This window comes from Nicotiana tomentosiformis, chromosome 12 (genome assembly GCF_000390325.3).
Source record: "Nicotiana tomentosiformis chromosome 12, ASM39032v3, whole genome shotgun sequence".
Taxonomy (NCBI): Eukaryota; Viridiplantae; Streptophyta; class Magnoliopsida; order Solanales; family Solanaceae; genus Nicotiana; species Nicotiana tomentosiformis.
The window spans coordinates 39346669-39418757 of NC_090823.1; the positions used below are offsets into that span (position 1 = coordinate 39346669).

The following is a 72089-nucleotide window of genomic DNA, read 5'->3' on the forward strand; positions in this document are numbered from 1 at the left end:
ATTGTCATTGTTATTATTATACATGCATTTTCATTATATTGTTTCTGTTTGTATTCTTCTAAGTTTGTTACTACATTCAGCCCAGGGTTAGTTTTGTTATTTATTTAGTACATAGGGTCGGTTGTACCCATACTACACTCTGCACTTCGTGTGCAGATCCAATTATATTTGGACGTGGTGATTACTAGATTTGTGCTAGTACCTGCTCAGAGACTTTAAGGTAGCTGGTATGATGCCCGCAGACCTTGACTCTCCTTCTTTTTATTTTCTTCAGTTCTGTTCTATTACTCAGACAGTTGTACTAGAGTTTTGGTTTTTGTTGATACTTAGTAGTTCTCATGTACTCGTTGACACCAGGTTTGGGGATGGTTGTAATAGTGTTCAAGTTTCTTTTATCAGATATTTATGTTGTTTCCGCTATTGTGTTTAAAAAATCATATTTTATTCAAGTATTTAGCTGTTATGTGACTGTTGGCTTGCCAAGCAAGTGTGTTAAGCGCCATCATGATAGGTTGAGATTTTGGGTCGTGACAGTTGTAGTCCACCCACTTTCTCAGATGAATCCATAATATCGTTAAAATCACCGTCTACACACAATGGCTCAGCTAGGCCATTAGATATACTATCTAACTCATCCCATAAAGGAATCCTCAATTGTAATTTGGCCTTGGCATAAACTACATAGGTCAAATAGGTTCTAGATCCTCTGTCAGATAAGCTATAAGTGTCCACCTGCTCTTAACTATCCTGGATTTTGCATTCAAACACCTCATCACATAAGATCCATATTTTGTTATTTTAGCTAGCATATGCGAATGAGAATTCCAGTTGTTTTTTGATTTCTTGAATACTACGAGTATTAGCAAAAGGTTCTAACAATGTAATGAAAGAAACTTCTTTAAGCAATTTTCAAATATTCGAGTCTCTCAAAGGCACCTTGAGTATTGATGCCTCTAACATTCCATATGAGAGCACAAATCATGGAAAACAGTGGTATCAAGATTGTTCATAGGTCTAGTTCTAGACCTCGTAATAAAACCATCTCTAACAACTGTTGTTTCACCTTTGTACTTTGTACCACCTCTTCCAATGTTGTTCAAACACCCCTCCCCCTCTTTAACTCTCATATGATGGTAGCCTCTAGGAGATAAGTTAGATGACTCCACTATGTCACCAAAAAATTCTCCAATTTCAATTGGTGTGAAGAAAATGTATGGTTAAACTCCTCATCACTCTCTATACCATCAGAACTGATATCCCCATCAACAATTTCATATTCATCTTCCCCTACATCAGAGTCATCATGTCCTTTATCAATCAAGTCCTGACGTTGTATCTCCAATCCTATATTGTTGAGATCCTCTGGTCTATCTAACACTACTTCCAATCTTTCTTTTTGGTGTTGTAGCTCTATGACTGTCATGGTTTGTTGTGAGTTGTGAGTTATTCGATGTTCCGTTGATTTTCCCGTCTGAATATTTTACTTGCTTTGAAGGATTTGAGGAGTTTCAGGAACTTGTGACTCCTGTTATTGAGTTTCCAAGTTCTCAATAGACTATTGATTTTTCCATCTATTTTTTTTATTTCTCCTGCTTCTTTTCATATTTGTTTGTGCTTCCAGATTTGTTACATTATTTTCACCCTTGTCTATTTCCATATGTGCCTTCTCTCTTTAAAAGTTGTCCTTGGTCACTATGCTATTCTCTCTTTTTTATGCTCTTGAGAGTTTTCTGTATTTCTTTTCCTTTTCCATTAACATGGTGAACTTCGTTTCTCTTTATTTCTGGAACTTTAAAGACAATTTCTCCATTAAGTTTGCTCTTCTTAGGCTGTTGTTGAATTATACTTGAATTTTCTTGTTTTCTCTTCAGAAACTTGCAAACCTATCCAAGTTGAGGTTCACACCCTCGATCTTTATTAGGCAAATGACGCGCTTGACTGGTTGTCAAGTGGTTTCATTTTATATTATTTATACAAATTTTGAATATTATTTATATGCATGTTAGCGAAAACTTTCAAAGAAACAATGTCTGATGTCGCCCAAGGTGCATCCCCCACTGAGTTTAAATAATTATAATGATAAATAATTACTAATAATAATGGATTGTAATGACAAATATTGTAAAATAAAATGAACAAAATCATCCTATCATTAAAAAAAGCTATGAATTATTTTCTCAAATAAAAATATTACTAATTGTTTCCATCAAATATTTTCAACTCTAAAATGTTACTCATCTCTTTAAAAGATAATTGATTTGAATTAGAAATTGTAAAATAAACTTGAACTATAATTAACACAACAAAAGCTTATGAAAGAACTTACAATTATTATATTAGGCAGTGACATGTTTAAACATAACCCCACAAAAATTAACCATCATTTCGTGAATAGAAACACCATAAATCATTTCAAATGTACATGGACTTTCTCTTTTCTTAATTCCTCTTGTCTTCATTATTAGGCACAATTTCTCCATGATAAAGCCAACGAGTGTATCCTTTGACGATCCCAAAAATTATTAAATGTTCTCTAACTTCATCTCTAGTATGGTGCAAACAATTGTTGCATCTCTTACAGGGGAAAGGAATGACACCTTGTACTTCTGAGTGCTTAATAGAAAATTAAAGAAAGTTGTCAACTCCTTTTAAATACACATTGCTCAGTATATTGGTATTGGTACAACGCATTCTAAGTCTTGTCCATTGCAAAATTTCCTACAATTTAAGGAAAGAGATTAGATTAAATAGTAAAATGAAAAATATGTGAAAGCAACATTGTTCAATAATGCCAATAAGTTGTATACTACAATGAAGTTTTTTTTGGTTATACAGCTGTAACGATCCGACCGGTCGTTTTGAGCTCTAGCATGTCATTCGACAGTTTGAGGCTTTGACTAGCTTCACTTCAGGTATATTGACTTGTACATGTGGTCGGAATTAAATTTTGGGAAGTTCGAGATGGATTTGGAAAGAAAATTCTAATTTCGGAAGCTTTAAGTTGGAAGAATTGGCTAAGATTTAACTTTGAGTAAATGACTTCGGAATAAGGATTTGAAGGTTGTAATAGGTTTGTATGATGATTTCGGACTTGGGCGTATGTTCGGGTTGAGTATCGGATCACCCGGGTTGAGTATGGTTTGAAGTGGATTTTGATATTATCGATGTCCGTTCGGGGTTCCGAGCCTTGGAATAGCTTTATTATGTCATTTGTGAATTGTGTGCAAAATTTGAAGTCATTCCGGATCGATTTAATATGTTTCGGTACAGGATATAGAATTTGAAAATTTGAAAATTTATAAGTTTGATTCTAGGTGCGATTCATGATTTTTATGTTGTTTGATGTGGTTTAAGGCTTCGACTAAGTTAGTACTAAATTTTGGGACATATTGGTATATTTGTTTAAGGTCCCGAAGGCCTCGGGTGGATTCCGGATGGTTAACAGATTTATTTTTGGACTTAAGAAATGCTGAAGCTGGGCAGCAGCTGGTGTGATCGCTTATGCGATGCCTTGGTCGCTGAAGCGACGTCGCTGAAGTGAGGACGAGCTCGCAGAAGTGAAATGGCAAGGGACTGGCAGTGGCCTCAGGTGCAAAGATTTTCCCGCATCTGCGTGACCGCAGATGCGGCCCAGTGGTCGCAGAAGCGGTAGGGAGTGAGGTAGGCTGGAGGTGCAGGTGCGAGGTTTGTGTTGCACTTGCAAGAAGTTGTAGGTGCGACTCCGCAGAAGCAACGTCTTGTCCGCAAATGCGAAGGTAGAGGCTGAAGAGTGACCACAGAAGCGGTAGTCTGGCCGCACCTGTAGAACCGCAGAAGCGGCCAAGTGGCGGCAAGTGCGAGAGGTCGCTAGGCAGTGTATTCTTTTAAGAATGGGATTTGGCCCATTTTTCTTTCATTTTCACTTGGTTGGGCGATTTTGGAGAGTTTCAAGGGGAGATTTTCATCAAGCAACACAAGGTAAGTGATTCCCACCTATTACAAGTTAAATACATGGTTTGTATATGGATTTAAACATCGAAATTAGTAGAAATTTAGGATTTTTGGTAGAAAACCTAGAATTTGGTATTTTTGGTATTTGACCATGAAATTGGACATGAAATTTAGAATAAGTTATATATTTTAGTTTGTGGTATTATGGGTAAAGTTTATCTTGGAAAGTGTTGGAATCCGGGCACGTGGGCCCAATGGTTGATTTTATCGCCCTTTTGAGCGAAGTTGGGAATTTTATTGCCCTTTTGAGCGAGGTAAGTCTCTTGTCTAACTCTGTGAGGGAAAAACTGCCCCTAGGTGATGTGCTTGTTATGTGCTACTTGTTACGGGGTCTACGTACGCATGAGCTGACGAGAGTTCATACGTAGCTAGATTCATGTTATGTCCGGTTAGACTTAGGTTCCCGCCATGCTATAACTGTACTGTTTGAGTTGTCTCTGGCCTATTAAATTATTTTATTTTACATAACGACTTGATACTAGGCTTGCATAGATTGATAGACTTGCTATTGTAGAGATTTGACGGCTTCATGATAAGCCGCAGACTAATTGTACTCTTTTTACGAAATTCTCCACGTTGTGCGTTCTCATCGAAAAATTCCCTTAAAAGACTATAACTCACCAGACTATTTGTGAGTGGGGTCGAGGATCCATCAAAGCTTTTTATTCTAAAGGGATCGGGCTGTTCGCCTCGACAGGATAGATATATTTATGGTTTGTGCCGTTAGACCCTCGGCAGTGCGCATATTATGATGGATCGGGCGATACGCCTCAATAGGATTATGTACCACACTCTTATGGGAGCGAGCCGTTCGCCTCGGCAATAAAATAGATGTATCTATGGTTCGTAAATGTTATGATGGATTGGGCCGTACGCCTCGACATTTCTAAAAAATACTCTTATGAAGTCGTGCGTAATAATTGGCAAGAAGCCATCATATCTGTGAGCTTTTCCTGATTGAACTGTGACGACCTATATGGTAAGGTACATTATATATATACTATGATTTAGGAGGTAGCTACTAGCTGAGAGTTTGAGTTATTGCTGAGACGAGGATTGTACCACATATTATACTTGTTATTTCGCTTATTTACTCTGACTCACACTTGTTTACTTCTACTGTATCTGTCTTATTGAACCACTAGTAAGTGTTGATGTCGATCCCTCGTCACTACTTATCTGGGGTTAGGCTAGATACTTTCTGGATACGCGTTGATTTACGTACTCATGCTACACTTACTGCACTTTTTATGCAGGTACATATATGTCTGATGGTCTTTTGGGCGCAGAGGCGCGGCTATTGCGGGGACTTTACCGTGAGCTGTAATTCATGTCACGAACCGCAGCCTTCAGAGTCTCCATCAGAGTTATTTATATTCTCATGTCTAATTTGTATTCCAGACAGATGTTGTATTTTATTATATTTCCTAGTTAATGCTCATGCACTTGTGACACCGGATTTTGGGGGTTCCTACGGGTTGTTAATTATTAAAATTCATGTAATTCGATTTCATACTACTTAACTAATAAAAATTATGATTTTAAAGTACTAGAATGAGTTATTAAATCGATCTATCATTGCTTGCTTGCCTGACGGCGGTGTTAGGCGCCATCACAACCTATAGTGGATTTTGGGTCGTGACAGCTTGGTATCAGAGCATTGGGTTCACTTAGGTCTCTTGAGTCATGAGCAAGTCTAGTAGAGTCTTGCGGATCGGTACGGAGACGTCTGTACTTATCTTCGAGAAGCTACATGGCTGTTAGGAGCACTTCCCTTCTTGATTTCGTCATCGTGCGGTTTGATTCCATTGAGGCATGTGCCTTCATTTCCTTCCTATTCAATCTTATGCGACGAGAAGTGCTTGTTGTCTGTGGGACGCCGAGTAGTGGTCTTGACACTGCAGGCGTGGTGCAAGATGTTTTTCTCTGTGTGTTCTGATAGGGTATTATCGTCGCCTTGCGGAAGGATGTTCATTTGTTCCAACTAGTATCTATACTTCCTATGATTTTGAGGTTGTGCACTAATTGCTATGTTATTTATGAGTTGTTATCGCACCGTGTTGGTGTAATGCTAGAGTGCTTATGTATGGATCGCGACAGTGAATGGCTCGGAAGGAGAATTTCTCAATACATGATTTAGAGGTTCAGCGTTTAATTCCAGTAAAGGAAAGGCAATCAGAAGATGGATGTTCAGGTTTTGGTTGATGGAGTAACGAGACTTGGTATCTTCGAGCATGGTGGGAATTTTCATTGTGAATTACTAGCAGGTCATGTATGAGAAATGGAGTTCGAGTAGTTGCTTAAGGAAGATGGTTTGGCCGAAGTGGGAGTGACAGAGTAGCATATGGATTCTGTGGTAGGATAGCCACGTGCCTTGGGAAAGTGTAGAATGGTTTGGGGATCATGATGGAAGGTGATTTGGCCTATGGATTTTATTTGGAATGGTTGTCACTATACGAAGAAAGATTGAATACGACAGAAAGGAGTTTGCCTGAAATGAAGAGGGGTGAGAAGATTTGATTATTGTTTCAGATGCAATATTACTTGAGTTCAGAAGGAATTGTTGAACTTTTAGTTGATGTCAATAGGGAAGGAGAAGACTTATACAACTGGTGGGTGAGCGTGAGCTCAGGAGGATTTACTGATTACGTGGTAGTTGTACCCAGTGCAGCGTCGTTGGAAGATGTCGACAAGGAATTCCACAGGTGGGTTATCTCCTGTGAGCAGGTTAGCAGTTGCGTGATGTTGATGAAGCTTATGCGAAGAGTGCTACTTGCTACCCGGTAAAAGCTCTAATATGTGATTGTGACTAATAATTCGAAATGCTTCATGAAAAGTTTAATAAGATATTTTGACAAATTTGGCGGGTTAGAGGTGCGAGATCATGGTAACTGAGAAGGAGGAATCCTCGTGGGTTCTGGGTTTATGTAATGGTAGCTTAAAGCTAAGTGGTGGAGCCCCACTATCTACGATTGAATCGCGTGGTTGTCTGCTTGTACGGTTTCTGATTATCAATGTGCTAGTGGATTATTTACGACTAAAAAATGAAAACATCAGGGATAATTCGAGCAAGGAACTTGATGAATGTGTGTTATACTTCGCCTTATCGATTGAGGTGCAGGATTTGGGAAGACTCCGAGTTTATGCTTCTTATGGATGTAGTATACAAGGAAAAGAATTCAGCCGGTTGCTTCTTTGAGAGGGTGTTCATGCGCTAGCAGGGCGTTGGAGTTTGGCTATGTTCGAGATCAGGTCAGAGTGGGTGACTCTCAACAATGGTCCTAGTGGGTTCAAGAATTTAAGTGCAGTGCCTAAGAATTTTGGGTCCGTTGTGTGGTTAAGGACCGAGTTATCGCAGTGGATTGTGAACGGAGCTTGGAATGTGCTATGTCATCATCGAGCATGCAGTGCAGTATTGGAGTAAAGAAAGAAATAGCTTCGGATTCATGGAAGGTCTTGCAAAATGGGTGTACCAGTTAGAGATGCTATTTTGTGCTTGAAAAGGGTATGAGATGATTCATGGGTATTGTGTAAAGTTATACGTGTGATTTGTGGTTGTACGTGTGGGGTTGACCGCCACCATGACCTGATTGATTTGGGAGGTATTTAATTCAAATGGATTTGTTGTGTAAATGGATTCCGGAAGAGTTATGATGGTTTAGATCACGGTTTGAGGTTGTATTTTATGCGGTTTGGGAATTTAGTTGCGTGTTGCATTGATTCATCTGAAATGAGCTAGGTGAAAGGTTTCTAGCCAATGAGGTGGTTATTCTACTAGTAGTTCAAGGGTTATGGTGAATGAGTGTATTATCGCGTAGCAGCATGATAGCGGCAATGAGCGGCACTGGAATTTGAAAGTGGAGGATTAAGGTTGCGGTTTGGTGTTGATAAGAATGTCACGAGTTCAGATGAGCAGGGAAGAATTACTCATTTAGAGTAAGCTGACATTATCCTACTGTCATCGGGGAATGGTGTTCTGTGGAAGGAGCATTGTGTATTGATTTGCGGATTCTTGATCTGCTTTACATAATTAGTACAGTTGGTGGTATGGATGTGCGGACTTTGCTACCTGGGCGGAAGCTCGTGGGAGCGTAGCCCACGGGGCAATTGTATGAGTGTGACATGCTAGTCACTTGATTGTTAAAGATCGAAACCAAGTACAGAGAGTTTTGGCACTATCGTTAATGTGAGAGTTTATGCATGGAAGACGCTCTATTCCTTTGGTTGTGAACTGTAGGGGTTGTATCAGTTTGAGATGGCGTGATTATTCGCACATGTGGTGTGGTCCCGTGTAGCTCGTGGTGTCATATGAGCGCGATGACTCTTGAGATGTAGGTCATTTATCGCACCTTAGTCGTGCTTGGGTTTTGTGGCGTATTGGGCTATCCGTCTCCCCATACTTGTATTTTTGCACTTGGCGTACTTGTGGCCGATATTTTGTATTCCGTAGGTAGAAGCATTATGGCTTGATGGGTATGTCCTTATTTATTGTTATGAGTGGATTAGGTGGCACGCCGCCACATGTACGTTATTTGGATCGGGTTGCTGTCACGCCCCGAAGCTGGGGGCGAGACCGACACTCGGTGCCTCGCCTATCCTTGCGTACCAACTTGCGACTAAGAGATTTTGAACATATAATGTCATACTTTGGCCATGGGCCACATTGCAAGACAATTGCGAATGCTGACTAAATATCAATACAAAGCTGGATATGTACATAAAAACTAGATATGCAAACCAACAAAATGTACATAAATGGCCTATAAGCCCAACATACTGCATTAACAGACAGGATATGTGTACAAGCCTCTACTAATGGATATACTGTGATCGGAACAGGGCCTCGACCTACTCATAACATATATACATATATACAAAGATGTACGTAAAGCTCTAGACCCGGCAACTCCGAATGGCATGGAGCTTACCGATCAAGCTGGACTCGGGCAACACCTAATGAGGAGGTCTACCAGTATGTCTATCTGAACCTGCTCGCATGAAATGCAGTGCCCCCAGAAAAGGGACGTCAGTACGAAATAATGTACCGAGTATGTAAAGCAATATACTGAAAGCTGAAATTGAACTGATAATATAATAACTGAAAATAACTGGGAGTGAAAGATAATCTGAACATATGCTTACCTGCTGATACTGACTCAGCTCTCTCAATATAGTAAGTAAAATAGTTGTCCGGCCCTATAAGGCTTGGTATATATATAGCTACTCTGCTGTAGTAGGCTCGTGTCATGCCCCAAAACCGAGGAGCGTGACCGGCGCTCATCCGAGTGAACCCGACTAAGCAAGCCTGTTAGATTTCATTAACCGCTTCCTTTTCATTCCCATTCACAGCATCATTCAATATTTCCAAAATAGTACGAGTTTATAGATTTAATGGAAACATGTTGCCAAATACCAATAGTTCTAATCCAATTCCCAACATCAAATACCACCCACAACCTGTCTACGGAGCCTCTAAGTACAACTGAAGAGTAATATAGAAATGCCGGCAACAAGGCCCCGGCTATACCTCAACCACAAAGTACATGAGAAATAAAATATACATGACCCCGAAATGAAGTGGGGCTCACGAAATCAGCTGAAAGGAGTACTGCTATCACTGATCAATGCCACCTGCTGTAGAACCACCTGCATCCATTAAAGATGCAGCGCCCCCGGCAAAAGGGGCGTTAGTACTGTCGAATAGTACTAGTATGTATAGCTAGAAATCCTCTTTCAAAATAGAATGCCCATATGATCTATACGTGGAACACATAATATAATCTAATTGAAACAACCTGTACAAACAAGGACAACAAAAGGGGCACCTATTGTCTGCATTAATAATGTGTCTCATTAGACCATCCTTAGTGTTCACATATTAAATTATACACTTATGCGTTTCATAGACCGTCCATAGTGTTTATTCATACCGTACATCTATACCTCTTATACACAATGCACCTATGCGTTTCATAGACCGTCCACAGGATTTCATATCACAATGTATTTCATAACACAATGTAACACAATGTACCTATGTGTTTCATAGACCGTCCACAGAATTTCACAACACAATATACCTATGCGTTTCATAGACCATCCACAGGATTTCATAACACAATGTACCTATGCGTTTCATAGATTGTCCACATGATTTCATAACACAATATACCTATGCGTTTCATAGACTGTCCATAGGGTTTCATAACATAGTATACCTATGCGTTTCATAGACCGTCCATAGGGTTTCATAACATAATGTACCTATGCATTTCATTGAACGTCCATAGGGTTTCATAACACAATATACCTATGCGTTTCATAGACCGTCCATAGGGTTTCATAACACAATATACCTATGCGTTTCATAGACTGTCCATAGGGTTGCATAACACAATATATCTATGCGTTTCATAGACCGTCCATAGGGTTTCATAACACATTGGAAACAAAAGTACAAAGGCATACATCTCATAACCTTTCACACCACATATCACCTAATTCGTACTTTCAACCACTTACAACATTATTATTGCATTGACTCTCTTGGCCATACATATGATTTTTTATTCATGGCTTAATGGCCATATTTCATGTTTCACACTTTCATTTCTTCCCTTTCATAGATCATCATCATAATTATCAGCAAGTAGAATATTCCGAAAATCATAACTTTAAATTCATTAGTAATGAAGGCTTTAAACACAATCGATTTCTTTCCAATAAATAGAGTAAAATGATTGGCAGTCGAAGCACAAGTTAAAATCATACACAATTTTCACTTATGAATATGTAAGAATGCAAAACACATTAAAAAAAGACTTACAAAGCATAGCATTAGCTAAAACAGCCACATATGGGCATCACTTGAGTTCGTAAACTTTTAGCCGATTATATTGTCGAAGTCTGGAATGGTTGAGTCAAAGCTGATTTCATAATCTTTCTCACATTATTTCATTTCATTGACACCATTGGTCACAAGTATAACTTTCACTATTGGCACGTTGGCCACACTTTATATTCCCAATTTATTGATTTCACTTCTAACCATCTTTATAGATTATCAACAATAAGATATTTTCAATCAATATTTTAGGTACACATATGAGCAATTAAGAGTCTTAAGAATATTGAGAATTTCTCACACAATTTGGCATTCTTAGCTTTCATTTGAAATACGATTCAAGCCACCACATTTTAATACGCAACCCATACTTTGAAACTCATGAAAATATTATGGAATTCAATTCCAAGAGAGAAATTTTAGCCAACATACCTCAATTAAGCTTTTCTTATATTACTACAACATTTCGAAAATTCTAGCAATCCCAATCTATTTGAGACATAACAAAATTGAACCATAATTAGGAAGATATTTATGGTCTCAGATCATTTGAGCATTTTATCAAATACTAAGTGTGGATTAAGGTTCAAGGTCCTTTTATGGAGGATTCCATCATCCCACAACTCAATCTTTACCATTTGTAGCTCAACAATATTTCTACACCCTTTGATAACACATGCATGTAAAATAAACAACCCTTTTGCCCAAAAATTATCTTGCTTATTACCCATTTCTAGACAAAATTTGAAATTGAGGGTTCGGGTGTAGAATCTTACATCTAGGATGAAGACCTAGTGTGTTTCCCTCCTTAATCTTCCAAAACTTGAGCAAGAATTGAAGAATCAATTATTGAGGAACACCTTCTCACTCTAAAATATCAGATTATACCTCAAAAATGACCCAAAGAGTGTATTTAGCGAAATAGGGTCGGGTTTTAAAAATCCAAAAATGAAGCTCCGGAATAGGTTCTGCGGTCGCATATGCGACCGCATAATGGTTATGCGGAGCGCATATCGGTCGCATAATTGGTGTCCAAAATGACCAAAAATCTGCCTGAGTTTGCGGTCACTATGTGGTCCGCATAACTGTTATGCGGTCGCATAGTACACCGCATAACAATTATGCGATCGCATAGTCGACTGCATAATTGCTTTCAACTGACCCAATTAACTGCCTCACTCTGCGGCCATTATGCAGTCCGCAGAGTGATTCTGCGGTCGCATAATGGACAGCAGAAATGCACTTTTTTGCCAAATAATTTCCTTTACTTTCCCGTGCATTGTTCCACCCAAAAAGTCGGAGCTGCGGCGAGCTTGTGAGCTGCGAAGAATTTCTATAATCCTCAACACGTAAGCCTAGTCCAGCACCATGAAACATTATTTTCTTTGCAAATTTTACCGGGCTTTACACTTAAGTACTTCAAAATTTTTTCCAGGGTGTTACAGCTCGCTCATAGGCACTCGGCCATACTAGGCTCTGTATCTCGGCCAACTGGGCTCTCTCATAGGCGCTCGGCCATAGTAGGCTCGGTATATAACTTACCATCTGATCAGAGGTTGCCCAATAGGGGCCTTCCCACTGATTATAGCTCGATGGTGGTGAAAATACTCTAATACTATATATCTAAATGAACAAGAAACGAGAAACCTATTTTAGGGTCAGAAGCGTGTTAATAGTTTGCCTTGAGATAATGAAATAGGATAACGTAACCAAGCAACACTTGTTTTATTTTCAAACTATATGCTGCTAGTTGAAAACAAAAGAAGCATAGGCTATTCTGCATACCAAAGAACATTTGACTTTTGTCACGTAATAGAAGGACCTGCATTTCTTAAACACTGATTTTAATATCCATCTTCAACTAAGAGTAATGCAGACTCAGTCCCCACAAATAACCTCTTTACATGCAACTAGCTGGTGAATCTGCGAGCTAGGTAGAGTCCATAAACAAGTATATATAGAACCTCTTCTCTCTTGACTGGAAGAAGACATTACTCAATTGAATAAAAATTCCCGATAAGGAGAATACTGTAATTTATGAGACTAGGATAATGTATATAAATTCAGGAGTATGAACTTCTCTTTATGCCTCTTTATCAAACACATGTAATTATGAGATCATGCCAAAATGAAGGAAGGGCTTAACCTTAACATACCTGAGCCGACTCACTCAACAATCCTTCCAACACACGTCAATTGCAACAACATGTAACGGCGGATAGGAGTAGGAAAAAATCCATTTAATATTCTTGAGAAAGATTGTACCGTGCTCTCTTAGAATTACAAATCTCGTTGCTATTACACAGTATAATACATCGTGTGAAATTTTGAAGTTGTAATAACTGATCCGTATGAATTCATTCCTAGAAAAATGAATGAATGAATCTTAGGAATGCCACCTTTTATGTGACTTTAAGAGTCACCATCTCTTAATACATGGGCTGCCATGTTAATGGTTATCCTTATCCAATAATTAACCACCAATTACGTTAATTAAGTGATAATCTCCCACTAAAATTAATAATTACCCGATTATCTATATAATTAAGAATTATCTCAAATTACTTATAATACTACTCACTTTTAACACACATTATACACCTTACTATCATGGCCATGTGGTACCTTGTATGGTATTAGTCCATAAATACCGAGTATTTTAGTTCGGGCCATATTTTATCCCAAAATATCAAACTTTGACGAAATTCCTTTTTTTCGATTTGCTTACCTCTCACCTTCACGAATTACTGATCACTTGTTTGAAATAGCATAATGCTTATAATAGCAAAATTATCTCATTCCCGAACTTTACATCGATTAACTTACGACGAAACTTTAACATACAAAAATGCAGGATGTAACATCATTCCCCCCTCTGGAACATTCGTCCTCAAATGTTGACTGATGCATTTATCATTTTCATATCCTATGTCTTCCGAATACTTTAGTAATCTCCTTCCCATCTAGGCAACTGTTTTGTGAATAAATCCAAAGGCCTGGGCATTCCCCACTTTAGGCCTCTTTCTTACACCACGACTTGTGGTCGGAATCCTTCCAATCTCGTAACTATCGCTACCTTCTGTCATGCCACCTATACGACTCTGACCTTGTAAATGTGCCTATGAGACTCTTCTCTTTTTTTTTTCATTCAACTTTTAGCCAATCTCTAGGCTTCACTTCGTAAACATATAGAGAGCTTGATAAGATGTCCCTATGGGCATCTATGAGTATACTGAAGTTCTTCGCTCGATACTTTGTTGAACTTACGAATATCGTTATACCTTATTTCATAGGTCCGTTTATCCATCCGTATGAATTTACTGTCATAACTCTTACTTTAATTTATCGTTACTAAGGTCTGCTACCAAACTCCAGGTTACTCTCGTGCTTATCCTATATGTATAAATCTAAGTCCTTTAATGCTTCCTCATTACTGTTCATCTTAAGAATGGTGGCCTAATCTCATCTCATACTTTGTGACTTTTATCCATCCATTGTTGATTCACCTCAATATTGATCTATAATTTACCATTGATAACTTGAAATTTCTTACGTAATATATTGTCACTAGGGCTCACGTCTCATTGGGGAAACATCTGAAGTGATTATACTGATCCACCTAGGGGCGATACTATACTTCAATAACTATATTTCATAGCATCCCAATGTGATTCTCCTTATCAGGGTATTTTAATCCTTTACAATTCATCAAATCATTACTCAATCGAAGGCCCAAATGTCATCCTTTATCTATCACAATTACACTCTTATTCTATTACCAGGGCAGCATTCCATCTCTTTTAAATTCTACTACTCTTAGACTCCCTTGAGTATATTCTGGCTATACTGAACTTTCTATAATTCTTGTTTTCACGGGCTTAATTTCGAGGAGTTATCCCTTCGCGTCACCTTCTCACTTGTCGTTTCTTATTCTTACTTTTGTCTTACTAAAACCTTGTCGTTTTACCATACTTTAGCTTGCGACTTACACATATATATTTATACTACTCGTGACCTTCCTTCAACATGCTTGTACCATAGATTTCCTTGTGTTATTCTAGAACATCAAGCGAGACATTGCATCATCTCTAACTCTTCGTTACTTTCTTAACTAGTCCTCTCGATACCTAGAAACCATAGGCTGGATGATATGCCACTGACAATGACTCTATCATTCCTGGATAGTGAATCCCAGCGCTTCTAGTCTTCTACCCAAAGTGTGGACTATTCATAACCTTCTGCACTTGAGTATCTCATATGTTGCTCACATTTACCTTACTTTCCTTATAATCTCGCATCACATCTTTTATTTCTTTCACGGCCTCCCTTCCACATAGGTATAATTTACATCCACAACTTGAAGCTCTATTATAATACTTCCACCTCTAGTGCATACACAAACCGGTGGGAGCTTCATACCGACTTCTAATGAGCATGGTACTCTTCTAACTGGCTTTCTCGTAGAGACGTTATAGAATATGGTTGTTGTACTATTTCTCTTGTACCTCTGATATTAAGAGTGACTATGTTATGTTCTCAATCACAGTTTCTATAAGTTTCTGGGTCCAATAATCAGACTCCTGATTTACTTCATTGATGTAACTCTTTAGTTTCCTTTTCCTTATGATTAGTTTTTATGTAGGCTTAAGTTATATTCCGATCTGCGGCTCATGGTATTAGTTATTATTTTAGCCTTTCATGGACGCTTTGGAATATCCATGATACAATCTTCTAACAATTCAAACTGTTGTCTATGTCTTGGACTCAATTCTTTCTTTTAACTTATATCGGAGTCTTCGATGGCTGTATGATTGACACATATATGCTACATGGATAATACTCCAAACTCTTACGTGCGTTCATCACTTAATTAACTCTGGATCATTAACCGAATAATTCCTTTCGTTCCTTCTCAACTTTCTTTAAATGCAAGCAATTGCTTTTCCTGGTCATTCAGCCACTTGTTGCATGAATACTTGGCTTATCTTAGTGCCCACATATATTGGAATTCTATACAACCCATATAATCTTGAATATCACCTTTTGATTTTTTTTCTTCTTCCCATTCATTAGGCACGATAGGTGCCACTTTCTTATGGAGTGCGTACAATGTTTTTTATGAGACTTGTTGTTACAAGACCATTTCCTCTTTGGGTCACTGTTCTTAGGTTGAATCCTCCTTCTTTACTTCCTCAGCTAGTCTTTCATTGTAGTACTTAGGAAGGACCCTCTAACTCTTGCAGGGCTGCGAGCTTATCACATCATATTTTTTTTAAAATGTTCGTACTCACCTATAATTATCCTTAGTTACTTACCTCCACACTTATGTGCTCATACGGTTACTTCTGAACTGAAGTTTTGACTGTCTTCCCAATGGGACTCTCTTTTATTTCCGTATCACTCATGCGTTGCCTTTAACTACCCCAACTTCTATCTGAATATTTCTCAAGGATCACGATGTCATATCTGCGAGACTGAATTTCCTATGTTGGGGTTCACTACATTTATCTTGAATGATCTGTTGATTTGTCTGTAACCTTTTGTCTAGCCATGACTAGGCTCTTCCTAAATCAACTACTAACTACTCGTTGGCCCATTTTCATATCAATATTCCGCATAATCTTTCTTGGGTTATTTCCTTTGTCTTAACTTACGTCTCGCACTGGCTCCTTATTTATCAAAAATATCCCGGGCCGGAACCCTTAATTCCTTTCCTTGACGTCGTGCTTGCATAATGTTCTGGAATCATAGCATATCTGTAGGATTTGGATAAGTGCAATCCCATTCCTTATTCATTTTTTTCGCATTCTTCCTTCACCATTCCATAGTTACGAGAACCACTTAATTCCCACTTAATGCCACATCACCCATATTCCCCCCTTTAGGGGAGTACTAAGAGTTGGAGTCACGAGGATCTGCCTATAAATGTTTTACCTTTTCATCTTTGGCGTCTTTTCACATCATCGATGACCCCTGCTTGCCTTGCGGTAATCTTTCTGTATCAAGGATAATGAAATTTCCTTACTCGTGAGGGTGACACTTAGTGTAACCGGCACATACAGTCCCTTAAGCTTAACTTTGCTCACATTGCTTGCTTTAGGGAAGTGACTTCCTGAATGGCCATTCTCTGAATCTTTCATGAATCTTTTTTTGTTGTCTATTCTATTATCGCTGGAACGAAATCTGAAATTATCATAATGTCGACCATTATCAAATCACTCAATCTCTAGTCCATGTTTAGTTTATCTTGTTCGCCAGCCCATACTGATTTCTATTACTATGAAGGTCTAGCTTTTCCCTCTGGTAATCACGTTAGAGTCACGAACTTATTTCTTGAAATAAGGATATGACTTTATGGCCTATACTCTTTTGTTGTCTCAAGGCCTATCACCTCTCGTTTCTTCCTTCACCTGAATATAGACTATATTATACTGTCATTGTTTTTTGATCTACCGTTTTCATCCATGTATCACACCTTACTCATAATGATTCCTTATCTCTCTCCTTATTTCCCCGCTAATATTTCTGCCTATCACTTTCTTTTGAAAACTTCAACAAGACATTCTTTTGCTTTTAGATCCCATTGCTTCATCCATTGGCTCTTCGGGTTGCCTAGAATTCTCGCCCTACTAGGGACGAGAGCCATACTAAGGTAATATTTATTCCTTCCAGGATTCCAGTGTCTGTCTTTGAATATTCTAGTATTCATATCTAGCTGTACTATTCTAGAGTGCACCACCTGTGTATCTCACAAAGAGATCTATTAGCACATTTGTTATATCCTTCGGAAATGTGAACTAATGCAAACAATCCACGCACCATTTCGGGTTACTCTAACCCAAGCCGGATCCTGATATCCCGTCCTTCCCTTAAACTACACCTGTTAGCCCCCATAGGGCATAACTGAAATGGGTCTAGCCAATTGTACATACCTCTGTTACTGTTGAAGGTAACTCAAAATTCTTATATCTCTCTTCCTGAATTGTAGATAATATTCTTCTTTACTAACTGGTTACCTCATACCCTTCTACACCTTGCTTCTTTTACTTGTTGAAATTTGTATCTATCTTCTAAAACTCTCATTGCCTTTCACCATAGGGGTGGATAGATATTCTTGCTTTAAGGCTCCTTATCAAGAAGCTTGCACATCTTAGTATCCACATATTCTGCTGGATACCTTACATTTACTCATCATAAGCATGATGCAAAATCGAGTTCCTCTGACTCAATTCTTCCACAACCATATTCAATCCCTTACCAACCGTCTTTCTAGATGTCGGTATCGTTGTATTACGAATATAATAGAATTTAGGAATTTGAATTTCTACGACTTAGCTCTGCCACATGATCTAGAGTAAGAAGAAAGAGTGACATTCCTAAATACCCTATAGCCTCTTGCTTATAAGTCTGGTTCACAACACACCCATAAACAAGACTCTAGTAGACACGGCTTGTAGACTCCCTAAGAAATAACTGCTCTGATACCACTTTTATCATGCCTCGAACTTGGGGGGGACGAGACCAACACCCAGTGCCTCACCTATCCTTACGTACCAACTTGCGACTAAGGAATTTGGAACATATAATGTCATACTTTGGCCATGGGCCACATTGTAAGATAATTGCGAATGATGACTAAATATCAATACAAAGCTGGGCCGACAAGGCCGTCATAACTACTATAGCTGGCAAACTAATAAAATATACATAAAAGGCCTATAAGCCCAACATACTGCATTAACTGACATGATATGTCTACAAGCCTCTACTGATGGATATATTGTGATCGGAACAGGGCCCCGACCTACTCATAACATATATATATATATATATATATATATATATATATATATATATACAAAGATGTACGTAGAGCTCTAGACCCGGCAACTCCGAAGGGCATGGAGCTTACCGATCAAGCTGGACTCGGGCAACACCTAATGAAGAGGTCTACCCGTCTGTCTGTCTGAACCTGCACACATGAAATGCAGCTCCCCCAGAAAAGGGACGTCAGTACGAAATAATGTACCGAGTATGTAAGGCAATATACTGAAAGCTAAAACTGAACCGATAATATAATAACTGAAAGTAACTGGGAGTCAAAGATAATCTGAAGATATGCTTACCTGCTGATACTAACTCAGCTCTCTCAATATAGTAAGCAAAATAGTTGTCCGGCCCTATAAGGCTCAGTATATATATAACTGCTCTGCCGTAGTAGGCTCGCTCATAGGCGCTCGACCATACTAGGCTTTGTATCTCGGCCAACTGGGCTCGCTCATAGGCGCTCGGCCACAGTAGGCTCGGTATATAACTTACCATCTTATCAGAGTTTATCCAATAGGGGCCTGCCCACCGATTATAGCTCGATGGTGGTAAAAATACTGTAACACTGTATATCTAAATGAACAAGAAACGGGAAACCTATTTTAGCGTCAGAAACGTGTTAATACTTTGCCTTGATATAATGAAATTGGATAACGTAACCAAGCAACACTTGTTTTATTTTCAAACTGCATGCTGCTAGTTGAAAACAAAAGAAGCATAGGCTTTTCTGCATACCAAAGAACATTTGCACTTTTGTCACGTAATAGAAGGACTTGCATTTCTTAAACATTGATTTTAATATCCATCTTCAATTAAGAGTAATGCAGACTCAGTCCCCAAAAATAACCTCTTTACATGCAACTAGTTGTTGAATCTGCGAGCTAGGTAGAGTCCATAAACAAGTATATATAGAACCTCTTCTCTCTTGACTGGAAGAAGACAATACTCAATTGAATAAAAAGTCCCGATAAGGAGAATACCGTAATTTATCAGACTAGGATAATGCATATAAATTCGGGAGTATGAACTTCTCTTTATGCCTCGTTATCAAACACATGTAATTACGAGATCATGCCAAAATGAAGGAAGAGCTTAGCCTTAACATACCTGAGTCGACTCTCTCGACAATTATTCCAACACACGTCAATTGCGACAACATGTAATGGCAGATAGGAGTAGGGAAAAAATCCATTTGATGTTCTTGAGAAAGATTGTACCGTGCTCTCTTAGAATTGCAAATCTTGTTGCTATTATACAGTATAATACATCATGTAAAATTTTGAAGTTGTAATAACTGATCCGTATGAATTCATTCCTAGAAAAATGAATGAATGAATCTTAGGAAAGTCCCTTTTTATAGTGGTATGGGCCCTACTTGGTAAGGCCTACTTTAACCACTCAAATACCTCTTAAAATGCCACCTTTTATGTGACTTTAAGAGTCACCATCTCTTAATACAAGGGTGGCCACGTTGATGGTTATCCTTATCCAATAATTAACCATCAATCACCTTAATTAAGTAATAATCTCCCACTAAAATTAATAATTATCCGATTATCCATATAATTAAGAATTATTTCAAATTATTTATAATACTACTCACTTTTAACACATCGTATACACCTTACTATCATGGCCATGTGGTACCTTGTATGGTACTAGTCCATAAATATTGGGTATTTTAGCTCGGGCCGTATTTTATCCCAAAATGTCAAACTTTGACGAAATTCCTTTTCTTCAATTTGCTTACCTCTCACCTTCATGAATTTACTGATCACTTGTTTGAAATAGCATAATACTTATAATATCAAAATAATATCATTCCCAAAACTTACGTCGATTAACTTACGACAAAACTTTAACATACGAAAATGCGGGATGTAACAGTTGCATGCCGCAACGGTATCATAATTGGATTGGGTTGCACGCCACAACAATGTTATTTTGAGTACGATTCCCTATATCTATTCCTGTATATTTTGTTTCTCATCCTTTGAGAAGGGTTCATAACATCTGTTCGACCGTTTAATTCGTTACACGGGCTGGGTAACTCTTTTCCAGAGTTCTCTCCTCTTTATGTGTCATATTCGAGTTGTAGCTTGTCGGCGCATTGATGACGTCATATGAGGTATGAGTCAGTGTCTAAGGTGGCTTCTTGCCTGAGCATCATGTACTAGGTGAGACGAGATTATTGGACTTGAAATTAGTGCAATCAGATTTATATAAGGTACATTAAAGAGAAAATATCTTTATTTAGTTCAGAATGAGGTAATGGTTCTTGTCAGGAGGAGAGACCCCATGAATTATTGATTCGGCATGTGGTTATGAGTTTGTACACGTCTTTTTCATCGTGGCAGTATTGCGAGATTTGGAACAGGATTTATATGCGTAATGAGAAATATTGCGAGCACCGAATTTGTGAAATTATAGCTATTATGGTAGGAGGATGTTATTATGGGCAGCTGACTTATGTGGTGCATGGTGTGATTTCATTATAGGTGCATGATCATGTTTTGGTATAGTGCGTGGTGATTGGTACGGTGTTCGTGTGTTAGAATCAGGCCTTGTAAAGAAATTTAGAAGTTGGAACTTGGTTCTAAAGCTTGTTAGCTAAGGTTATAGGGAGGATTTTCAGTCTAGCTCGAGCTAATGTGTTCAACTGGAATGTGGTTGCACGGGTAGGTGCACGAGGTGTTAAACAGTGAATTTGGGCAACACGAGAGTAGTCCTTAGTACGTTCGAGGACGAACGTATGTTTAAGTGGGGGGAGAATGTAACGACCCGACCGGTTGTTTTGAGCTCTAGCGCGTCGTTCGACGGTTTGAGGCTTTGAGTAGTTTCATTTCAGGTATATTGACTTGTACGTGTGGCCAGAATTGAACTTCGAGAAGTTCGGGATGGATTTGAAAAGAAAATTCTAATTTTAGAAGCTTAAAGTTGGAAGAATTGACTAAGATTTGACTTTGAGTAAACGACCTTGGATTGGGATTTGATGGTTCCAATAGGTTCGTATGATGATTTCAGACTTGGGAATATATTCGGGTTGAGTATCGGATCAGCCGGGAGCATTTCGGCGCTTATAATAGAAGGTTGGCAATTTAAAAGTTTAAGAATTTCATAAGTTTGGTTTGAAGTGGATTTTGATGTTATCGATGTCCGTTCGGGGTTCCGAGCCTTGGAATATCTTTGTTATATCATGTCACGACCCAAAATCTCACCTGTCGTGATGGCGCCTATCTCAATACTAGTTAAGCCGAAAATATCAATTAATCACCATATCTTTTAAATTTGAAAACATAAAAATTAAATTCAGCGGAAGAAACTCACAATTTCAAATATAACACTCCCAAAACCCGTTGTCACTGAGTACATGAGCAGCTAATATGAATACAAAGTCTGACTGATAAAATCACTGTTTGAAGATATATAACAATACAATAATTAAACAGGAAGGGAATCAAGTCTGCGAACGTCAAGCAGCTACCTTGATAGACCCTCAATAAAATTAGATCGAAATCTAGCAGCAGCCGTATCCGGGAGCATCTGGATCTGCACACAAGGTGTAGAGTGTAGTATGAGTACAACTAACTCAATAAGTAACAAGACTAACCTCTGGGCTGAAAGTAATGACGAGCTCCGCAGGTACAGTCCAGTATAAATAATGGTACAAAAATGTAGGCATGCTTTCAAGTTTAACAGTTAAACTCAGTACTAGTTAAATAGATCAATACTGTATGATATCAGGTATATGACATCTCAGTAGAAAGACCTCATGTAAATACTGGTCACAAATTATTCGGTCACTCGGTAACTTTTTTATGGCCAATCCAGCCGAGGGGTGTTCCAACCCGTATATAAATACACATCGACTGACAGTCAGTCAGTCAGTACCGTATAAGGCCAACTAGCCCTGGGGTAATTTGTCCTCAAATGTAAATGATACGGACAAGATCCATGTCTAGGTAAATTCAGTACAATATAAATCAGTAAGGCAAGTCCATGCCCTGGGAAATCCATCCCGAATATATATGATCATCTACGCTCATGGGGGGGGTGCACTGACTCTGGAGGGGCTCCTTCAGGCCAAGCATGATATAAAGCCTGTAAGGCCTACTGCAAGCGGGCAGCCCCGATCCATAAAATAGTAAAGCCTATAAGGTCTGCTGTAGGCGGGCAACCCCGATCCAAATGATAGTAAAGCTTATAAGTCCTGCTGCAGGCGGGCAGCCTCGATCCATAAAATAGTAAAGCCTATATGGCCTGCTGCAGGCGAGCAGCCCCAATACAAATGATAGTAAAGCTTATAAGGCCTGCTGCAGGCAGGAAGCCCCGATGCATATAATAATAATGTATAAAGCCATTCTTGTCTGCTACAGGCGGGCATCCCCGATCCCTTTAATGATAGCATATATAAAACCAATATGGCCTGCTGCGGCGCGCAGCTCGATCTCATAAATATCCTCACAATGGACGAATATTACTGAGTGTGAAATGTATATTTTTGAAACAATTAATTCAATAGCAACAAGACCCCATGGGTCCCAAAATATTGGCAAGTAGGCTAAACATGATATTTAATAAGAGTCTCAGCTCAATTTCTCTAATACGTGGAACATGTTCAGATAATAATATGATTCATTAATTTTACAACTGCACATAATTTATTCACAACACAATTTCTATGGTGCACATCCACATGCTCGTCACCTATCGTGTGTGTTACCTCCAAAAAATTTATATCATACCAAATTCGGAGATTCATGCCCTTAGAACCAAGTTTAAAAGTGTTACTTACCTCAAACCGTGTAATTCTTTACTACGCTATGCCTTTGCCTTGTGAATTGGCCTCCAAACACCTCGAATCTAGCCACAATTCATTCGATTCAGTCAATAAAATTTATTAAAATTAATCCCATAAGAAAATACTAATTTCCCAACAAAATCCGAAATTTAGCTCTAACATTTCTCTTGGGGCCCATGTCTCGGAACCCAAAAAAAATTTCAAAATCCGAAAGCCCTTTCAACGACGAGCCTAACCATACTAATTTTACCAAAATCCGACCTCAACTTGACCTCCAAATCATCAAATCTTATTTCCGAATCCCTAAGTTTAAATCTCCGATTTACACCTCAAAAATATATAATCTAGATGGATTATTCGATGATAATTTAATATTATGGAGTAGAAATGATCACAAGTGACTTACCTCAAGTTTTCCTTGAATTCTCACTCAAAATAGCCCCAAAAACCGTGCTTGAAGGTCCAAAAATGGCAAAACTCGGAACCCCTTCAAAATGTTTACTGTCCAGGGATTCCGCATCTGCGACTCACTTAGCCGCTTATGCGGTCTCGTAGGTGCGAGAATTCAACCGCTTCTGTGATTTCGCCAAGCCTCCACTGGAGTTGTTACATTCTCCCCCGCTTAAACCCTATTCTGTGTATATTGTATAGGCCTGGCAACACAATCATAATTGAAAATCATTACTTCAGTCATAGCCCATAAACCTTGGACTTCAATTTCCAACATTCAGAATTTCTTTTCAAGACCTAAATCTCATATCTACACGCTGTATGGGTTTGAACAAACTGTATTAAGCCATAACCATAACCTTAGATAATATCACTTAACATACTACAAAACTCTCATGCTCGCAACACCAGTTTTAATCATATTGACTACTCCAAAGTAACCCGGTAATAGTATTAAACCCCATATCAAATAAAACCTCGTTCTAAAACCTTCGTACACTGCTAATAATGAAACACACACGTGAAATCTCATAACACCTTATCAGATCGACAAGTCATGGAGCTCTTCTGCTCCAACCAGAACCATAATCACTTTCTAAGACGACCTTCAATATTATCCTCCCAATATACCGTAATCAAACCTGATAGTATCCATTATAGGTCCAATGACCTTATATTATTAAACACAACTATCCCATTGACATGCCACACCAATACAACTCAATCCACAACTGCGCAACCTTGTACCCAAAATGGAAGATATCTCAAAGTAGAGAACCGTATTGTAAGTTCAACAAGCACCACCACAATTGTAATGCTATAAGCTTATTATATATAGTAGAACCAACACACACAAATTTAATAACAGTAACCAACTCTTCTAGAGCTCACATTAACATCACTCGCACGGACAACTCACGTTCTATAGTATCAATATCTGAACCCGCACGGACAACTCACGTGTCAATAATATCAATAATTGGAATATTAACAGTCTATCAACTAGGAGAGTACCGTAATACCAATGCACATCCGTAAATCAAAACACAATTCCCCTTTCAACCACACACCCTTCTCAGGGATTACCGAGCAACTATAACATTCATCTAAATATATAACACTGACCATTCCATCCAGAATTCGTGATATTACTTTCAAGAATGAACTGCCACCTCGTACATATAAATCTAAATCCCGCACAACACACCACATCTATCATGTGAAAAGCACGAGAATCTCATTATAAACTCTGAGTCACCAGCAAATTACAAACCCTATTAGTTGGATACTTTTCTCTTGCTTCTTTCCAGGAGGAAATCACAATGCACAACACGTGCCCCACACCGGTTGTAAATATCCGGTTCAAACCGTGGTAGATACCATTAAGAATACTTTTAAATCGATTTTCACCTAATCAAGCTGTCAGAAGTAATTTCCTTTATCTTGTCCAAGCCACACTGGTCACCAAAACCCAAAACTATTGCCACCAAAACATCTGTAATGCCTCCACATCATTATTACCCAAAAGAACTGAGCATGCCATTACCATACTGGTCTAGCCTACAACCCATTGGTCATATTTTCTCTGAGGTTCTCTTGAATTACCCTCAAGTTGACATTTCTCCTTATTAGAACGCTACTACCCTTATCCAAAGCTCACTATAAGACATCCCAACATAAAATCACATTGTCCTAAGGTCCATAAGCCATCATATTCTTCTTAAGCACCATAAAAGTACCGCAACCGTAACACTCAAACTGAAAATACCATATGTGTATTTAAAATTGTTCCTTTTCCCTTATTATATTGGAATGTGGAATCCATAGTCATACAGAATTACCGCAAGTCCCGCACCATCTAGTGCAATAACCGATTCTTGCGATATACAAATTCCGAAAAATTTTCAATTAACACATATACATTTTGAATCCATTATACCCCTTTCGAAAGTCACCCACTATGCTCAAATCTAAACTGCACCGCCCGAACGGGCCACACAAGCCCCCATTAGCACAACAACACCCAAAGAAGTAACCCTGCCTTAACACCACCAATCAAATTCATACTCCATGCGCACTACATACTTCAAAATAACAATTTAATCATCTCATGATTTTTCATAAAGTGCAATATAACCCACATTAAAGAAATTTTCTTACTCAAGTCATCCCCGATCTCAATCTCTGCAAGTCATAACTAATCCACAAGTGTACTTTGGAAAGAAACCAATACCGCACATAATCGCGCAATCAAATAGTAGATAATAGACTCCCCCAGTTGGCCCAAAGCCATATAACAAAATATCTGATATCTCACCATACCCAGATAATATCTAAATTGACCATACTAAGAAATAAAAAATCAACTCTGGTCTCGTCCCCCAATAATTTCTACACACGACCGATACACAATTATAATATCGTCCACCGGCGTAGATACATGAACAGGTGAAACTAAGGAATCACGGGGCATATCCAGAAAATGAACTAAAATATGATGAAACATACGAATATGTGGAACCAGGGTCAAATAATATACATGCCTCCATGTGGCACACTGAGACAATACCTGTGATCTCTGCATCTGAAGCAACAACATCTGGTATGGAAAGAAAAGCATAGAATCGGCCCTGACCGCCACCGTATCGGCCTCCCCCTCTTGGGTGACCCCTAGTTGACTGAGTCCCACCCCGAGCTGGCTGAGCGGGTGGTGGAGCAACTGGTGCAGAAGTAGTAGCCTAACTCCTCTACTGAACTGGACCTCGCGTATGGCGGGAACAATATGTCCTCACATGGCCCAACTCTCCACACTCATAGCCATCCATATCGAAGAATGGTGGCGTGTTCTGAGGCGGATCTCGAAAACCAGAATAACTACCTGAAGGACCTAGTACATATGATCCCTGAATTGATGGTGCACGGAGTGTACTTGAGGCTGGAATGGCACGAAGAGCTGATTGACTCTGATGAGAACTGTATGAACCATGGCTGGATGATGTACCACGGTGAACTGGACGACCCCTGTTGTGGTAGAACTGCCCTCCAGAAGGTACACCATCAAAACTGCACGAACCTCGAGGCCTCTTAGCCTCCCTATCTCTACGCTCCTGGCTACAGACCACCTCTATTTGTCGAGCAATATCAACCACCTCGTCAAAAGTGGCATCAGATACCCTTTCTCTAGTCATAAACAACCACAGCTGAAACGTGAGACCATCAATGAAACTCCTAATCCTCTCCCTATTAGTGGGAACCAACCAAACTGCATGACAAGCCAACTCAGAAAATCTCATCTCGTACTGCGTCACGGACATTCCATCCTGACGTAACTACTCAAACTGTCTGCGCAGCTCCTCTCTGCGAGACTGCAGCATAAACTTCTCCAAAAAGAGAACGGTGAACTCCTAAAATGTAAGTTATACTGCACCAACCAGCCTGCGCCTCTCATAAGCCTCCCACCATCTGAAGGCAGCCCTAAAAAATTAAAAAGTAGTGAACAAGACCCCACTGGTCTCCAGAATACCTGCTATCCGAAGTATCCGCTGGCACTTATCCAAAAAACCCTGAGCATCCTCTGACTCAGCATGGCTAAATGATTGAGGTCTAAGCCTCCCAAATCTTTCAAGTCTTCTCTGCTCATCATCTACCATAACAGGGACTACTGGGGCATGAGCGGCTGCAACTGGTTGGGCTGGTAGTGCCCCCGATATCTGAAGTACATGTACTACCTGGTCTGGAGTACGGGAAACAGGGGTATGAGTACCTCCCCCAGCCCGAGAAGTGGCAGGTGCGGCCTGAGTCACAACCACCTGAGCAAGGCCAGTGCAAACTGTCAATATCTGGGCCAAAGTCTCCTGAAGGCCTCAAATCTCAATGGGCACAGCTTGTACCTGAGCTGGTGCAACTTGTGGTACTATAGGTGCTGGTACCACTGTGGTACGGGCCTCACCTCGACCTCTACCTCGGCCTCTACCACGGCCCCGGCCTCTCATGGCCCTAACTGGTGGCACTGGTGGCTAACCGTCCGATCCGATAGTTCGTGTCCTCACCATCTTTGAGAGAATAGAATAACAGGACTTTTAATTTCCTTAATCAACAAGTTCGCATGACTGAATATAATAAAGTGAAATTTCCTAAGTGTTCGGCAGCCTCTCGAAGATATGTACAGACGTCTCCGTACCGATCAGCAAGACCCTACTAAACCTTCTCATAATTCGTAGGATCTATATAACCTAGGATCTAATACCAACTTGTCACGACGCAAAGTCTTACCGGTCGTGATGGCACCTATCTCAATAGTAGGCAAGACGAAAATCTCAATAAATCACCATATCTTTTAAATTTAAAAATATAATAATTAAATTCAGCAGAAGAAACTCACAATTTCAAATATAACACTCCCAAAATCTGGTGTCACTGAGTACATGAGCATCTAATATGAATACAAAGTCTAACTAATAAAATCACTGTCTAAAAATATAGAGCAGTACAATAATTAAATAGGAAGGGAATCAAATCTGCGAACGTCAAGCAACTACCTTGATAGTTCCCAACAGAATTAACTTCGAAATCTAGCAGCCGCCATATCCGGGAGCACCTGGATCTGCACACGAGGTGCAGAGTGTAGTATGAGTGCAACTAACTCAATAAGTAACAAGACTACCCTCTGGACTAAAAGCAATGACGAGCTCCGTAGGTACAGTCTAGTATAAATAATGGTACAAAAATGTAGGCATGCTTTTAAGTTTAACAGTTAAACTAAGTACAAGTGAAATAGATCAATACTGCATGATATGAGGTATATGACATCCCAGTAGAAAGACCTCATGTAAATACTGGTCACAAATTATTCGGTCACTCGGTACTTTTTTTTATGGTCAATCCAGCCCAGGGGTGTTCCAACCCGTATATAAATATACATCGATTGACAATCAGTCACTCAGTACCGTATAAGGCAAATCCAGCCCTAGGGTAATTTGTCCCAAAATGTAAATGATACGGACAAGATCCATGTCCAGGTAAATTCAGTACAATATAAATCAGTAAGGCAAGTCCATGCCCTCGGAAATCCATCCCGAATATATATATGTTCATCTACGCTCACTGGGGGTGTGTACAGACTCCGGAGGGGCTCCTTCAGCCCAAGCGTGATATAAAGCCTATAAGGCCTGCTGCAGGCGAGAAGCCCCGATCAATAAAATAGTAAAGTCTATAAGGCCTGCTGCGGGTGGGCAACCCCGATGCATATAATAATAATATATAAAGAGGCGGGCAGCCCCGATCCAAATGATAGTAAAGCTGCCTATAATTCCTGCTACAGGCGAGCAGCCCCGATGCATAAAATAATAATGTATAAAGCCATTCTGGCCTGCTGCAGGCGGGCAACCCCGATCCCTTTAATGATAACATATATAAATCCAATTTATCCTGCTGCGACGCGCAGCTCTATCCCATAAATATCCTCACAATGGACGAATATGACTAAGTGTGAAATGTATATTTTTGAAACAATTAAATCAACAGCAACAAGACCCCATGGGTCCCAAAATATTGGCAAGTAGCCTAAATATGATATTTAATAAGAGTCTCAGCTCAATTTCTCTAACACGTGGAACATGTTCAGATAATAACATGATTCATTAATTTTACAACTGCACAGGATTTATTTAAAACACAATTTCTATGGTACACGTCCACATGCTCATCACCTATCTTGTGTGTCACCTCCAAACAATATATATCATACCAAATTCGGGGATTCATACCCTCAGAACCAAGTTTAAAAGTGTTACTTACCTCAAACCGTATAATTCTTTACTCCGATGTGCCTTTGCCCTGTGAATTGGCGTCCAAACACCTCGAATCTAGCTACGATTAATTTGATTCAGTCACTAAAATTTATTAGAATTAATCCCAAAAGAAAATACTAATTTTCCAACAAAATCCGAAATTTAGCTCAAAAATTGCCCGTGGGGCCCACCTTTCGGAACCCGACAAAAGTTATAAAATCCGAAAGCCCATTCAACCACGAGTCTAACCATGCTAATTTTACCAAAATCCGACCTCAACTCGACCACCAAATCATCAAATCTTATTTCCGAACCCCTAAGTTCAAATCTTCGATTTACACCTCAAAAATATGTAATCTAGTTGGATTATTTGATGATAATTTAATATTATGGAGTAGAAATGATGACAAGTGACTTACCTCAAGTTTCCCTTAAATTCTCTCTCAAATTCGCCCAAAAACCGTGCTTGAAGATCCAAAACTGGCAAAACTTGGAACCCCTTTGAAATGTATACTGTCCGGGGGTTTCGCACCTGCGACTCACTTAGCCGCTTCTGCGGTCTCGCAGGTGCGAGAATTCAACCGCTTCTGCGGTTTTGCCAAGCCTCCACTTGAGCCGCTTCTGCGAGTTAGGAGCCACTTTTGCGGGCTCGCATTTGCGAGGCTAGCCCTGCTTCTGCGGAAAGCTCGCTTCTACGATGGATGGTGCGCACATGCGGCTTCGCACCTGCGTTCAAACCTCCGCAGGTTCGAAAATACCAGAACCAAAAATTCCAGCAGTGGTTTTAAGTCCTAATTTTATCCGTTAACCATCCAAAACTCACCCAAGGCACCCCGGGACAACTAAACATACCAACAAGTCCTAAAATATCATACGAACTTAGTCGAGTCTTCAAATCACATCCAACAACACTAAAAACACGAATCACACATAGATTCAAGCCTAATGAACTTGAAAACTTCCAATTTCTACAAACGACGCCAGAACCTATCAAATCACATCCCATTGACCTCAAAATTTGCACACAAGTCAGAAACGACATAACGAAGCTATGAAAATTTTTAGGACTGGATTCCGACCACGATATCAAAAAGTCAATCCCCTGGTTAAACTTTTCAAAAGTTCAACTTTCGCTATTTCAAGTCTAATTCCACTACAAACTTCCAAATAATTTTTCGGACACGCTCCTAAGTCCAAAATTACCATACAGAGCTATTGGAATCATCAGAATACAAATCTGAGGTCATTTACACGTAAGTGAACATCCGATCGACTTTTCCAACTTAAGCTTTAAACCTTGGAACTAAGTGTTCCAATTCATTTCGAAACCTCACCGAACACGAACCAATTAACCCGGTAAGTTATAAAACAACTGTAAGCATAAAATTGATCAATAAATGGGGAAATAGGGTTGTTATACTCAAAATGACTGGTCGGGTCATTACATGTCAATTGTGACTTGTGTGCGAAATTTGAAGTCATTCAGGATCGATTTGATACATTTCGGCACGGGATATATAGTTTGAAAATTTAAAAATTTATAAGTTTGCTTCGAGGCGCGATTCATGATTTTGATGTTGTTTGACGTCGTTTAAGTCTTCGACGAAGCTCGTATTGCATTTTGGGACATAGAAAGGGACTGACAGTGGCCGCAGGTATGAAGATTTTCCCGCATCTGCGTCGTAGAAGCAGTAGGGAGAGAGGCAGGCTTGAGGCACAGGTGCGAGGTTTGTGCCACACCTGCGGGACCACAGAAGCGGATTCTTGGTCGCAGGTGCGATTCCGCAGAAGCGGAGTCTTGTCCGAATATGCAAAGGTAGGGGGCTGAAGGGTGACCACAGAAGCGGTAGTTTTGCCGCACTTGCGGAACCGCAGAAGCGTCCAAGTGGCTACAAGTGCGAGAGGTCGCTGGGCAGTGTGTTCTTTTAAGAACGGAATTTGGCCTATATTTCTTTCATTTTCACTTGGTTTGGGTGATTTTGTAAAGTTTCAAGGGTGTTCATCAAGCAATACAAGGCAAGTGATTCCCACCTATGAAATTAGTAAAAATTTGGAATTTTTGTATTTTTAGATTTTGACCATAAAATTGGATATGGAATTTGGAATAAGTTATATATTTTAGTTCGTGGTGTTATGGTTAACGTTTATCTTCGAAAACTTTCGGAATCCGGGCACGTGGGCCTGAGGGTTAATTTTATGGCCTTTTCGAGAGGAGTTGGGAATTGTTTAAAATGATTAATTATGGGTATTAGAATATATTTTGATTGGTTTGCACATTTGTTTGAATAGTATTGGATTGACGGGCATTGATTTAAGGTGTTAGAGAGGCTTTGGAGCCAGTTATGGAACTTTGGAGGGAGGTAAGTCTCTTATCTAACTCTGTGAGGGGAAAACTACCCCTAGGTGATGTGTTTGTTATGTGCTACTTGTTGCAGGGGCTACGTATGCCCGAGGTGATGAGAGTCCATACGTAGCTAGATTCATGTTATCTCTGGATAGACTTAGGTTCCTGCCATGCTATAACTGTACTATTTGAGTTATCACTGGCCTATTAAATTTCTTTATTTTACATAACAACTTGAGACTAGGATTGAGTAGAGTGTTAGACTTGCTATTATAGAGATTTGACGGCTTCATGATAAGCCGTGGATTAATTGTACTATCCTTATGAAATTCTCCCGCGTTGTGCGTTCTCATCGAAACATTTCCTTAAAAATCAATAACTCACCCGACTATTCGTGAGTGGGGTCGAGGACCCATCAAAGCTTCTTATTCTAATGTGATCGGGCCGTTTGCCTCGGCAGGATAGATACATCTATGGTTCGTGCCCTTCGACCCTCGGCAGCGCGCACATTATGATGGACGGGGTCGTACGCCTCGACAAAATTATGTACCATACTCCCATGGGAGCGAGTCATTCGCCTCGGTAATAAAATAGATGTATCTATGGTTCGGCAATGTTATGATGGATCGGGCCGTACGCCTCAGCATTTCTATAAAATACTCTTATGAAGTCGTGCATAATAATTGGCAAGAAGCCAGCATATCTGTGAGCTTTTCCTGATTGAACTGCGACGACCTATCTGGTAAGGTCCATTATATATATACTTCGATTGAGGAGGTAGCAACTAGCTGAGAGTTTGAGTTATTGCTGAGAGGAGGATTGTACCACGTATTATACTTGTTATTTCGCTTATTTACTCTGACTCAGACCTGTTTACTTCTATTGTATCTGTCCTATTGGACCACTAGTAAGTGTTGATATCGACCTCTCGTCACTACTTCTCTAGGGTTATGCTAGATATTTTCTGGGTACGCGTTGATTTATGTACTCATGCTACACTTGCTGCACTTTTTGTGTAGGTACATATATGTTTGGTGGTCTTTTCGGTGCAGAGGGGCGGCTATTGCGGGAACTTTACCGTGAGCTACATTTTATGTCACGATCCGCAGCCTGCAGTGTTTACATCAGAGTTATTTATATTCTCATGTCTAATTTGTATTCCAGACAGATGTTGCATTTTATTATATTTTCTAGTTGATATCTAATCTGCAGAAATCAGCCTGGAATATCAGAAATATACATCTTTTACAGATCAACTAAACACACATGTTATGATCCTTAACCAGGCTCTGATCACACCTATGTGCTGACATATTAAATCATGCGGAAAACAAATACAGAAAATATATTAATGACAAAGGGGCAAGGATTTGTGGCAAACATTACTCCAGAGCCAGACCAAATCTTGTAAAAGAACACTATATAGCTTAGTTGGAGATAATATTGTGTGTGAATTCACCTCTCATTTCCGCAAAGATTATTTGGGAGCACATACTCTAAGATAAATTCCTCTGCAAAATGAACCACTTTAATTTCCATCTGTAATATATTTAACTTTTGTCAGCAACTAGTATAGCTACTAAGCATATCGTGACATGACCAGAAATTTTGCTAGAAAGTAAATTTAAAAAATATCAGAATCTTTTAGGAGTGAGATCTGCATGCTGTGGAATATCAGAAATATACATCTTTTACAAATCAACTAAACACACATGTTATGATCCTTAACCAGGCTCTGATCACACCTATGTGCTGACATATTAAATCGTGCGCAAAACAAATACAGAAAATATATTAATGACAAAGGGGCAAGGATTTGTGGAAAACATTACTCCAGAGCCAGACCAAATCTAATAAAAGAACACTATATAGCTAAGTTGGAGATAATATTGTGTGTGAATTCACCTCTCATTTCCGCAAAGATTATTTGGGAATACATACTCTAAGATAAGTTCCTCTGTAAAATGAACCACTTTAATTTCCATCTTTAATATATTCAACTTTTGTCAGCAACTAGTATAACAACTAAGCATATCATGACATGACCAGAAATTTTGCTAGAAAGCAAATTTAAAAAATATCAGAATCTTTTAGGAGTGATATCTGCATGCTTAATAATAACAACAATATAAATTGTAGGGAAATGACACCGGAAAATAACAACAATACTGCAATAATATTATTTGTGAGCAGATATACGAATTGGCTTGAGTCGTGCTGGGCACTGTCCTAAAAAACTATTTCAGCAATATGACATATTTTTGCATGATTAAACAAGCCTACCTCTATTTATTTAGAGGATATAGGAACCAACAAAATTAAATAATAAATCCAGCATGTTCAGAAAATTGAAAAGAAGAATTAATAATAATAGGTAATGATTGTACAAAGAAAGAAATGATGTGGCCAAACTCTCCACACTCATAGCAACTCCCCGGTGCTGGTACTGGGAACTGAAGAGAGACCTGAGCACCGGGATAACTGGTAGAAGGACCTGGCATAGACGAGCCCTGACTCGATGGAGCACGGGACGAACTCTGAGCTGGGAGGGCACTAAGAGATGAATGACCCTGCTAATAACTGTGTGAACCATGGTCAGATGATGCACCACGGTGAACTGGGCGAGCCGTTTGAGCATGTCTGAAAGGACGACCCCTACCGTCGTGGAACTGCCCCCAGAAGGAACACAGCTAAATCCACCCTGTCCACGAGGCCTCCTGGCTACGAACCATCTCAATCTGATGAGCAATGTCGACAACCTTATCAAAAGTAGCACTAGACACACTCTCTCTAGTCATAAGCAATCGCAGCTGAAAAGTGAGGCCATCTATGAACCTCCTGATCCTCTCTCTGTCTGTGGGAACCAACCAGATAGCACGATGGTCCAACACAAAAATTCTCATCTCATACTGTGTCATGGACATAACACCCTGACGAAGCTGCTCCAACTGCCTACGCAGCTCCTCTCTGCAGGACTGAGGCACGAACTTCTCCAGGAAAAGAACGGAGAACTGCTGCCATGTAAGGGGTGCTGCGCCGACTGGCCTACGTCTCTCGTAAGCCTCCCACCAACTGAAGGCAGCCCAGAGAACTGAAAAAAAGTTAACGAGACCCCACTGGTCTCCAGAATACCTGTCGTACGGAGTATCCTCTGACACTTGTCCAAGAAATCATGTGCATCTTCTCCCTTTGCACCACTGAAAGATGGAGGCTGGAGCATCCCAAACCTCTCAAATCTACACTTCCCACCCTCAGGCATAGCAGGAACCACATAATCCTGAGCAGCGGCAACTGGCTGGGCTGGTGGTGCCCCCGGTGTCTGGAATCCCTGTACCACCTGCTCTGGTGTGCGGGCGGCGGGAGTCTGAGCGCCTCCCCTGGCCTGAGAAGTGGATGATGCGGCCGGAACAAAGATCGCCTGGGCAAGACTGGTACACGCGGTCAGAATCTGAGCTAAGGCCTCCTGAAGGCCTGGAATCACAATAGGCACAAGTGGTGCCTTAAATGGTCCCACAGGCTCATCTAGAACTGGTGCCTGCCCTTGAACTAGGGCAACTGGTGGGTCTGCAGGTACTGCCCCAGCTATGCGGGCTGCTCCTCTGCCCCTACCGCGACCTCGAACTCTCGCGGCCCTGGCTGGAGGTACTGGTGGATGTCTGTCCTACCCCGTAGTATGAGTCCTCGCTATCTGTGAGAGAATGAAACAATAGATGTTTAATCACCAGAATCAACAAATTCGCACGAAAAGAATTCAAGAGTGTGAAGTTTTCTTCCTAAGGGTTCTGCAGCCTCTCGAAGATAAGTACAGATGTCTCCGTACCGATCCGCAAGACTCTACTAACCCTGCTCATGACTCGTGAGACCTATGTAACCTAAGCTCTGATACCAACTTGTCACGATCCAAAATCTAACCCATCGTGATGATGCCTATCATGATACTAGGCAAGCCGATATCTCCAAAAGACTTCCAACATTTACGAGAAATAAATTTATATATTTAAAATAACCGGAGTCTTTCATACAAAAAGGGGTAAAACCTAAAGCATAAGTGTGGAAAAATAGCCCGACATTTGTGTGTCACTGAGTCATGAGCATCTAGATATCCAGTCTAATACAAACTATGTCTAATTATCAATACATAAAATAAAGAAAACATAGAAAGAGAGACAAGGTCTGCGGACGCCTGCAGCTACCTCGTAGTCTCCGGTACTAGATCGCGCACAAACTCAACGACCTCCGTGATCAAACACGCCTAGATCTGCACATGAAGTGCATGGTGTAGCATGAGTACAACCAACTCAGCAAGTAACAGAAATAAATAAGGAACTGAGAAGGTAGTGACGAGCTATACAAATACAGTTCATTTTCAATAATTTGAGCAAAGAATAGACATGCTTTCAAATCCGGCAGTTCAAGTCAAATTAGTTTATACAGTTTCAGTGCAGGTAATCCGGATATAGAATCTTTCAAAAATTCACAATAATGACAGATAGCAGCTAAGTGCATTAACAAATGAAAAAAAAACAAGTACAGCCTCTCAGGGCAACAGACACTCAACTCGTCACAACAGCGCAATCACTCGGCTCTCAGCCCTCAATACTCACATTCAATAGGTACCTGCGCTCACTGGAGGTGTGCAGACTCCAGAGGGGCTCCTTCAGCCCAAGTGCTATATCGTTGCGGCGTACAGCCCGATCCCATATAAATAGCCATAAGGCTCGTTGCGGCGTGTAACCCGATCTCTCTCTCTATATATATATATATATATCCCTGAGGCTTGTTGCGGCGTGCAACCCGATCCATATATACATCCCTAAGGCTTGTTGCGACGTGTAACCCGATCCATATACACACATATAGCTCACAACCTCTCGGCACTCATGCCCTAACTCAGTCACCAACCTCTCTAGTCTCTTGGGCACTCAGAAATTATAAAGATCAGCCCAAACAAAAATAACATATTGTATCAACAAGAATCAAGAAGAGACTGAGATATGATACGCAAGTAAAACCATGACTAAGTACAAGACAATAATTAGCAAATGCTTCAACAAATACGCGACCTCCGCGGGTCCCAACAGTACCATCACATAGCCTAAGCATGATTTCTAACATGATTTACAGTCAAATTTCTATAATACGGAGAGAACAGGTAATTTACAATAGGCTATTCGACTTTAAAGTCTCACGGGACAGACCAAATCACAATCCCCCACGATGCACGCCCACACGCCTGTCACCTAGCATGTGCGTCACCTCAAAAATAGTCATATCATATCAAAAATCTTGGGTTTCATACCCTTAAGACCAAATTTAAAATTGTTACTTACCTCAACCCGTGCAAAATCCTAATCTGCAATGCCTTTTCCCCTCAAATCAATCTCCAAATGCCCCAAATCTAGCCACAAGCAAGACGATATAATTAATATAGGCTAAAAGCATCAATTCCACAAGAAAAAGACGAAACTATAAGCCAAAATCCGAAATAGGCTCAAACCGGGCCTCGGGCCCACATCTCAAAATCCGACAAAAGTCACAAAATATGAACACCCATCCACTCACGAGTCCAACCATACAAGAATTACGCGAATCCAACCTTGAATCACCTTCCAAAACTTAAAATTTTAGCCTATGAAGTTTTCACCATTTCCCCCATATTTACAATTCAAATCCCTAATTAGATGATAAAAATAACAATAGGTTCATGAAATATAGTCCAATCCGAGTTAGAATCACTTACCCCAACAATCTTCTTGAAGAAACCTCGAAATATCGCCTCACACCGAGCTCTCAAAGTCCCAAAATTGAAATGGAAATCAAACCCTCGAAATCCTATTTTTTGCCCAGTTCTTCCGCATCTACGGACACACTGTCGCACATGCGATGCCGCACTTGCGGAATTACCCTCGCAGATGTGAAAATGACTTAAAGGACTGGGTCCGCATCTGCAATGAAGGGGCCGCACCTACGTGTGCATGCCTGCGGACAATGGTCCGCTTCCGCGTTCACCCCTCCAGCTCACTCTCCGCATCTGCGGGTTTGCAGATGCGGAAATCCACTCGCACTTGCGACCCCTAACCATCCCACAGATGCGGAAATCCACTCGCACTTGTGACCCCTAACCATCTTCTCACCCCCCGCTTCTGCGCTTGGCCTAATGCACGTGCGTGTCCGCACCTGCGGTTCCCCACTCGCAGGTGCGAAACACCAGAACACTAGAAACTCAACAATTGCACAAGTCCAAATTTCGACCCGTTAAGCATCCGAAACACACCGAGACCTCCGGGACCTCAACCAAATATACCAACAAGTCCTAAAACACCATAAGAACCTAGTAGAGCACTAAAAACATGTCAAACAACAACAAAAAAACGAATTACACCCAGATTCAAGCCTAATAAACTTCTAAACTTTCAAAATTCCACATACAACGCCTAAACCTACCAAACCACATCCGATTGACCTCAAATTTTGCACACAACGCATATTCAACATTATCGACCTACTCTAACTTCCGGAATCAGAATTCGACCCTGATATCAAAGGTCAACCATGGGTCAAACTTCCCAAAAATTCGACATTCGCTATTTCAAGACTAAATTAGCTACAGACCTCAAATTCACAGTCCGGACACACTCCTAAGTCCAAAATCACCCAACGGAACTAACGGAACAGACGGAACTCCATTCCGGAGTCGTCTTCACACAATATTGACTACTGTCAAAATTCTAAGACCTAAGCTTCTATTTTAGTGACTAAGTGTCCCAAATCACTCCGAAATCAAAAGCAAGACCTCCCGGTAAGTCACATAAGCAGAAACAGATACGAAAAAATAGTAAATAGGGGATCGGGGCTAATACACTCAAAATGACCGATCGAGTCGTTACATTCTATGAACCAATAATTCTTATTGTAAGTCAGAGATTTTATCAATTACATTTTGACCCTCACAATTTTGCTGTTCAATGCGATTTTGCACCAGTAGTCCACGTGCGTCCCTGGTTATTCATGAGATCTCTAGAGACTAGGGCAAAATCTCATAGGAGCGGCTACTCCGCTCTCATATAGGTGAATTCATCAAGTGTATACTTATTTTAAATACACCATCCATAAGGAATATGAAATATTTAAGAGTTATAACTCAGCCTCTCAATTAGTAGCAGTCAAGCACTTTTTCTTAGTGCTTCAGTGCCAATTTCGACTTGTTATTACCCATATGAACCTACTTCATAGGATCTCCAATCACATAGGTTGGGTTACCATCTCTATTGACAACATGTCCTATGTCGGACTTAACCCTATCTCTATTGAGGTTTGAAAAAATAATTTTCTTCCCACGGGTTTAGTCAGAGGATCGGCAAAATTTACATCTGACTTCACATAATCAATGGAAATTATTCCATCTCTCAGCAGCTGCTTTATGACATCTTGTCTCAATTTCATGAGTCTACTTTTATAATTATAAGATTTATTCTTTGCAATAGCTATTGTCGCTTGACAATCACAATGCATAGACATAGGAGGAAATATGTCCTTTATTAAAGGGATATTAGCAATAAAGGAAATATTAGCTTGGATGTTAGCTAAAATGTTTCTTAGCCACGCAACCTCAGAACCAACTAACTCTAGAGCTACAAACTCTGATTCCATAGTCAATCTAGCAATGATTGTCTGTTTAGCTAATTTCTTTGATATTGCACCACCACCAAGGGTGAATAGATAACCACTAGTGGATTTTGTCTCATCTGAATCAGAGATCCAGTTTGACTTGTTCAGTAAGTCTTGTTCAGAAAAACTGTCTCTCAGTAAGACTAGTTCAAATTTCTCATACCACTGCTTAGGAGCTTGTTTAAGGCCATAAAGAGATTTAATTAATTTACAAACATTATTTCCTTGTCCATGAATGTTACAACCTTCAGGTTGAACCATATAAATTTCTTCTTCTAAGTCACCATTTAGAAAGGTAGTTTTGACATTCATTTGGTGGATAAATAGCTTATGAATTTAAGCTACGACAATTAAAACTCGAATAGAAGAAATTCTAGTCACTGGTACAAATGTATTAAAATAATCTATATTTTTTTTTGAAAGTCCTTTTGCTACTAACCGAGCTTTATATTTATCTAAAGATCCATCAGGATTAAATTTTTTTTTGAAAACCCATTTGCAACAAATAGGATTTGCACCAGGACGTAAATCTATTAAAATCCATATTTTATTTTTCAAAATAGAATCGATTTTAACTTTTATTGCCTCTTTCCAATAATTAGCTTCTGAAGAAGATATAGCTTCAAATTAATTTTATGGTTCATTATCAACAAGAAAAGTTTGAAAATCATTCCCATAAGAAAAATATTATTTTCTAGGCCTTTTGCTCCTTCTCAATTTCTCGTTAGAGGTAATTTCATTATTTGTTCAACATGTATGTGTGAAATTTTATCAGACAATAGATAAATATATTCAAAGAATTCAGCATTCTTTATCTCAATTATAGTATTGCAATCACATCGCTTTTTAAAATAAGAATCTGTATGCAACACTATGTTCAGCATATCCAATAAGTATGTAATCAGCAGTTTTAGAACCTATGTTTCTCTTTTTAGGTTCAGGCAAAAAAACTTTAGCAAGAAACCCTCACACTTTTAAATATTTTAAGTTAGGTTTATAACCCTTCCACAATTCATGCGGAGTTTTACCAATTCTTCTATGTGGTATTCAATTTTGGAAGTGACATGTAGATAATATAGCTTCACCCCACAAATTATCAGGAGCATTAGAACTAACTAACATAGAGTTCTTCATCTCTTTCAATGTTCTATTTTTCCTTTTGTAATGACCCGACCGGTCGTTTCGTAAGTTATAGCCCTGTTTCCCCATTTCTGCTTGTTTTGTGCTTTACAGCTGTATTATGTCTTACCGGGTTGGTTGGTTTGGGGTCCGAAGTAGTTTTTGAACTGAGAGACTTAGTCTCTTAATTGGAAGTTTAAGTTGGAAAAGTCGACCGGATGTCGACTTGTGGGAAAACGACGTCGGATTTGAATTTTTATGGTTCCGTTAGCTCCGTTATGTGATTTTGGACTTAGGAGCGCATCCGGAATGTGATTTGTAAGTCCGTAGTAGAATTAGGCTTGAATTGGCGAAAGTTAAAATTTTGGCAATTTTGGCCGGCAGTGGAAATTTTGATATCGGGGTTGGATTGGATTTTCGAAAGTTGAAATAGGTTCGTGGTGTCATTTTTGACTTGTATGTAAAATTTGAGGTCAATCAGACATGGTTTGGTAGGTTTCGGCATCGTTGTGGAATTCGAAAGTTTAGAAGTTCTTTAGGCTTGAATTTGGGTGTAATTTGGTGTTTTGATGTTGTTTTAAGGGATTCGAAGGTTCGGCTAGTTCGTATCGGGTTATAGGACTTATTTGTATAATTGGTTAAGGTCTCGGAGGCCTCGGGGTGATTTCGGGTGGTTAACAGCTTGATGGGAGTTGAGGAATTGCAGCTGAAGCTACTGCTACTGGTGTAACCGCACCTGCAGATTGGGAACCGCAGGTGCGAGCCCGCAAAAGCGAAGGAGGAGCTGCAAATGCGGCAAAGAAGGATCTAGGCAGAGGACGCAGGTGCGATGGCATTCCCGCACCTGCGATGGTCGCAGAAGCGGATTTAGGGGCGCAGGTGCGAGTTTGGCCCGCAAGTGCGATGTAGTTGCCACACCCACGAAGAGCGCAGATGCAGTCACTTGATCGCAGGAGAGCAGGCAGTGTCTGGTGATTTTTCCGCAGAAGCGGGGCTTTGCCCGCAGATGCGAAAATGGAGCCGTAAGTGCTAAAAGTCTGGGCAAAACCTATAAATAGAAGACTTTAAATGTTTCACCATTCTCATTATTTTTGAGCTCGGATTTTAGGGATTTTGAGAGAGATTTCGGAGTAATCACTGAGGTAAGTTCCTTATGCCTATTTATATTCAATAATGGTGTTTTTCCTACTGATTTTACACCTAGTTGGTGAGTGTTTGAGGTGAGATTTGGGAGATTGGGGCTTGGGAATTGGAGAGTGAATTTTGGGATTTTGGAGGGGCAATTGAGGTCGGATTTTGATAAATTTGGTATGGTTAAACTCGTGAGCAAATGTTCTTTCGGGTTTTATGACTTTCGTCGGGTTTCGAAATGTGGGCCCGGGGGGAGGGGGGGTTGAGCCGATTTCGTATTTTGGACTATATTTTAGTAGTTTTCTTGTGGAATTGATCCTTTTAGCTAATATTGATTATGTCGTACTATTTGTGGCTAGATCTGGTTTTAAGGGTATAAAACCCCGAGAATTGGTATGATGTGAATATTTGGAGGTGACGCACATGCTAGGTGGCAGGCTTGTGAGCGTCCACCGTGAGGGTTGTGACTTGGTCCGTCCCGTGAGACTGTAAAGTCGAATAGCCATTGTTATTGCTTGTTTTTCCTTGTCTTTGAGCAATTGACTGCCTTTCATGCTAGAAACCATGCTTAGGCCATATGATATCACTGTTGGGACCCACATCGGTCGTATACTTGTTGAATTGACTGCTAATTATTTTCTTGTACTTAGTCACAATCTTACTTATGTGTTATATCTCTATTCCCTCTCATTTTTTGTTGATACTTATTGTATTCTCCGTTTGGACTGATTATTATGATATTCTGTGAGCCCGAGGGGCTGGAGAGGTTAGTGACTGAGATAGGGCCTGAGTGCCGAGTTGCGAGCTGTGAGGTATATGAATCGGGTTGCACGCCGCAGCAAGCCTTCAGGCTATATATATATATATATATATATATATATATATATATATATATATATATATAATATTGGATGGTGTTGCACGCCGCAACAATATTGGATCGGGTTGTACGTCGCAATAATATTGGATCGGGCTACACGCCTCAGCAATATAGCGCTTGGACTGAAAAAGCTCCTCCGGAGTCTGTACATCCCCAGTGAGCGCAGGTACATATTGAGAGTATGTATTAAGGGCTAAGAGCCGAGAGTATGAGCTGTTGAGATGAGTTGAGTGACTTCTGCCTTGAGAGGTTGTACTTGCTTTTATTTATTGTTGCACTTAGTTGTTATCTATTGTTGTTGTGAAAATTCTGGAAGATTTATATCTGTTTTACTTGAGCTCGAACCGATTTGACTTATACCACCGGATTTGAAAGCATGTTCACTCTTTACTGAAATTTTTTGAAATGATCTGTATTTTTATAGCTCGTCACCGCTTCTCAGTTCCTTATTTAATTATGTTACTTGCAGAGTTGGTTGTACTCATGCTACACCCTACTCTTCATGTGCAGATCCAGGTGTGTACAGTTCTGGCAGTCGATGAGCTCGTACGCGAGCTGATTATCGGAGACTTACGAGGTAGCTGCCAGCATCCGCAGTCCTTGTTTTTCCTTTCTTATTATCTTTTCTCTCTTGTATTGGAAGTTCAGGAGCGGCTTCGCACGATGCAGTCTAGGCAGAAGAGCTATGCTGATAGGAAGGTCCGTGATGTGTCTTTCATGGTCAGAGAGAAGAATCTGCTGAAGGTATCACCCATGAAGGGTGTTATGAGGTTTGGGAAGAGGGGCAAGTTGAGCCCTCGGTTCATTGGGCCTTTTGAGGTACTTCAAAGGATCGGAGAGGTGGCTTACAAGCTTGCCTCACCACCTTTCTTGTCGTGTGTGCATCCAGTATTTCATGTTTCTATGCTCCGAAAGTATATCGGCTATCCGTCCCATATTTTGGATTTCAGCACGGTTCAGTTGGATGGTGATATGACTTATGATGTGGAGCCGATGGCCATTTTGGAGCAGCAGGTTCGGAAGTTGAGGTCAAAGGATATAGCTTCAGTAAAAGTGCAGTGGAGAGGTCAGCCTGTAGAGGAGGCCACTCGGGAGACCGAGCGGGAGATACGAAGCAGATATCCACATTTATTTGAGACTCCAGGTATGTTTCTAAACCCGTTCGAGGATGAACGTTGGTTTAAGAGGGGAGGGATGGAACGACCCGGCCGGTCGTTTCGAGAGTTATAGCCATGTTTCTCCCATTTCTGCTTCTTTTGTGGTTTACAGCTGTATTATGTCTTACCGGATTGGTTGGTTCGGGTCCAAAGTGGTTTTGGAGTGAATTGAGACACTAAGTCTCTTAATTGGAAGCTTAAGTTGGAAAAGTCGAATGAATGTCGACTTATGGGAAAACAACCTCGGATTCAAATTTTATGGTTCTGTTAGCTCCGTTAGGTGATTTTGGACTTAGGAGCGCGTCTGGAATGTGATTTGGAGTTCCATAGTAGAATTAGGCTTGAATTGACGAAAGTTAGAAATTTGACAATTTTGGTCGGCAGTGAAAATTTTGATATTGGGGTCGGATTGGATTTTCGGAAGTTGGAATAGGTTCGTGGTGTCATTTTTGGCTTGTGTGTAAAATTTTAGGTCAATCGGACGTTGTTTGGTAGGTTTCATCATTTTTTGAGCTCGGATTTTGGGGATTTTGAGAGAGATTTCGGAGTAATCACTGAGGCAAGTTCCTTGTGCCTATTTATCTTCAATAATGGTGTTTTCCCACTGATTTTACACCTAGTTGGTGAGTGTTTGAGGTGAGATTTAGGAGATTAGGGCTTGGGAATTGGAGAGTGAATTTTGGGATTTCGGAAGGGCAATTGTGGTCGGATTTTGATACATTTGATATGGTTAGACTTGTGAGTGAATGAGCTTTTGGGTTTTGTAACTTTCATTGGGTTTTGAGACGTGGGCACGGGGGAAGGGTGGGGGTGGGGGGGATAAGTCGATTACGGATTTTGGACTAAATTTTAGTAGTTTTCTTGTGAAATTGATCCTTTTAGCCAATATTGATTATCTCGTACTGTTTGTGGCTAGATTCGAGGCATTCAGAAGCCGATTCGAGAGGCAAGGGCATTTCAGAGTAGGATTTCTGCGCGGTTGAGGTAAGTAACAACCTTAAATCTGGTTTTGAGGGTATGAAACCTCGAGAATTGGTATGATGTGAATATTTGGAGGTGACGCACATGCTAGGTGACGGGCGTGTGAGCGTACACCGTGAGGGATTGTGACTTGGTCCGTCCAGTGAGACTGTAAATGATCTGTATTTTTATAGCTCGTCACTTCTTCTCGGTTCCTTATTTAATTCTGTTACTTCCTGAGTTGGTTGTACTCATGCTACACCCTAGTTACTGCATTTTCTTTATATATGCGATATTAACATGTCCTAGTCTAGCATGCCACAAAGAAATAGACTCAACCATGTAAGTAGAAGAAGATGTATTTTTATATCTAGTATTAGAAATATTAAGCACAAATAAATTATGATTACAATATTCATTGCCCACAAAAATATTATTTTTGGTTAGTACGACCTCATCATTTTCAAAGAAAACCTTCACTCCAGCCATTCCTAATAATCCCATAGAAACCAAATTGGTTTGGATATTAGGTACATACAACACATCACTCAATGCTAGAGTTTTACCAGATGTGAGTTTGAAAAGAATTTTTCATTTCCCAAGAACGCGAGATGTTCTTGAGTTACTAAGATAAATAGTTTCTTCTTCTTCCTCAACTTGGGTATAATTTTTGTCTGCACAAATGTGCCTAGTAGCACCAGAGTCTATCACCCAATATCTCACATTGCCCATATTAGTTATTTGGAAAATGACCGCAATAATTATATTATCCGCTTTAGTCAATTTTTATTTTGACTTATCGTGATTGTCATTTATCCTAACTCTTCTCTTGCATTAAGGTTCATTTTTCTTGAAGGTATTAATATTAGCATTGGATATGTAACCATGTCTATTCACATACCTGTGTTTTGAAATTAGTGTCTGCCAAAGTTGTGGATGCAATAATGTATTTGTAACACCGTGGATATCTGGCAGGACAGCTGGAGCAGTAGCAGCGGAGACAACAAAAAATAACAGCAATACTGCAATAATATTATTTGTGAGCAGATACACGAATTGGCTTGAGTCGTGATGTGCACTGTCCTAAGAAACTATTTCAGCAATATGAAATATTTTCTCAGGATTAAACAAGCCTACCTCTATTTATTTAGAGGATACATGAATCAGTAAAATTAAATAATAAATCAAGCAGGTTCAGAAAATTGGAGAGAAGAATTAATAATAAAGGTAATAATTGTAGGAAGAAAGTAATTATTAGCAAGATAATTCTTGGTTGAGAATTGAGTTGGTATGTGTGGCTAATCCACAACCTATTTATAGGCAATTAGGGAGGTTGCATATATGACAAGTGTGGAGAGTATTTTAACACTTGTTCAAATATACTAGTCCACTTGGCTTTAATATTAACAAGTGTACCTAGTCTTTCATGCACGAAGACACGTGGTAGATTTACATAGCCGCTTGTCAAATCCCTTCAACACTTGGCTTTAAGGTTTCATGCAAGAAACCACTTGAAAATAGATAGAACACTTGTAAAATTAAAAGACACATGGCTATTTTAAAATTTTGAAAATACCCCCACATAAATAATATCAAAAGGTCATTTGAGAAGATGACACTATACTAAAACTATGATATTACATAAAAGTTAATTTCAGGCAGCCTAACAGAGACTTTCTATGTTACTTTTCGTTCTAATTCTATCTGAGACTCAGCTGTCGTATGATTTAAAATTTGATTGATAATGGAATCATTCCTCTATCCTTGCTTACTTAAATACAGAGGCGACTTTAACTGCAATCTAATAAAGACGCTGCTTTAGGCCTCCAAAAGTAAGGGGCCTCAAAAAGTATGTGACCTTGAAATTGACTATATAGTATACATTGGAAAAACAAATATTAGAAAAAATGATTATAAAGAAATACTTAATTTTTCATCTCAAAAAGCTTAAAAATACGTTTCAATAAAAATATTTTTTTTGTGAAATATATATAAGACGTTATTAAGGTTAGATTCTGACTCTAGTTAAGCCGCCTATGCATAAATACCCTTTATTTGCAACAGGGTTTAAACCCATGACATGTGCTAATTATTACGCTCTTAAAAGAAAGAAAAAAATTGTCCGTTTTATCTCCTATATCAAGCGCGATAGCTCTTATAACAGATCCAAAGCCCTGGGACTATTTTCGTTCAGCTCTTTTATAACTAATTAACTACTTTTTCAATCGTTTTCTAGGTATTAAGGATCGTGGGAAAACCTAAATGAGAACAAACAAAAGAAGAAATGGATACATAGAGATCGCAGAGAATGCGATCCTATGCTGTTCTCAATTTAAACAACATCAAATGCATCTATCAAAATCTAAAATGTAATTTTAAAAATCATAAATTACACCAAAAGCAAATCCCATAATCACATTTCAGTTATAACAAAGTAAAACGACGAAAATTGGCAGAAACAATTTGAACTTGAAAGAAGTTCCATGAAAGGAATTAATTCTATATAGAATTTACAAGAAGGGACGACTAACCAAGTAGAGCAACCACCGTTCTGTATTTGTATTGGATAAGAACAGAGGAGAGGAAAATGATAGATTAGGGCTCAATGTTTCTAATTGAGGAAGAGCAAAAACCTGTTTTGCCTCGTTTAGTTCGTCCTCTTTTTCCCTTTACTTCTTTTCTTTCTTCTCTCTTTTTATCGTTTTGTTTCCTTATTCACTTCTTTGTTTCTTTTTCTTTTTTTTATTTTGTAATTAAACGATATTTAATTATAGCAAAAGATATTTACATAGTAGGAGGAGTGTCATTTAGGACACTCAAGTTATCAAATTTGGCCAAACTATTACAAGTGCTTATCGAAATAAATATTTTTTTATTGTGAATATCTAGTTATTTCTTTGGAGAAATTTTAGGTTTAGTTATTTTCTGATCAAGTTAGTTTTTCCCTATAAATAGAGGGAATCTGATTCACTGTATGGTCATCCCTCGAGATAAATAATCTGTTATTTTGTAACTTGAATTATTTCCTTTTATTTTTAGGAAATCCATAATCCCTATAGGTTTAAGAAAACCTATTGTCCTAATAGATTTGGGAAAGGAAAACCTATTGTCCTTGTCAAATTGGAAAACCTTTCTCTTATAGGTTTGGGACTATTTGAGAATTATATATAGGGGTAGTAGTTGGAAATTCTATAAATTGTATTGTGCTTTTCTTCTCATTCATAATGGAAAACTCTCTCTGCTTCTTCCATGAGGATTAGGCTTAGCCGAACGTCGTTAAATCTTTGTGTTGAATTTTCTTCTCTATTTGCTTTGTGTGTTATTGTGTGTTAGTTAACCCACAATCTTCCGCAACAATTGATATCGGAGCAAGGTTCGTGTTTCTACATATAATCTAGGGTTAAGATGTCTTCATCATCTTCAATAAAGTACGAAGTAGAGAAATTTGACGCGGGTTCTAGTTTTAGTTTATGGAAGATTATGATGAAATCAACCCTGGTGTTACAAGGGTTATGGAAGGCAATTGATGAGGATTCTCCTGAGGAGATGACAGAGACAAAGAAGGCAGATCTGAAGGAGAGGGCTTTGAGTGCAATTTTCATGAGCGTTACAGATAGCGTTCTTCGAGAAATTGCTGAAGAAACTTCTGCAGCAACATCATGGAAGAAGCTCAAAGATCTGTATTCTAAGAAATCGTGAACAAACTGTCTCTACTTGAAAAAGAGGTTATACAATCTCCGTATGAATGAAGGTACACTTATTAAAACTCGCCTTGATGAGTTTAATTCAATTATAATGGAGCTGAAGAATGTGGATATCAAAATTGAGAGTGAGGATCATACCTTGATTGTATTATGTTCTTTACCACCATCTTATAATACTTTTGCTAATACACTGCTATATGGGAAAGATAACATTTCACTGGAAGATGTTAGTAATGCACTAAAATCTAAAAACTTGAAAAAGAGCTTTCCAGACAGCAGAATTGTGGGAGAGGGTCTTGTGATTAGAGGAAGACCACAACAAAAGAACTTTAACAGGAAAAAGTCCATCGCCAAATCTAAGTCTAGAGCAAGGAAACAAAACTGTTATGAGTGCCGGGAGTAAGGTCACTACAAGAGAAAGTGTCCCAAGCTAAAAGAGAAAAGAGGAAAGTAGAAAGTAGATAATTCAGCAAATGTTGTTGACACTGGAAATAATTCTGATAATAGTGACTATGTAGGGGAAGTCTGTGGTATGAGTTCTAGTCATGGGCAGAATTCTTGGGTTCTAGATTCTGGTGCTATTTACTACATGTGTCCACACAAGAATTGATTTACAACTTACAAGAAAATAAGTAGGACTGTCTACATGCGAGATGATAATCCATTACCAGTAGAAGGGATTGGTAACATCAAATTGAGCCGCATCATCCTCTCTGCCAAATGGAGAACTTTGTACAGATCACATCGTTCCCTCTACCAATCACAACACTTTGTACAGACTGCATTTTCCGCTCTGCCCACCATAGCACTTTGTACAGACCGCATTGTCCGCTCTACCAACCAGAGCACTTTGTAAAGACTGCAACATCGCTTCGCCAAATTAGAGATTCCAAGTAGATCGTTACAAACCTAGTCGCCAACTTTTCCAATTGAAGGATGGTCCATTCAATTTTGTCACACGATCCACCAATCAACGACTGCAAATTAGTTATAATACTTCCATCATGGGGAGGTTCAAATTCATATACTTTCATCACGTGGAGATTTAAATTCAAAGTAAAATACTCTCATCGCGTGGAGATTCAAATTTGAAGTGGAATATTCCCAAAATTCAAAGTCGAATACTCACATCGCGGGGAGATTCAAATGCTCCATCAACTTCGGAACGGTATACAACCCAGCTAATATTCAAAGTCGAATTCAAACAGCCATCCCCGACATCCCAAACAATGTTCTATAGCTCGGAGACTTCAAATTCAAATATCCCATCGCCCAAAGATCCAAAATAATGGCAAGCCGGCAGACAACCATTGTTATTCCTTCACATTTATATTATATCCTAACGCATTGGCATTACAATAAATGGGTACGTGTGTATCTTTCTTTTGCAGGTTCAAACACTACAACGTGGAACTTACTCTAAGAAGCAAACCAGGTTACACCGCTATAAGGGATAACAGACTCATACGGGAGCCAAGGATCTAGCCTCCAACTCAATTCGATCAATAAAACTCCAAAATTGTCAAATCATTCAAGTCATATAATCAAGCTGCAATTCAGATGTCAGTAGATTCCATAATCTTTATGTATTGTGATATCGCCATAACACGATACTGGGACAATTTCTACAAGCGTAACTCTCTCCTATTTGTCATTCAGAACTATATGTGGCCTAATCCTCGTCAAGATCGAGGTATATAGGTGATTCAAAGCCAGAATTCGACCGTAATCTCATAACCCATGATCTTTCACAATTCCAAACACCACCCCGGCAATATATGCCTAAAGTCGGGATAAAATAGGTTATTAAGTCAATTTCTTTTCCCACAAACGCTTTCATTGTCTCCGGTAAAATAGGGGTTGCTCTGACGACCAATTTGACCCTCCACTTTTAAATTAATTTTTTTACACTTATTAATCAGCAATAAATGTAGCAGAGTATTTTTAAAATTAATAATACTTATTTTCTCAAAATATAGATGATATAATACATATAATAATAGTTAGTAATAATAAATCAATGGTAATTTAGTCGTAAATATTTATACATTATAATACTCCTACTACTTTAATTAATTAAGACAACTTTCATATTTTATAAACAAGTATTACCACTAATTTTATAATTTAGTCTCAAATTAGCTTTATCACTTTGATTAACCAAAATTAGTTTTTACAATTTAATAGATGAAGTGTTATTATTATTTTTGACAACTAATTAATTATAGTAATTAACTAATAATATATTAGATAATTATATTTTATTAGATTTCATTGGGATTAACTAAGTCTAATTAATTTAATTATAAAGGGGTTAAAAACATAAGTAGGCTACAATTGCAATTGTCCAGGATATAATTCAAATGCCTCCCAACCCGGTCTGGCCACCCATCCTCGTCCTAGTTGGCGATCTGCGCCACTTTCTTTAAGCCAATCATAGTGTGCCACATCACACATTTCCAATACTCACATATGAAATACAATGCATCTGGATCGTTGATCCAAATCGTCATTGATCCTCGATTAATCCTGACTTTCCTTTTATTTTTAAACCCTTCAGTGCTTCATCTCAACCGTTGGATCGAAAGGATCCAACAACCATCATTATTTCCCTACTAAATCTTTTATCCATTTTAAATCCGCAAAAATCCAAAGTCGTTGATCAACATTATACAACTACTCATCTCTCATCTCTCATTTTAACTAGGAGACAGACCCCTAAACCTAATTATTTCCACCCAGACCAGCAGCCTCTCTTTCCCTTTCCTCTCTATTTTCTCTTAACTCACAAACCCCATCAATCCCTAAACCTTGCAGAATCCGTGCAAGGTCACTCAAATCAACTAAAAATTTCTCTTGTCCCTTCCAATCGAGAATCCTGCCGGGTTCTTTCCCTTTTCATCACCACAATTTGAATCCCAATTACTCAAAACCGTAGACCTAACGATGCAAACTAGAATATCATCATTCCTTCCTCTGCGCGTTTAAATCAAAGCATGTTGTAAAGACCCAACCGGTCATTTTGAGTATTTGCATTCTGTTCAAATATTTGAAATCTTGATTAGCTTCATATGATGTATTATGACTTGTATGAATCATCTGTTTTGGTTTTCAGGTAATCCGGGATTGATTTGGAAGAATGATTCTCAACTAGGAAGCTTTAAATTGGAAGAATTCATCAAGATTTACTTTTATGTATTTGACCCCGGATCAGAGTTTTGATGGTGCTGTTAGGTCCGGATGGTGATTTTGTACTTCTACATATGCCCGAATATGCATTTGGTTATTTTTTGAAAGTCAAGGCATTAATTGGTGAAAGTTGGCAATTTAAAGTTTTAAAAAGTTTGAAGGTTTGATCGAGAGTTAACTATGATGATATCAGGTTCAGATTTTGGTTCAGGGAATTAGAATAGCTTCGTTATGTCATTTGAAACTTGTGTGCAAAATTTGAAGTCATTCTGAGTTGATTTGATATGGTTCGGGTCGAGTTTTGGAAGTTAAAAATTCGAAACTTCATAAAGTTTGATTTGAGGTCTCAAGTAGGTATGTGTTATGTTTTTGAACTTATTGGTATGTTTGGAAGGGGTCCCGAGGGGCTCGGGCATGCTTTGGATAATTTGGGGACCATGTTTTGGATTTATTGCATTGCTGAAGTTTCAGGTCTCTGATGTTACCGCATCTGCGTTGCATTGGCCGTAAATGTAGAGCCGCAGGTTCGACCATTAGTGGATGGGAGTGTATGTGTGATGTTGTTTCCACATCTGCGAGTCCGCAGATGTGATCTTGAGGGCGCAGAAGCGAGACAGCTGGGAGTTGAGCTTTGCCCATCTGCGATGTTATTTCTGCAAATGTGGCTCCACAGTTGCGGAAGTCTAGGTTGTGATGGTGACTCGCGGGTGCAAGATTTTACCGCAGAAGCATTAGTTGCAGATGTGACTTTATGGCCGCAAAAGCGGATTCGCTGGTAGTTCTATATATCCGAAGAGTTAGTTCATTTTATAACAACTTTCTACTCGATTTTAATTATATTCCATGATTCCATCTTCATTTTTGGTATTTTAATTATATTCCATGATTCCATCTTCATTTTTGGTAATTATTTTAATTTATAACTATATGCCTTGTTTTGCTATAATGCTTCTTTGATGTCATGTTTTCTCCATTTATGTGACTACGTGGGATATTATTCGAGTTAGAAATCATGCCTAGGCTACTTGTTCAATTATTTGAGACATGATAAGGCTATTTTCGCCATGTTGAGCTATTTGCCTTAGCCGAAGTCATACTATACAGTCATGATAGTTATATCCACATGTTATGTCTCAGTCTCTATGTATTGTAGATATGTTGTCTCGCAAGTTATTGGTGTCCATGTACGTGACACAAGTTTGAACTGTATTTGAGACATATTATGTTATCACGTGTTATGTAATTGGATTGTGTTTCTATGAGATGTCTTCATATTGAGACTCGAGCAGATTGATGTCTGATTTGGACCATAGATTCGTATTTATAAGGATATTTGGATCGGGTTGCACGCCGCAACAGTTATATTGATATTGAGGTGACGCCTATGCCAGGCCCAACAATGGGCTAAGTTGTCTTGATTTGAGGCTACGCGGGCACCGGGACCCACTATTTGGGCTAAGTAATTATGATCAAGGCTTGGGTAGGATCCGCCCCTCCGGAGTCTGACATGCTAGTAGTGGGCGCTGAAACAGTATTTCATATACGTGCTTTGATGATGGGCAGTTATACCAGGTACCCCTACAATGCTAAGTGTGTGTATTTGTTGGATCCATGGTAATGTTGTTGGGGGAATTTGAGCAGACACCTGGAGTGTGTTGTGTGTATTTGAGGAGTTCATTATGAAACTGATTACCTGACATGTACACTTGACATATAGGCATAGAGATGAACCTTCCTCATGCTAGACAGTGACACGATATCTGATTACTTGACATGTAGTTATAGAGATGCATTTTTTCTCATGCTAGATGACACTGTGACATTCATGATTTAACATGTAGGCATAGAGATGTATATTCCTCATGCTAGATGGTATATGGTAATTTATAACTTGGCATATATATTGACATGTAGGCATAGGGACGTACTTTTCTCATGCTAATTGGAAAAAAAGGAATCCTTATCTAGTGTTGTGAATTGGAAATACAGTTCCATTGATAAGCTCATGTTTAGTTGATTTTCAGTGGTAATATCTGGACTTGACTGTCATACCCGGGAAGCATGTCTACTTTTCCGTAATGTGAACGAGCTGAGCATAATATCTTTAGAGTTATTACTTTTACTGCCTACATTATATCATTATGAGTTAATATTGGCTATTGTGTTGGACTCTGACCATTTTTCGAGCTCTTCACTGCTTTCAACCTAAGGCTAGGTTTGTTACTTATTGAGTACATGGGGTCGGTTGTACTCATACTACACTTCTACACCTTGCATGCAGATTTTGGAGCTGATGTTGTTATGTATGGTGGGAGTTCTCATTGAAGATGTACATGTGTTCCGGTTATAAGTGCCACTTATTCTTAGTATCTTTAGATTTATAAATCTATTTATATATTTTCGAACAAATGATGTATTTATTTCATACCAACTTTGTAAATTTTAAGTCCTAGAAACTCATGACTTGTACCATCAATCCTTGGGATTTTGTATAGAAAGCTCAGTTATTTTATTTATTGATTCTTGTTATCCTATTTGAGTTGTGTTGTATATCATTTGGCTTACCTAGCAGGTTAGGTTAGGTGCCATCATGGCTAGCTGGATTTTGGATCCTGACACCAGCAAGCCATGAATCTTTGACCTCATCCTCGTGATTCTTTATCTAGATGTCAAACGCAGTGACCTCTGGACTTGGGCTTTGACCGATGGCCCTTTGCTCCTCAACGATCGATCTCTTCCATTTTCGTGCCAAGGTAATATTGATCCTGATTTCCCCCATGTTCTCATTCTTTTTCCCCCATGTTGCTATCATCATTACTCACTCGTCATTCCCCATTATCTTTTTGAATTCAAACGAAGCCCTAAGGCTTCAATGCTACTATAAATAGAGCTTTGGGTGATCTTACAAAACAGTGGAAAACACTGGCAACACTCATAAACATTGAAAGAACACATTCCTAAACTTATGAATTTTCTGTTGAAGTTCTTCTTTAATCTCTTTTTCTTTTATTCTTGTTCGAGTTTGATTACTGTAAGTTGGTTGTGAGTTTGGATTCTTAAATTGCTACAAATCATCTTTACTTAGTTTGCTGCTCCGAAGAATGTCACTGAACACTGCTTACCCCCCCCCCCCTCTTTTTATTTTTTGATAAGTTATGTATCTCTTTATTCTGATGCTTTTCTATTAATTATTTGCTATTATGCTTTTCATGGTGTTCATCAGTAAACATGCAACCTTCTTATTATGTTCTGCTCATATGTTACTCTTGTTTAAGTTAATAATGTTTCCTGAAGACTATGTTTACCCTTGTATTATTGTTAAATCAATATCTCGTGATTATATTTGAGTCTTTTCCTCATGCTTAAATAACTAAAATGACTCTTTGTAGTTGTCTTTATAAAAAATCATTAATTCTTCATGACTATTTGAACTCTACGATAATAATTGTGTGCAGCCTCTATTGTTGTATTGATTGAACACTTGTTGATTTCTATACTTTTGTCTATATTTATCAGGTTATTTCTGCTACTTAAGTAATGTTCATAGACTTTTACATGCCATTAGTTGAGAATCATGCTTAAAACACTGTGGTAACTAGTAAAGACCCTTATGCATGCATCATTATGCTTTGTCTCAACCTTTAATGCCATGGTGTTTTGGTCTAGTCTATTGACTGATTCTTATTGATGGTTCTGCTCATATTCTCATGTTAACCTGTTTTCCTAAATGACTCTAATTGGCAGTTTGTTTATTATACTGTGATGTTCTGCATAGTTATGATAAAATGATTCATGTGTGTCTATCATGACAACTGGAAATAAAAGCAATCATATGGTGAGCCTTATTGGTATAACTTGTTATTAAACTTTCCTACATGTCTAAATGGTCACTTACTGTGGTCTGTTTGCCCTGCTTTGACCAAATAAAAATGAATACCTTTATTTGTTATTTCATGGCTGTTTGACAACATTGTTTAGAAAGTACTCACTTATGAATTTGAGCATTGTTTGGTTTTGGTAAGTTGAAACCTGATAGATTGTGCATTGTAATGACTAAATACCATGTCCATTAGGTTTAAATGAAAACTAAAGCTAGCCTTCCTATTCATGTTAATATCCATGTTGCCCTAGCTGATTGGTACCCCTTTTGAATTCTGAGTAAGGTCATTAGCACAAGTGTTTAAAGAAATGAGGTCCTAACTATGTGCATGCTTGCTCAAAATTGTTCTGAAAATTGTTAAGATCTCTGTGACTTGCTCTAGTGATCTAAACCTATTTAAGAAGGTTCTGAAGTGTTGAACCTTCAGTGGAATTGACAAACAAGTACCTATGCCCATCTTTGTCGCTTACTGATGCTTTAGACTACTTAATGAGACATCCCTGAACGTGAAATTATAAGTAATGGAGTTTATCTACTAGTAGCACATAATCAGTTATCTATACTTTGAGACCTTGGATTGATTGTGTAACAGTAATGATTCTCATGAATGCTTTGTATATGTTGTGGTGGTTTAGAGCCACATTAGTGCCTTTGTTACCATCATAACTTTAATATCCACTTGTAGTGACCCGTTCTTGTATTTCAAGTTCTATTAAGAATATCTTAAGGTCAATATTGTGTTAAGTACTTAGCAGCTTATGGTTTAGTACTCTAATGATGATTGCAATGCTTAATATGGTTGTTTGATTTCAAGTTGTTGTTTCTGTGTGGCTGAACCTTTGAAAGGTCTTATGATAAACCTTTTATATTTGTTACTTTCATGGTCTATGTTAGTTGATCAACTGAGTTAACATTTGTTTATGCTTAAACCTTTGAGGAAGAGTAATGGTTAATGTTCAAGGGTATTTGGGTATGAGCCTGCCTTTGTGGTTGAGGCACCCTTCCTTAGCACAAGCATTGCTCAGGGTCCATGAGACCCTCTTGAACTCTGAAGTATCAGGAGTCCATAAGGGGACTTCATAAATAAACGTTAGCCACTGACCTTAACTAATCTTCATATGGTTAGCACAAATAAAAAATTAACTTAACTGTATTCTTTAGATTTCTTTTCTTATTACCTGTTATAATTTGTCTTATTTCATCTTATATTGATACGTGCTAACCCTCTCCTTTTTCTTGTATATGCATGATCATTGGGCCTGCTGAGTCCATTTGGAACTCAGGCCAAAGCTCAGGGAATTGGGCTGCTCTCCTAGTCATCTGTTGAAGTACGCTATCGCTAGAGTTAATTTGGACCTGGCTGCTTTGCCATACCAACATAGAAGAGTCCAACTTCCTCCCTTTACTTCAATATATACTATTGATATTTCATTTCTCTGTATATGCCTTTGGAAAACTAACATTGTTATTGTGGTTGATACTATTGATCATTGTGGTTGTTTTTATTAGGCAGACCTTAGGGCAAGCCAAAGTCTAATAGATAAAATGGTATCAGCAAGACCCAGATAAGATTAAAAGGAAATCGAATTCAAAAAAAAGTCACAAACAGAAACTCCTCGAAAAGGATTTCAAAATAAGCCTTGGCCTCTCCTATTTGTCATTTGAATGGGATATTGAAGTTTTTTCCTACAACTTAAGAGAGTAAAAATTGAGGATTTGAAGGTTGATTTGGACTTGGTTTTGGAATCTAATCACATATTTGGACTCGAGAGGTTATGGTAGTCGGGACCTACCCCTTGACTTGGGTTTTGACCATGCGGGCCTGGGTTGACCTTTATTGACATTTTGGGAATTGAACAAACATCTAAGCTTTATTGTTTGAAATTGATTCCTATAACGATTTTGACATTATTGAGTTATTTTTGGCTAGACTTGGCTCATTCAGAGGTTGATTTGAGAGGCAAGGGATCGTTGGAGTATTAGTTCTCACGCATTTGAGGTAAGTTTCTTGCCTAAGATTGGTTTAAGGGTAATTTCACATTGGCTATGATACTTATGACATGTTGGGGGTGAATCACGTGCGAAGTCACAAGCACAGATGTGTGCACCGTGGTTATTCATGATCGAGGTAGACCATAGGCTATTATATGCCTTGTTCTGCATCATGCCTCATTATTTCAGTGTTTTCTCCTTTTGTATAACTACATGAGCTATTATACATGTTACAAATCATCTCTAGACTTTGTACTTATTTGTTTGAGACATGATAGGGCTATTTTTGTTATGTTGGGCTTTTTTCCTTAACTGTAGTCATATTTTCAGTCATAACATCATATCGGCATATTTATCTCTGTCTTTGTGCACTCTTATATGTTATCTCACATGTTATTAGTGTCTTTATTTGTGTGACACGGGTTAGAGTTGAGTTATGGCATGTTGGCATATTCCGAGCAGTATTCATAAGTATGGTACATTGAGATTTGAGTGTATTTAGACCTCTACAGATTGATGAATAATCTTGGGCCATAGGGTCGTGTTGGTATTGATTGTGAGGAGACGTTTGCGTCCAGGCCCCATATTGGGCTGAGTGGCTTTGATTGTTAAGTGTGATATTGATTGTGAGGGGGATACTACGTCAGGCCCATATTGGGCTGAATGATATCAATCATTGACTTTTGATATGATCAGCACTTGGGTTAGGGTCCGCCGCTCCGGAGTCAAGTATAATCTTGTGAGTGCAAGCACTTGATATGTGCTTAGTGTGGGGCTTATGCTAGGCACCCATACAATATTGAGTGTGAGTTTATGTAATGATTTATGAGATTTTAGCTAGGCACCGTGAGCGTGCTGAGAGTACGACTTAGGGGAATTTGTACGAGGCACTATGTATCTGCTATGTTTTGTGTTATTTGATGATTTCTTTGTGATGTTGTGATTTTTTGCACGAACACTTGTCGTGCAGGCATAGAGTTGTACTTTCCTCATGTTATTTGATATCTATTGCCTTTATATTTGATGCCTTGACTGATATATTTGGAAAGCGTGTTGATTTTCCTCTTAATGTGATAGAGTCAAACTTGATATTATTGAGCTGCTTTTCCTTTTTTTACTATGCTATTATTGTTTTTGTTTGTTTTTGAAAATAAGTATTGGAACTTTCGAAGCTCGTCACTTCTTTCAGCCTGAGGTTAGGCTTGCTACTTATTGAGTACATGGGGTCGGTTGTACTCATACTACACTCTGCACTTCATGTGCAGATCTAGGTCTTGCTGATCGTGGTAGTTGTTAGAGCCTAAACCAAACTAATTGGGAGATTTCAAGGTCGCATTGTTGTTCCATTTGCAGGCCTTGAAGTCACTTTCCTAATTGTATGATTATCATTGTTTAATCTTTCGCACAGTATTGTATTTGACTCAGTTCTTGTATTTACTTATTCTATAGAGCTCATATACTCGGTGACACCAGATTTTGGGATGGTTTTTAGTTGTACCAATATATGACTTCAATTGTTTATATTATTCTGCATTTAGGGACTATTTAATACAGTCATTTAAGTTTATTTATGCATAGTATTTTTGTCTTGCCTAGTGTCACGACCCCAACTTCCCACTTTAGGATATCGTGTTGGCATCTAGTCTCTAAGATTAGGTAAGCCAAACATACATTGAGAATTAGTAGAAATAACGATTTAGGTATCAAATTAAACTATTAAACTATCATAGTAAAACCCAAATGATAAAATTGTCAAATAATTCTAAAACCAGTGGGACTAAGTCATAAGCTCTATAGATAAAGAACTAATAATCTCTAAATACAACTCTGTTTGAAATGAAAATAAACAGTAGTAAAGCAATAAAAGTGGGTGACTCCGAGGCATGCCAACTTCGAGCAGATGCACCTCGAAGTTTCTAGAATAACGGTCAATCAGTGGCGTCTGGCACGAACAAATATACTTGGATCTGCACTAAAATGTGTAGAAACGTAGCATTAGTACACCACAACGGTACCCAGTAAGTATCAATCCTAACATCAGTAGAGTAGTGATAAGATCAGGTCAAGACACCTACTGGACAAAAGACACCCGAATAGGATATAATATAATCTAATAACGAAAAGCAAAGAATTAGATGCAACAAAGCAGCAAAATGATGTAAGACTAATAACGGATATTAAAGCAATAAAGGACAACAAGAATGAGCATATGATAAAAATAACAAGTAATCAAATATAGTCAAATATAAGTAAAACAAATGAAGGAATAAAAATAACCATTCCACCAACAAGCACTTTCAACATAGAATGTACAACAAGAATCACAACCGAGGAATCATACCTCATTTTCACATTTCACAAGTTATAATCCCAATCTTCCTTATATCACCGCGCGAGCCTTGCATTAATTTAAAAATATTTTTTTCGAAATAGCTACACACGTTTTATCCCCCTTATCTCACTGTGTGGCTTCAAATAATTCCCATACTAGCAACACGCGTATAAATCCCGCCTTATCTCATTACATGCATTTTATTACCCATACTTATACCACCGCATGCGTATCAATATTACAACACAATAATTAACCCGCACCACATGTGCCCATATGCCACAACATTACCAAATCAACAACAACAATATTACCACAACACGCAGCCCACTGCTCAATACAATGTGTACAAGAATCTCCATAATAAAAAAATGAATGAGAAACAACTCAACAAGGAAGGATGTCCTGATAATCATCACCTCAACCACAATATGATAATGGCTTTCACGACTACAACCTCAATAACACAACAATGAATGTATTCCTGTGAAATGGGAACTTCCAATTCAAGTACGTAGCATAAGCTTAACAATGAAATAACAACTATGAATGAATGCATGAGAATAAATCAACAATCGGGAGGATAGCATGTAACAACAACAACAACAACAAATAAATGCATATAAGAGTGACTTTGACAATGTAAACTAGAACATGTAATAACAACTTCAATTAGGCATGTAAAAATAACATGACAACAAAAGATAGAACGAATAATACTAATAATATTAATATCTTCAATTAAGTGCTTATAAGTAACTTAAGAGTTTAAACCGGTCAAATATCACATATAGGCCCGTATACACACTCGTTACCTCGTGTACACATCTTTCACGTAATTCAAATGGTACAATCAAAATAATCCTAAGGGGTAGTTCCTAACACAAAGTTGGACAAGATACTTACCTCAAACAACCTAAATCAATCCACTAATATGCCCTTCCCGCACGTATCAATATCCAGACGGCTCGAACCTAGCCAAAATAACTTAATACCATCAATAATAGCCATAGGAAAGAATTCCAAATGATAAAGCTAGAGTCTTGAATCAAATATGCAAAGTCAACCTCGGGCCCGCACCCTGAAACACAACAAAATTCACAAATTCTGAACACCCATTCAATAACGAGTCCAAACATACAAATTTCATCCAATTCCATCCATAAATTGACCCTCAAATCACCAAATATGAATTTCCAATACCGTCGCCTAAAATCCCCAAATTTCACTTCAAATTCACATAGACAAGGTGTAATAACCAATGGGTAGTCAATATTTAACATCAAAAGTGATTAAACTTCACTTACCTCTTCAATTATGGTGAAACGCACTCCAAAGATCTCCTTAGACCGAGTTCCAAAACTCCAAAATTGAGAAAAAATACTCAAACCCACGAATTTATGGAGTCTGCTAGTGGAATTGCACGTGCTATCCAAATTTCTACTTCTGCGGTAAAAAATACACACCTGCACAGTTCACTTAAGTTCTGACCTACCGCTTCTACGGTCCAACTCCCGCTTCTGTGCGTTCGCACCTGCGAAACTCTTCCGCATCTGCGATCCTAGCTATGCCAGCCTCCCTCCGCTTCTGCGTCACCTTGTCCATATATGCGTGCTTGCAGATATGGTTGATCCTTCGCACCAGCGACCTTCACCAGCCCCAGCCACGCCCGCTTCTGCGGTGTTGCACCAGAACTCCGAGGCTTTAGTAGTCCTTCAAGGTCCAAAATGATCTGCCAACCACCTGAAACTAACTCGAGGCCCTCGGGACCCCATCCAAACATACCAACAAGTCCTAAAATACGATGCGAACTTACTCAAAGTCTCAAATCACACCAAGCAACATCAAAGCCACAAATCACACCCTAATTCAAGCCTAATGAAACTAATGAACTTCCAACATCTAAAACTAATGTCGAACCATATCAAACCAACTTCGAATGATCGCAAATTTTGCACACTAGTCACAAATAACACAACAGACCTATGCCAAATCTGGAATCACAATCCAAGCCTCGTATTTGAAAAGTCAACCCTCGGTCAAACCTATCAACCTTCCAAGACTCCAACTTCCCAATCTTTGCCAAAAGTACCAAATCAACCTACGGACCTCTGAATCAACATACAGACATACGCCTAAGTCCAAAATTACCATACGAAGCTATTGGAACCATCAAAAGTCCATTACAGATTTGTCCACACACAAGTCAAACTCTGGTCAACTCTTTCAACTTAAACTTCCAACTTTTGGATTAAGTGTCCCAATTCACTCTGAATCTCACCTGAAACCAAACCAACCATCCCGGCAAGTCACATAACCACACATTAACATAGGAGAATCAATAAATAGGGAAACGGGGCTACAACACACAAAACCACCAGTCGGGTCATTACATTCTCCCCTTCTTAAAACAAACGTTCGTCCTCGAATGAGTATAGAGACATACACGAAGTGTTGAAAAGGTGAGGATCACCGCTACGCATATCATGCTCGACCTCCAAAGTTTCCTCCTCAACCAGTTGACCTCTCCATTGATCCTTCACTGACGCAATGTTCTTTGACCTTAACTTCCGGACATGCCTATCCAAGATAGCCACTGGCTCCTTATCATAAGTCAAATCCGTGTCCGATTGGACTGAGCTGAATTATAATACATAAGACGGATCACCATAATACTTCCGGAGCATGGAAACATAGAACACGTGGTAAACTGTTGATAAGTTGGGTGGAAATGCAAGTCTGTAGGCGACCTCACCAACTCTCTCAAGGATCTCAAAGGGACCAATATACCTAGGGCTCAACTTGCCCTTCTTCCCGAATCTCATCACACCCTTCATGGGCAAACCTCTGCGCAAAACCCTCTCTCCCACCATAAATGCTACATCACGAGCCCTACAATTAGCATTACTCTTTTGCCTAGATTATGTTCTACGAAGCTGATCCTGAATCAACTTGACTTTCTTTAAGGTATCCCGAACCAAATCAGTTCCCAATAACCTAGCCTCCCCCAAATCAAACCACCCAACTAGAGAATGACACCGCCTCCCATATAAAGCCTCATAAGGAACTATCTGAATACTCGATTGGTAGATGTTGTTGTAGGAAATCTTTGCAAGCGGTAAGAACCGATCCCATGAACCCCCAAAATCCATATCACAAGCATGTAGCATATCCTCTAAGATCTGAATGGTGAAATGTCATGATCATCTCAACTTTTGTGCTTAACTCATGCTGCACAACTCTCCATAAATGTGATGTGAACTGCATGCCTCGATCGGATATAATAGATATCGATACACCATGTAGATGAATAATATCACGAATATAGATCTGAGCTAGCTGATCTGAAGAGTAGGCTGTCACAACGGGAATAAAGTGTACAGAGTTGGCCAATCTATCTACAATAACCTATGCTGACTCAAATTTCTTCAAGGTTTGTGGGAGTCCAACAATGAAATCTATGGTGATACGCTCCCGCTTTCACTCTGGAATCTCAAGTCTCTAAAGCAAATCGCCCGGCCTCTGATGCTTGTACTTCACATGCTGACAATTCGAGCACTGAGCCACGCACTCCACTATATCTTTCTTAATTCTTCTCCACCAATAGTGATGTCTCAAATCGTGGTACATCTTTGCGGCACCCGGATGAATGGAATACCACGAACTGTGGGCTTCCTCTAGAATTAACTCATGAAACCCATCCAAATTGGGCACACAAATCTGGCCCTACATCCGCAACACCCCTTCATATCCAATAGAAGCCTTCTTGGCATTACTGTGCTACACCATGTCCTTAAGGACAAGCAAATGGGATCATCATACTAACACGCTTTGATGCTCTCATAAAAGAAGACTGAGAAACCACGCAAGCAAGAATGAAATCACTCTAGGCTCTGAAACATTCAACCTCATGAACCGATTGGCCAAAGCATGAACATCCAATGTTAACGGTCTCTCCCCAAATGAAATATATGCAAGGATACCTATACTCTCCGCCTTCCAACTCAAGGCATCGACCACTACATTGGCCTTCCCGAGATGGTATAAACTGGTGATATCATAGTCATTCAACTGCTTTAACCACCTTCACTACCTAAAGTTTAGGTATTTTGGCTTAAAACAAGTGTTATAGACTCTGATGATATGTGAATACCTCAAAGACATGCCGTAGAGATAGTGCCTCCAAATCTTCAATGCGTGACCAATGGTGGCTAACTCTAAATCATGCACCGTTAGTTCTTCTCATGGGGCTTCAATTGACGCAAAGCATAAGAAATTACCCTATCATTCTGCATCAATATGCACCCGATGCCAATCTGCAAAGCATCACAATACAATGTATAAGAACCTGATGCTGAAGGAAAAAATAGAAATCTTGAGTTTCTAAAAGCTCTCCTCACACTCATCAGACAACCTAAACGGGGCACCCTTCTGAGTCAATCTGGTCAAGAGAGCTGCAATGGATGTTAAACCCTCCACAAAATAGAAATAATAACCAGCCAAGACTAGAAAACTCTGGATCTCTGTAGCAAAAGACTGTCTAGGCCAACTCTGAACTGCCTCCGCCTTCTCCGGATCCACCTTAATCCCCTCACTGGACACCACATGACCCAAAATTTCCATTGAATCAAGCCAAAATTTACACTTAGAGAATTTTGCATATAACTTCTTCTCCCTCAAGGTGTAGAGCATGATCCTCAAGTAGTGCTCATGATCCTTCCGACTGCGAGAATACACCAAAATATCGTCAATGGACATGATGATGAAAGAGTCAAGATATGACTGGAACACACTGTTCATTAAGTGCATAAATATTTCTGGGACATTGGTCAGCCCAAATGACATCACCAGAAATTCATAGTGACCAAAGCGAGTCCTGAAAGCAGTCTTCGAAATGTTTGATTCCCGAATCTTCAACTGATGGTACCCTGACCTTAAATCAATCTTCGAGAATACCCGAGCACCCTGAAGTTGCCGAATAGATCATCAATATACGGTAGTGGGTACTTGTCATTGACTGTAACTTTATTCAGTTGTCTATAATCAATTCACATCCTCACAAAGCCGTCTTTCTTCTTCAAAAATAGAACTAGAGCACCACAAGGTGAGATACTTGGCCGGATGAAACCCTTATCGAGCAACTCCTGAAGATGTTCCTTTAATTCCTTCAACTCCACTAGTACCATATGTTATGGTGGAATAGAAATAGGCTGAGTTCCCGGCATCAGGTCAATATCAAAATTGATATCCTTATCCGGCAGCATGCCCGGTAGGTCTGCTAGAAACACATCTGGAAACTCTCTCACTACCGTAACTGACTCAAAGGTAGGATTATCAGCACTGACATCTCTCATAAAGGCTAGGTATGCATCACATCCCTTCTCACCATTCGTTGTGCCTTTAGAAAGGACACCACTCTGCTAGGAATATAATCCAATATACCCCTCCACTCCAACCATGGCAACCCTAGCATAGCCAGTGTCACAGTGTTGGCATGACAATCCAGAATAGCATGATAGGGCGACAACCAGGCCATGCCCAAGATCAATTCAAACTCCACCTTACTGAGTAGCAATAGATTAGCTCTGGTATCATAACCATCAAAAGTGACTAAACACTATCGGTAAACACGGTCTACAGTAATAAAATCCCCTACAGGCATGGACACATATACAGGAGCACTCAAACAATCACGAGATATATCCAAATATGGAGCAAAGTAAGATGACATATATGAATAAGTAGAACCTCGATCAAATAAGACTGATGCATTCCTATGATAGATCAGAACAATACCTATGATATGCATAGAAACCAGTCTGACCTCCCCCTCTAGGAAGACCTCTACCAGCCTGACCTCCACCCCTAGCTGACAGTGCAGGTGGAGTGGCAACTGGAGCAACAACCATGGTATGTGAACGCTGTAGACTTGGTCGAATCCATGGAGCCTGTGTAGTTTGGGAGGTGCACCCTCATGAGTCTGGGGCAATACCTCACCATATGTCTGGTATCACCACACTCGAAACTGTTACATCCCATAATTTAATATTAGAATTAGTCGTAGTAATCCATATGAGCTAGAAGGGATTAAGACCATTCATGAGATTATAGAGGATTTGTGACTATATTATTGTAAAACTCCGTAAGTATAACAACATTGATACCGTTAGATATTATGTTAGTGTGGTATTTTCTTTTAAGTGGAGTATTTTAGTAAAAATTTTATAAGTATAATTTTGGATAGTTACCATTATTACTATTTTCGGATATGGTAAATTATATTCATAATATGAGAAAGTTTATGAGATTTACTTTATTGTAAAGATAGAAATTATTTTTTTCACAAGAAAAGAAGGTTATCTTTTTACCATTTTAAGAATTTAGCGTAGGAAAATTTGTACTATTTATATGAGATTAGAAAAATTAGAAGTTGAAAAAATATATGTATTTTTACATGGATGTTTTAAATGAAATAATAGTAAGATGTATAAAGTGTGTTAAAAGTGAGTAGTATTTTAAGTAATTTGAAATAATTCTTAATTATATGGGTAATTGATAATTATCTAAAATGGTTGGGATAAGAACATCACGTGGCAGCAACACAAATCAAACAAGGTGACTCTTAATTCAATTTGCAAGGTGGCAACATGTAAATAGTTAGCACCTTATCTCATTTGGTTTCAAGTGATTGCTAAATTTCTATCCTTAGTTTTAGTATGTCCACACTCTTCTTTGCATCAGATTACAGATCTTGCAAAACTCTTGCTATTTGGGTGGTTTTTCCTCATTTCAATTTCCATACAAATAGGGATCTTATGGATCAAAGATTTCACCATATATAATGTTTGACCTGTGTATGTATGTGTTACTTAGCAAAAGGAATTTCACTTCAATGTACACGTGTAAGTGGTTATGTAACTCGCTCACACCGAGGCGGATGAAGAAAGACATAGTGGGGTATGTATCTCAGTGTCTAAATTGTCAACAGGTGAAATATGAGAATCAGCGACTAGGTGGATTAGGGCTACTTATCGGGCGGATCAGGCGGTTATTTACTCTTAACAGTTTGGCTTATCGGTTATCGGTTTTTAAATGTATTAATCTGCTAGCCACCCGATAAGATATCAGGCAGATTGATATAGGTTTAGCTATTATCGGGCGGTTATCGGACGGTTATCGGTTTAGTTTCAGTTGATTGAAACTTAAACATATTTAACAGTGTTGGGGAGTACATCCCCGAGACAACAATATAGTCAACATTCATCATACATATATATCAACTAAATTACACCATGAGGCCATATTACTATAATTGAGCTCCCCCTCCAACTTGAGATGTGGATGGGTCCGCTGGAACTACTCCAGCCTAAATCAATGCATCGATGAAACTAATTATCTTGGTAATAGCCTCCTGAAATACTGGTGCAGCAACAAAACCCTCTGGATGCTGAGTGAGTACTGGAGCCTCAGCATGATCATCAATAATATGAACCTCCACCCGATCTACCAGTGAGTCCACAGACACTTCCCCAGTACGCCTACGGGCTGCGATGGATGCTCCACTTCATCTGCAACTATGCAACCCCAGGTAGGACCCTTAGCCTTACCTCAGTTTCTACCCCTCTCGGCTCTAGCTGGTGGTACTACCTTTCCATCATCTGATGTTGCTGCTGAAGCATGCATTCTCACCATCTTTGAGAGAGTAGAAGAGAAAGATTTAGCCTTAGACAATAATCAACGCATGATAAGGAATCAACGCATGATAAAGATTTAGCCTTAGACTCAGGTTCTACCCCTCTCGGCCTAGGGCTTTAATACCAACTTGTCACGACTCAAAAACTCATTGAAGGCCGTGATGGACCCTAACTTGATTTCTAGGAAAGCCAACACTCAACAATAATTATGAAAGCAGATTATAAATCATTAATAGAGTCAAGATATAAATAGGAAAGTGGAATAATGTCAAAACAAAATCATACTATACGTAAGTCTAAGACAATGTCTAAACATGATCACAACTATCTCTGAATAATCCAAAACTCGCTGGCACATCACCACGAGCATCTAACAAGAGTATATTGTCTTCACTAAACAACAACATCTGTCTAGAAGGAAATAAATAGACAGGGTAGATAAGTAGGGAAGGGGCACTCCATGTGTTGCGGGTTAGATCATATAAGGCACCTCACCTCGAAGTCTCCAAGTAAGCTACAATAAATAGGGATGGATACCACTAGTGCCTGCTTCAATGTCTGCACAAATATTTGCAAAAGTGTAGTATGAGTAAAACAACCATGGTACTCCGTAAGTATCAAGTCTAGCATCGAAGAAGTAGTAGCGAGGGGTTGAAACTGACACTTGCTAACAATCTAATAAAGAAGAGCGAATAAATAAGATATGAACTAAAGCGTGGCAACATCAAATAAGTACAAGAATAGAGATACAACAAATGTGAAATTTGGGCATGCTTTTCAGATAAATGAGATTTCGTATGATATAGAATATTTAATTTCTTGCATAAAACATGATGTGTATCAAATAGCAGGTAAAAGTATGCTTTAACATGAATGCATAAGGTACAACCAAACATACTCAGCATGCCCAGTGTGCCTGGTACAAGTACCCCTCACAATCTCACACACTCAACATTGCACGGGTGCTTAATATAAATGCCCCTTACTAACCACAATCCATGAGCCTGACACAGTCCACGTGTCCAAATCGAGTGCCAATCTGGGTGCCTATACTCACAGGGCCCAAAGTAACATGGGTAATCACCTGACTCCGGAGGAACGTATCCAAGTCTAAGCATCAATCATATCACAATCAATAATCAATTATCAATATCCTCTCACGGTGTACTTAGTGTCAACATCCTCAACTTTCCTTAATATCCAAATCTCCAAACTCATGCATATACGTATTAAATAATTTAAGTAAGACTCACTTGGACATATCAATAAAAATAGGGATAAATTCTCATATAGATAAGAGTGGCTACAGTTAATCATGTAATTCAACTTTTCATGACAGTTCAACTTGATTAATTAACAAGCCATAACCCTAAATATGGTTTCTAATTGATATTCGGCTTAATGTATGCATATTTAGATGTATATTGCCTCGCATTGTGCTCATGTCTCGTAGATTTCAGATGTATAATATAATGATTTGTGCTAATTTGCGGTGTTTCTATGTGTAGGAATCATTCTGATGCGATTTGGGACGAAAGTGCGCGAATATGAGCGAAAATGGGAAGAAAAGGCAAAAGTGGCCAGTTGAGCGCCACAAGTAGCGTGGGGCGCTACCTATGGTGCACAAAATAGTATGTTGCGGAAGCCCAGCACCCCACGCTGCCCTGGACGTTGGTGACATGGATTTGTCCTATTTCGATCGGGACTCGATTATTTCGACCCCAAAATGCCCCCAACTCATATAAAAGCCAACCTAAACCTATTTTGGGGAGGGGGTGTGACTTTTAGAGAGAAACAAAAGTACGAAATACTCGGGAGCACAGATTTGATCAATTCGTCCATTCTTCTTCTAGTGCTCATTGATTTTATGTTTGAAAACATTATTTTTGATGATTGTATGAACATGAGTAACTAAGAACCCTATTATTCTGGGGTCATGGGGGCTACATGAATGTTGACGTTTGAAGTTTAAATTGATGAGTTTGGTTTTATCATATTGGGTTGTTTATTTAATTATGTTCTTAATTATTTTGATGGGTAGCTAACAGTAAAATACTATCTACGAATCTAGAGTTGAACTCAAAAGTGAGAATTCTAGATTGCATATAGGATTAAATAGAGCAAGTTCTTGAACCCGGGCATCGGAGAATGGATTCGCAATTAGTATAGAATATACCGAATTGCCTTGCTTGGTTGAAATACAGGAAGTGTAAATGCATTCTTGTTAGTCTTAATTCCATAGACATATAGACATTAAGTAAACTTGAATAGGAAAGTAAGAACTCGACAGATTCTTGTGAGTAATATCAACTCTGTCAATCAACAATCCAAATAAATCAATTAGTCATTTTATGTCGAGAACGCGACAAGATTGTTAGCTAGCTTATGACCCTGAAATATCCTCTCCTACAGATTTTTATCCGAAACTGCTTAAGTATTGTGGTTGATATCTAGTTATTTCATTGCTTGATAGTTCCTTAGGTAGTAAAAATTAGTCACTTACAAATTTTATGAGAAATCTCTTGAATCGATAAGTTTTTTAAGTTTGAATCAGTCAAAAGTTAATCATAAGTCTCCGTGGGAATGATACTCTACTCACTACTCTATTACTTAACGACCACGTATACTTGCGTGAGTATGTTTGGTCGCAAAACTAATCATAGTTAAATCCACCATGTAATCATAACATCAAGGAGACATGGATAAATAATTCACACAATCCAAATAAGGCAAACTACAAGCCTAATTCTACTTGGACATGAACATTAAGTAGCTAACGTATATATGTTTGTCAACTCACATATATGTAGCTCCCGAATAAAGCAACAAGTAGTAAATAGATCACCTATGAGGAGAATTCCCTCTTACAATGAATGACAAGAGACTTACCTCCACCGGGGAACATCTTTAACATTCCAAAATATTTTTCATTTCTAATCTACCACCAAATGACTCGTATCTAGCCAGATAGTACATAAATAAGTCAATACAAGCTTTAGAAATTGTTCATATAAAAAAATCAACCTTTAACTCAAATAAAAAGGTCCACCTGGGGCCCCAGCCCGAAATCCGAAATTTATCATAGATATTGATTAACCTTAACACCATGATTCAAAATACATAATATGAACCCAAATCAAGTTCCAATTTCATGTTCAAAACCCCCAAATTCACCCTCTTAAGTTCATAACAAAATCCCAATTTCTAAACTTTAAATCTTCGATTTTAGGGTTCAAAGTCTATGTTGATTCTTAAAATATAATCACAAATAGATAGAAATTACATACCCTCATGCCTTGGATGAAATTCTCCTTGGAAAATATCCTCTCTTGAAGTCTAGGGTTCAAAATATAAGAGAGTGGGCAAAAATCCAAAAATTTCACACTTTAAATACTGCCCACGGGTCCATCGCGGTCGGGATCGACCCCTCGCAATCGCGGAGCACAGCTGATTAGTGCCTCTATGCGATCGTGGCTCTCCTTCTACAATCGTGAAAGCCTTCAGCTCAAACCACTGCAATGCTTCGCGAATGTGATCCAATGCTCACGAAAACGATGCCCGTGCACCTGCTGACCTATGTGGTCGTGAATCCAAGCATGTGAACGCGATGACCAGCGTACACCCAACACTCCGCGATCGGAAAGAACTACCATATTTTCCACCTTCCTTCTCCATGATCGTGTGCCCCTGCTCCGCGATCATGACACACTGCAATATAACAGCAGATCATCTGTTGTAAAACTAAGAGAAATGGTTTGAAACTATCCTGAAACTCACCCATGCCCCCCGATAGCCCTTTTAATCATTCCAACAAGTTCATATACTTCATACAAACTTGTCCCAAGGCTCAAAACATCAAAAATAACAACAAAATCAAGAATCAAAGATCAAATCCATTCCTTAACTTAGAAACTTTCTAACTTTGTCGAACGAGATCGAATCATACTTAGATATTCTGGATCACAACCAAACTTTACACAGAAGTTCATTTCAACCATTATGACCTATGAAAGGTCTCAAAAGCACAATCAAACCTTGCTAACCCAAAAGTCAATTATCAGTCAAACTTATGAACTCGTCAATTCTTCAAATTATCAGTTTTTGATAAATAGAGTCAAAATCTTCTAGGAACAATCAAAACCAAATCCAAATATATGCCTAGTTCAAAATCACTATACGAACCTGTAAAATCCTCAAATCTCAATTATGAGACTGTTTACTTAAAAGTCAACCATTGGTTAACTCTTTCAACTTAAGATTCTAAAATAAAACTACGTGTTCTAATTCACTCCCAAATTGTCCTAAAAATAAATCAACCATCCTCGTAATTCATAAAAT

The 72089-nt window shown here is 38.9% G+C and overlaps 1 long non-coding RNA gene across 1 annotated transcript; it reads right to left on the reverse strand.

Annotated features, from left to right (window-relative positions):
* Nucleotides 1-34229: 34229 nt before the first annotated feature.
* Nucleotides 34230-47660, reverse strand: LOC117277491 (uncharacterized). Its single transcript, XR_011413106.1, has 5 exons — nt 47492-47660; nt 45862-45982; nt 37376-37443; nt 36239-36303; nt 34230-35733 (listed from the first exon to the last, which is right to left on the reverse strand). It is a non-coding gene; the product is annotated as an uncharacterized lncRNA (long non-coding RNA).
* Nucleotides 47661-72089: the final 24429 nt, after the last annotated feature.